Source organism: Mirounga angustirostris, unplaced genomic scaffold (assembly GCF_029215605.1).
Source record: "Mirounga angustirostris isolate CCGP_5_RB_7025 unplaced genomic scaffold, mMirAng1.0.hap1 SCAF_1, whole genome shotgun sequence".
Classification (NCBI taxonomy): Eukaryota; Metazoa; Chordata; class Mammalia; order Carnivora; family Phocidae; genus Mirounga; species Mirounga angustirostris.
The window spans coordinates 1,748,197-1,817,180 of record NW_026991709.1 but is presented as its reverse complement, the minus strand read 5'-3'; the positions used below and the strand labels follow the sequence as shown (position 1 = coordinate 1,817,180).

At 59.0% G+C, this 68,984-nt stretch overlaps 3 protein-coding genes across 4 annotated transcripts in view; all 3 read right to left on the bottom strand.

Annotated features, from left to right (window-relative positions):
* Positions 1 to 160, bottom strand: part of SUMO3 (small ubiquitin like modifier 3) — a 13,596-nt gene extending 13,436 nt beyond the window's left edge. The window contains exon 1 of the mRNA XM_045902360.3: positions 1 to 160. Within this exon, the coding sequence (XP_045758316.1) occupies positions 1 to 21 (21 nt within the window). The 5' untranslated portion in view covers positions 22 to 160.
* Positions 161 to 12,958: 12,798 nt separating this feature from the next.
* Positions 12,959 to 31,536, bottom strand: PTTG1IP (PTTG1 interacting protein). Its single transcript, XM_064578006.1, has 7 exons — positions 31,307 to 31,536; positions 23,760 to 23,812; positions 22,204 to 22,312; positions 20,958 to 21,233; positions 17,837 to 18,011; positions 17,041 to 17,087; positions 12,959 to 14,743 (listed from the first exon to the last, which is right to left on the bottom strand). The coding sequence occupies exons 1-7, from the start codon at positions 31,419 to 31,421 to the stop codon at positions 14,697 to 14,699; spliced, it is 822 nt and encodes a 273-aa protein (XP_064434076.1). The 5' UTR covers positions 31,422 to 31,536; the 3' UTR covers positions 12,959 to 14,696.
* A 7,045-nt stretch (positions 31,537 to 38,581) lies between these two features.
* ITGB2 (integrin subunit beta 2) lies at positions 38,582 to 64,210 on the bottom strand. 2 transcript variants are annotated; one of them, XM_045902351.3, is made up of 16 exons: positions 64,064 to 64,210; positions 56,483 to 56,543; positions 56,035 to 56,123; positions 53,243 to 53,423; positions 52,137 to 52,307; positions 51,347 to 51,588; positions 49,909 to 50,064; positions 48,837 to 48,932; positions 46,813 to 46,902; positions 45,500 to 45,640; positions 43,805 to 43,992; positions 43,453 to 43,697; positions 41,969 to 42,188; positions 41,376 to 41,581; positions 39,214 to 39,380; positions 38,582 to 39,059 (listed from the first exon to the last, which is right to left on the bottom strand). In XM_045902351.3, the coding sequence occupies exons 2-16, from the start codon at positions 56,538 to 56,540 to the stop codon at positions 38,997 to 38,999; spliced, it is 2,313 nt and encodes a 770-aa protein (XP_045758307.1). In that variant the 5' UTR covers positions 56,541 to 56,543; positions 64,064 to 64,210; the 3' UTR covers positions 38,582 to 38,996. The 2 variants fall into 2 exon arrangements, with proteins under 2 accessions (XP_045758307.1, XP_045758309.1); XM_045902353.3 differs by lacking the exon at positions 64,064 to 64,210 and adding an exon at positions 59,983 to 60,076.
* Between the last annotated feature and the right edge of the window lie 4,774 nt (positions 64,211 to 68,984).

The following is a 68,984-nucleotide window of genomic DNA, read 5'->3' as shown; positions in this document are numbered from 1 at the left end:
CTTGGGCTTCTCCTCGGACATGGTTGCGCGCGGCGGCGGGAGGCGGCGGCGGGGAAGCAGGCAGCGCCGGAGCGGGCGAGTCACGCTCTCGGCCCGCCGCTCTCCCGCCGCAACTGCTCGCGGGGCCGCGCTTTGCCCCCCAAATCCCTGCGCGCCGGTTGGCTGCTGTGAGGTCACGTGGCGGGCGCGCGTGCACGAGGCGCGCGCCCTAGGCGGCGGGCGCGCGCTCGACCGGGCCCGACGTTCCTGGTGGTTGGAAATGCGTCACGGGGCGGGCCCGCGACTTGCGGCGGGCCCGACAGCGGGGGCGCTCAGGGCCCCGAGAGGCCCGGAGGTGCGCCCGGGAGGGGCGTGCGCTCAGGGCCTCAAGGGACCCCGGGGGCGCTCAGGACAGCGAAGGGGTGGGGGTGGGGGGAATACAGCTTCAGAGGCACTCGGCACCAAGGGGCCTGGGGGTGCAAGTAGGACCAGGGGCCGCTCAGGGACCCAGAGGCAGACAGGGAAGGGGAAGTGGGGACAGCAGGGGCCATTCAGGACACTGAGGGGCCCAGGGGCACACAGGGAAGAGGGGGTGCTCAGGACATCCAGGGGCCCAGGGGGTCGCTCATAGGTGGGCGTCAGGGACAAGGATGGGCAGGTTATCTTTGGGCCTAAGCAGGGCCTGTCCACCTTCTCACTGCCCTAGTCCATCGACCTGGTCCCTCACCTGCTTCTGCTCAGCCAGCCAAGCCCAGGCACACCCACTCGTCTCTCCGGTGGAGTGCGATTTTCAGAGGAAAAGAAAACCGAAGGCCAGTGTGGTGAACCATCTCTGGCGGTCACAGGGGACCCAGTGAGTGAGTGTTGCCTCAGAAGGCAACCCCACTCCTGGAAAAGGCTCCACTGGCCCTCAGGAGGAGCCTCCTGTCCAGTCAGGAGGAACTGCAGGTGAAGGAAGGTGGTCGAGGCTGCCCCGCCTGTCAGCTCTGTCCGCTAGGGACAGCTCGCACATGTTCATTTAGCATGCCCGCGGGATCTCCAAAGCCTGGGCCCTTCACCAGAGCGCCAGGCGGACAGAGCCCTGTGGAAGGCCTTCTCCGCCTGGCCACTTGTCCCTGGGTGGAGCCAGGCTTCTGTCTCAGCTGCCTCCCCTGCCCCTTTGCCAGTCCCGATCAAGGCCGCCTGAGCCTGATGAGTGGAAGCCAAGCACCTGCCAGGGGGCTGGGGGGATGGGTGCAGGAGGCTGTGTTGTGACTGCCTTCCTGAAGTTTCTGGAACACGCACTACACAACAGAAACTAAGCACCTAGAGAATCTGGGTAACACTATTAATTACATATTAGGTCTCTCAGAGAACGTCATTAAGTTGTAAGAAATCATACAGGGGAGGGTTCTGCTTGGGATGCAGAAAGCTGGAACAAGGGGCTCTTGGGTGGCTCAGTCGGTTAAGCGTCTGCGTTCGGCTCAGATCATGATCCCGGAGTCCCGGGATCGAGTCCCGCATCGGGCTCCCTGCTCGGCAGGGAGTCTGCTTCTCCCTCTGACCCTCCTCCCTCTCATGCTCTCTCTCATTCTCTCTCTCAAATAAATAAAAATCTTTAAAAAAAAGAAAGCTGGAACAATAATTATCCCAAGAAAACAAGAGAAGCTGGGAAAGCTATAAAACCATAGCTTTTCTTAAACCGTCAGAGAGCTGGGATTGCAGCTTTGCCATCCTTAAGTTCCAGCCCCTCTAATCAGTTTGGGAAGATATTTTTCTGGGTCTAGGAATCTGAGCTTGAAGTCTTTGAAGGTGTCCCTTCATTGTCTTCACTCAGAATACATCCTGGGCCTGGCCCTCTGGAGGTCTGTCCTTGGAGAGGAAACGGGGTCCCTGTAAAAGTCCACCCAGATCCAAGGACACGAGGCCTGCCTAGAGGTGGGGCTGGACGAGGGCAACCTGCCCCCCCAACCACACACACACACACACACACACACCACCCCCACCCCACCCACCCCCCATGCCAGGACAGCCAGACCAAGGAATAAGCTGGGTGCTCCGTGCTCCATCTCAGGGAGCCCAAGGTGGGGGTGCACCGGGGAGGCCTGGAGCTGAAGGTGGAGCAGGAACATTGAGAAACTGCTTCCAGCAAACAAGCCTCGACCCTCAGCACAAGGTGATGCCAGAGGGATTTGTGTCAATGGACACAGCGAAGAAACCACAACCACAAAACCCAGACCCAGGCGCCTCCCAGCCTCCAGACAACACAGGCAGCCACACTGGGGAGGAGCGCCGTTTCGAGATAGCAATAACCAGTAACCTCAGTCTCTGCGATCCTATGGACGATCTCTGTCTTTCGGTCAATGATTACAAGACACACACACGAAGGAAGAGACCCACAATCCAGACAGGAAAATCAACAGAACCAGACTCAGAGAGGACTTAGAGGCTAGGATTGTCTGGCAGGATTTGTGTTCAGCTCCGGCGGGAAAGGTCAGCAATGTGAAGGAAAAGGTGGGGTGTCCCATCACAGGGATGGAGACCAGAAATGGAAATGCTAGAAACAAAGAACAGCGCCACGCAGATGAAGAATGCCTTCAACAGGCTCAGGAACACAGTCAACACAGACAGGAAAGAATCCCTGAACTTCTCGATGAGTCCAGAAATCACCCAAACTGAAACAAAGAGGGGAAACGGGGGAAGCAAGAGAACAGGGCAAACAAAAGCCCTGGAATAAATCATTTCAAGCAGTCTGACGTGCATCGCTGGGGTAACAGAAGAGAGAAGGGGCAGAAGAAAGATCTGCAAAACTAACGGCTAAGGGTTTCCTAACAATAAGGATAGCACGGCACAGACCGGAATTCAGGAAACCAGCCGGGATTTATACCTAAACGAGGCACACCTGTCCCAGCCAGCAGACACCAAACACAAAGAAAACATCCCGGAGGCAGGCAGGGACCCACACACAGTGCGCCTGTTGCAGAAACCGTGCCAACCAGAAGACAATCCACCAAAACGTGGGCCACAGCATGAGGAGCAAGCTTCCAGCGCCGGGTTCTCAGCTTCGGCTCTGCGTTAGAGTCATGGGGAGCATTTGGGGGAAAATGCTCATGGACCCATGAAATCTGGAGGTGGGGTCTAGCATTGGTGGGCTTAAAAATTCCTTGGGCCACCATGGAGACTCACCGGTGTGGGTGTGGAGGAAAAGCCCGAGGCTCCCGGAGTCGGGTGCGGAGCACGTCTATCATGGGCAGCCTGCCCCTCAGCCACGGTCAGGACGCTCCAGGCAGCACGTGGCTAAGGAGTCGCAGGCCAGAGCTGTTGCGATGGAACTGGGTCACCTGCTCTCAGTGGGGATGAGGTGGCCCTGGTGTGGTGGGTGCCAAATACCAGAGTAAGTCACCCAGGGGGAGAGGGAATCAGAAGTCTTTGAGCTGTGGCGGTCGTGAAGGCTCCTCAATCGCAGGGACCCTCGGAAGGGAATCAACGCAGAGCTAAGCTATAAGAGGACAATTCCAGGTCTGTTGGGCAAAATCCCAGCTTGAGCCACCATAATGGGGACCCCTGACCTCCTCCCCGTTTCTAGGGCTGGTCAGGATGGACCCTATCATTTAGGCACACATAAAGACCATGAATGGGCTCCTAAGCCTTCCCCAGAGGGACCTGTGGCCATTTTCAAGGGTCACGGTGTCCTGGAGCAAAGGGAGTTCCTTGAACCTCTGGAGTATTCTATCCTGGCTCTGCAGAGACCCCAGTCAGCCACGGAGGTCCACGGGTCAGAGAAGAGGTCTTGCCCGAAATCCAGCTCACAGTGGGCCTAGTGGGAACCAGAGGCCCCAGACAGTCCCCTCACTGGCTGCGGTTGTAGAAAGGGCAGATAGGGGGTGCCTGGGGGGCTCAGTCGGTTAAGCATCCTACTCTTAATTCCGGTTCAGGTCATGATCTCAGGGTCATGGAACTGAGCCTCCCGTCGGGCCCTGCGCTCAGCACAGAGTCTGCTCCTCTCTCTCTCTCTAATATACAAATAAATAAAATCTTAAAAAAAAAAAAAAAAGGATGGATGGGCCCTAACGCAGTGTGACTGGGGTCCTACAAGAAGAGAGGTGGACACAGAGGGGCGGCAGCTGTTTCCTGGCCAAGAGCGGCTCAGGACGAGAGGCCTGCCCACCCCTTCATGGGGGACCGCCAGCCGCGGGCACCACCAGAAGCTAACGTCTGCCGTTTAAATCCCCACCAGGTTGTGGGATTTTGTTGCGGCGGCCAAAGCACACCCATACACCCCACAGGACTGGCTGCCGCGGAAGCCAGGTGGGCTGGGAGAACTGCTGTGGGCTGTCCAGCACTCTCTGGGCGGTGGTGCCCACGGCCCAACCCAGGCCGCACCCGTCTCCCCTACTCCTGCCAGCAAACACACCCCGAAGCCTTTGCCTCACACGGCTGGGAGGCAGAATGCCTCCACTGGAGCTCAGGGTGGGTGGACTTTTCCACGGTTATCAGGCAGAGGGCATGGTGACATCACCCTGAGCTGGGGACAGGAGAAGGCTGGTTGCTTAGTTGGCACCTATGTGGGGGCAGGGGCTGAACCCTTCCCCACTCGGGGCAGCCACACAGGTGCCTTCCTAGGGATCTGGCGGCTGGGACGTGTCGGAATGTGCCTCCAGGTTGGACGGTCACGATGCACTGAGCACCACGAAGGGTGGGCTGCCACACTCAGTGGGTCTCTTGGACTTTGGAGGTCACCTGGTGCACACGTGGGTGTACCGGTCTGGCCCGCATATGGGAACCTCCTTCAGGCTTCCACCCGTGAGAGGGGCCTGGAGCTGCCTGCCCTGGGCCGGTCACCAGCAGACCCTGCCGTATGGGACACCTGTGCGCCTTCAGGCAGGTCCCAGGAGAAGAACCACACAGAGACCATCTCTCGTCCTTGTGAGGAACGCTTTGCCCTCTGGTGACAGCCATTCTCCCCGCTCCTCGCTTGCTAGTGGGCATTGGGGCCCGGGGGGGCGCTCCCTTCCCAGACTGCTCGTCACGAGTACCTGACCCGCCAGTCAGCAAGTGCACGTGTGCTCGGGGTCAGGAGGAACGGGACCCAGCCCCGCGCACTCCCTTAGCCCTTGAGGCTCAAAGGTCCTGTTGGCCCGATGTCCCGCCTCCAGGCCCAGTGGCAGCAGCATCGCCCGCCCCAGGCAGGGGTCATGGTCTTCCAGCTCGGATGTTGGGGCGGTGTGGTCGACGCACTGAATTGGAGCCCTAACCTTGGGGGCTCCCCGAGTCCCTCCGCAGCCCACCCCCGGGAAACATGGTCCGGGGTGGAGTGCGGGACCTCAGAGCCCCGAGAGGAGCCCCCACCACACACATACCGCTCTGAGATTTCATGGGGGAGCCTCTTCCTCTCCCAACCAGCCAGCCTCACCACAGCAGGCTCAGGAACCGCCTATGTGAGGTGATGCTAACACACTGTCATAAAGCCAACTCAACCGTGCGGGGGGCCCGCGGGACCGAAGGCCTGGGCTTCGGGCGTGGCCAGCGCCACCGGCCGGTCTGACCCCTGCAGCTCAGCGTCACGGGGACACCTGCACAGAAGCTGTGCTGGGGACAAAGGACGGGCAGGGGGGCAGACCACAGCTCACGGACCTCCCCGGAGAGACGGGACCAGAGGCCGCAAGCAGGTGACGTGGGTGCGGACGTCCGGTGCATCCAGCCAGTGCTGGTGGCATCCCAGAGATCTGGGACTCGATAGCCCAACGGCCAGGTCACAGGCCCACGGCCCAACGGTTCTCACTGGAGCGGCCAGTCCTCAAACCATCAGCTGGGCCACAGGGTCCCAATGGTCCACCCTCAGGCACTGCCCGCTGTCCCTCCCTGTCCAGTTGGCCGTGACGTGCCAGCGCCGGAAGCACCTCAGGACAGCCCCCCTCCTGGATGCCCAGACCCAGGCCACCTGCTCGTGGCCTCTGACCCAGCCCCGCTCCAGAGCCCCTTTTTTCCGGTGTTTCGTCCTTGAAATGGGCCGCGACAGAGAGCAGCTGCCCACTGGCTCTCCGGGAGACTTCACGTGTGAATCTGGTCATGCCTAGAGGAGACACACGGTGGCCATCCTGACAGCCTCTTCTGATCTGGGAACCAGCCTCGTCCTCTCCCCGCCTCCCACCCCCTCCCAGTACATCCCTGCTTGCCTGGACGCCTGCAGTTGCCCAGCCGGATTCTTTGTCTCTATTCCTGCCCAGGCCTAGAAGGTCCTGGAGACCCTCCACTTGCAGGAAGTGCCCCACATGAGCACCATCCCACTGCACTGGGGACTTGGGACCAGCCCAAGCAGATCCCAGGGGGTGACTTGGAGGTGAGGGTCACAGGCAGAGTCGTTATCTGCCGCTGGGCTCCTGTGGGTAGATGGTGGCAGGCCCCACAATGGAGGGATGCTCATGTCCAGGCCTGTCCCTCACACCAGGCTGCTGTCCACATATCCCTCTCCCCTCTCCTAGGGTTCTTGGGACACATCTGAAGGATGGATGTACATCTCCAGAGGAAGCAAGTCCAAGAGAAGCTTCTTTCCAGACCCTTCACTAAGTCATGCTGGGAGACTGGGGAGCCACCTGGAAAAACATACAATTAGATTCATATTTTACACTGCACCAATGAAAATTCCAGAGAGATGAAAAACTCTGATGTAAAATCAAAATTATAAAAGCACTAGGGGCACCTGGGTGGCTCCATCGGTTAAGCAGCCGACTCTCAGTCTCAGCTCAGGTCTTGATCTCGGAGTTGTGAGTTCAAGCCCCACCCTGGACTCCACACTGGGCAGAGAGCCTACTTAAAAAAAACTTTTTTAAAGGCACTAGAAAAAACATAGACAATGTATGTTCATAATTTTGGAATGAAGAAAGGCCAAATAGAACCACCAAAAAAACCATAAAGGAAGACTGATGTTTGCCTACATAGAAATACAAAATTTCTTCATGATAAAAGCATTTGTGAAATGAATGGATGGATGGGTGCCGGTGGGTCAATGGATGCATGGGTGGGTGAATAAGTAAGTGAGTGGATGGGTGGATGAATAAATGGGTGGGTGGGTGGGTGGGTGGATGAGTGACAGAGGGATGGGTGGATGGATGGGTGGGTGGGTGGATGAGTAGATGAATAAATGGATGGGAGGTAGTGGATAGATGGGTGGGTGGGTGGATGGATGGATGGATGGATGGATGGATGGATGGATGGGCAGATGGATAAGTGGAAGGGTAGGTGGGTGGATCAGTGGGTAGGTGGGTGCATGGATGAATGGGTGCATGGATGGAGGGATGGATGGATGGATGGATGGATGGATGGATGGATGGATGGATGGATAGACTGGATGGGTGGATGGATGATGGATGGATGGTGGGTGGACGGGTAGGTAGATGGATGGGCAGATGGATGAGTGGACGGATGGATGAGTGGATGGATGGATGGATGGATGGGTGCATGGATGGATGGGTGCATGGATGGATGGATGGGTGGGTGGAGGATGATGGATGGATGGATAATGGATGGATAGGTGGGTTGATGGGTGGGTAGGTGGGTGAATGGGTGGGTAGGTGGGTGAATGGATGAATGAGTGCATGGATGAATGGGTGCGTGGATGGAGGGATGGATGGATGGGTGGGTAGACTGGATAGGTGGATGGGTGGATGGATGGATGGATGATGGACAGATGGATGGATGGATGGATGGATGAGTGCTTAGATGGATGGATGGATGGATAGGTGGGTGGATGGGGGGGTAGCTGGGTGAATGGGTGGGTAAGTGGGTGAATGGATGATTGCATGCATGGATGAATGGGAGCATGGATGGAGGGATGGAGGGATGGATGGATGGATGGATGGGTGGGTAGACTGGATGGGTGGGTGGATGGATGGATAGATGGATGGATGATGGATGGATGGATGGATGGGCAGATGGACGAGTGGATAGATGGATAGGTGGATGGATGGATAGGTGGGTGGATGAGTGGGTACGTGGGTGATTGGATGAATGCATGCATGGATGAATGGGTGGATGGATGGATGGATGGATGGATGGACGGATGGGTGGATGGGTGGGAGATGATGGGGGAGAGGATGGGTGGAGGATGAATGGGTGGGCAGATAGGTGGATAGACAGGGAGATACACTAACGGCCCCACTTCTCTAGTCCAACCCTGCTATGTTTGGTCGCCAAAGGAACAGGACAGTAGATCTGAGTCAGAGGACAGACTGTAGCACAGGACGGTTCTTCAGGCAGGTAGCCAGGGAACGTGCACACACCTGAACGGAGGGAGGGAATGGGGGTGAGGGTTGCCAGGATGCCTGAGGATGTGCTTCTGGCGCTCCAGGGAGCAAGCACAGCAGGGCTGAGGCCAAGCAGGGCCTGGTGTGTTCCAGGCACCAAGGGAGCCCATGTGCTGAAGGGGGAGTGGAGAGACGCAGGAGGAGGAGACCATGGGTCTTTCTAGGCCATCCAAGAGCTCAAGCCTTGTCCTCAGTGTGGTGGGAGCTGCGGGAGGTTTGAGTGGTCCCCCCATGAGGTGTGCAGTCTAAAGGTGTCCCTCAGGCCAGGGTGGAGAGAGGCAGCCGTCACCAGGGTGATGGGTGGCGTGGGCCGCGGGACACGGGGTCAGCAGCTGTGCAGCGGAGGAGGAACGCGGAGTCGAGGTCACTGTCCTGAAAGGAGGGTGAGGGCCGCGGCCACGAGCCGCCCCCAGCACAGTGCCTGGCCTGCCCGCTCTACCTTAAGCCCCCCGGCACTGCACCCTTGGAGCCTGGGAGGACCGAGCTCTCCTCGGACCCTCTGCAACAGCTTGTCCTAATTTAGGTGCCTGGACCCCTGGAGGTCAGAGCTGCCCCACCCCAGCCCTGTGGCTGGGCACCCAGGCTTCTTGCGGGCTGGCCCAGGCTCCCCCGGCCAGCGTCTGGGAGGCTGTCACATGGGGTGGGGAGCACCCTGGGAACCTTCTTGGGGAATGGGCCCAGGTCTCCTGAGCAAGTCTGACCTAACCTCACACTCGCACCCTGAAGTTTGGGTTCCTAAGAACCCACGGTCATGGGGTAAGGTGCGGCCCCCGCAGCGGGGGCCCTGCACACCCGCTTCCACCTGTCGGGCACCAAGTCAGCTCTCTGCGGTGAGCGGATTAAATATTCCTTAGGCCTGGTTACCTATTCTTTATACCAGTTAATTATTCTTTAGGCCTAGTTAACTCTTCTTTATGCCTGGTTAACTATTCTTCATGCCTACTTAACAATTCTTCATACTGGCTTAACTACTTTAAAATTTTTTTAAAGATTTTATTTATTTATATGAGAGAGAGAGAGAGACAGAGAGTGCGTGCACGAGCAGGGGGAGGGGGAGGGGGAGGGGGAGGGGGAGGGGCAGAGGGAGCAGCAGACTCCCTGCTGAGCAGGGAGCCCGATACTGGACTCGATCCTGGGACCCCGGGATCATGACCTGAGCCCAGGGCAGATGCTTAACGACTGAGCCACCCAGGCGCCCCAAGGTTTAACTATTCTTTATACCAAGTTAACTGTATCTTATGCCTAGTTAACAATTCTTTATGCCGAGTTACCCCCGTTGCGGGTAGGTTCCCCGGTCCCCGTTGCCGCCCCGGTGGGGCCCCACCCCCTGCCTCTAAACATGAGAGTCGAAGCCCATCTGAGTAGCTAGAGGAGGTCCTCATGACTTTGTCAAAACGCTGAACACGAGAAAACTGGCAATGCTGTTGTTAGGGGTACGAAGTCAGAAATCAGGAGGCCTGCGGAAAATCCCCAAGCTGTGCCCTCAGTCTGAGATACGCCGTGACTTCATTTCGCCAAATGTGGGTCCCTCACAAGTTCGACGAGCAGCAGCTACTTACAGAACACAAGGACGGAAGCTACAGTTGCTGGAGGGGCAGAGACTGGAGACCCCGCAGAGGACTTTGAAACAGGCGGCCAGGCCCCCAGGGCTCACTCCCCAGTCCCCGGCAGGCAAGGCGGCAGGTGAACAATGTCCTCTTGGAAAAATTCAGTAAACGTGATGCCTCCAGCATCTCCAGCGCCCCAACCTCACCCCACGCGATGCAAACCCCAGTGCAACACCCACTCTCCGAGAAAACTCATTTTATTTGGTGGACGCATTGCCGCCGCCCATAAGCTTCAGGAACGAAAATTTGTAAAATTACTTAAGAATGCTACATTGGGGGGCGCCTGGGGGTCTCAGTCGGTGAGGAATCTGCCTTCGGTTCAGATCATGATCCCAGGATCCTGGGATCCAGCCCCGCATCGGGCTCCCTGCTCAGCGGGGAGCTGATTCCCCCTCTCCCACTCCCCCTGCTTGTGCTCGCTCTCTCTCTCTCAAATAAATAAATAAAACCTTAAAAAAAGAGAGAGAGGCAATTTATCTGTAGTGAGGACTTGTTCTTCATATTCAGGGTTAAAACAAGAAGACAACTGCTCCAAGACTGGATTAAACATCATTCTTTAGGTCTGGGGAGCAGAAAACGCACATCAAGTAAGTCAGCTCCGTGGGGTCGGAGTCCACTCTGCAAGGGGTGGGACCCCCGTCAGAGCGCCCCCAGCAGCTTTCTGGAGCTGTTGGGATGGACTCCGCTGCTGGCCCTGGCTGCGCAGAGAGGGCCCCTAGTGAGGGCGGGGGGTGCAGGACTCTGAGAGCCCAGGGACCCATAGCCACAAGACCCTGGGGAGGAAAGCCCTGCCGGCTGAGAAACATCCCCGGGCTTTGAGCCTCCAGACACGCGGCCATCTACCCAAAGCAGGAGCCGGGGCAACAGACGTCCACGCAGCTCAAGCCATGTCTATCCTCGGGCAGATCCCTTGGGCTCACAGGCCACTGGCGGACTGTGCCCCCAGCAGAATGCATGGGACTGGGGATGGGGGGCGGCAGCAACGCTGTGCCCTCACCCCCTCCCAGCATCACACGGGGGGAGTCTGTGCCTCCCGCCCCCCGTCAGGCTTGGCCGGCACCTTTGTACCAGGGTACTGCGCAAAGACGCGGCTGCCGCCAGACCCGCTGGCTCCTCCCCATGGACGTGGGGCCAGAGACAGCTCTCCAGCGGCAGCGATGACCATGAGACGGCGGGTGTCTGCCAAGTACCGGGCCCCTAAGTCTGTAACTCCGGGGCCTCACGGGGCACCTGCCGGTCCTTCTGGCAGAGCCGGCCCCCAGAACTGCCACGGAAGCAGCCAGGGCCTGTGACCCGCCCCACACAGCCCTGCAGACAGCAGCTGGAGCAGCAAGCCTGTCTGGAGGGGGCAGGTGGGTGGGAGGAGGGGGCAGGGAGCCTCAGACCACCTGCAGCAGTGGGACAGGGACTTGGCCCACCTCTGGAATCCCGACGGCCAGCACCTTGCACCCTGGCCTCGCCTGCCTCGCAGCTGCTCTTCCTGCCTCTGCCGCGGCCCCAGGCGGCCTTACCCAGCAGCATGTCTGTGCCCGCCGCACACCAGCCCTGCCAGGCCCTGCCCATCCCCAGACCGCCTTGCGCCAGCACACAGGCCTGCCGCCCCGGCTCAGGGGGCCCAGGAACCATCCACTCAGTTCCCGACTTCCAGATGAGGCCTTGGCGAAACCCCACGGGCCGCTTACCTCCACCCGCTGACAAAGCGTCACAGATCGCTTCGAACAAGGTGTCCTCTGTCTGGAGGGTAATTCGGCATCACGGGCACTTTCATCCGGAATTCTACTTCTGGAAATGGACTCACAGCTCACACGAAGCAGCACGGACAGGCAGGAGTGGAGACAGCCAGCCTCCCAATGGGACGGTGGGATGAGGCACGCCAAGGCCCCCGGGGAGGCGGCGGCCACGTGCTCGGAGCAGACCCGGAGCCGCACGCGGCGCAGACTGGCTCTGGAAGGACACCAAGAAGGAGTTGGTGGCACGCGGCCACTGATTACCCATCTGATCGCGTGCTTCTTACAACCCAACAAGGGGACCTTTCCTCAAGAGCAGACATCCGAACGGAAGGGCTTCATTCACCAACCCCCTCCTTTCAAAGCCCTGGTCTTGCCCTAATCAGACTTGGAACTGTTTCAAAGAATCCGAGGCGAGTGTTTCCCATGGGGCCTGGATGCCCTAAGGATATGCTGGGCACAAGGATACCCCATGACTGCATCTGGACCTGGACGTCCAAAAGGAAGAGCCCACGCTGCCCCGTTCCCGCCCTGGAACCTGGAAGTGCTTGAGTGCGGCTACTGCACGGCCCTGGGTCCTGCTGGGCAGGCTCACACTTCCCAGGGGGACCACAGCACCGACGGGCCGATCGCCTGCCCGACGCGGACTTCGGACTGCAGACAGCACTGCACAGAGGATGTCCCAGAGATCCCACAACGGCAGCGATGATCACGTGGGCTCAGCCGCAGCTCAGAAGAGGTACTGGTGCTCCCCAGCAGTCAGGCACTGCAGACCCCCACCCTGGGGAGGGGGGAGTCTGCCGGCAGTTACAGCCAAGGACACGAGGCTCAAGGCAGAACTGCTTTCTCCCCATTCTCTGTATGACTCCCGCTAAGCAGAAGGAAAGCAGCGCTGGGGGTGTGGGGGTGTGGGGGCAGAAAACCAGCCCGAGTCTCTGGCTGGACAGCAAACAGCTGTTGGGGGGTGGGTAACAGGCAACTTGAGGACGCGGCAGTTGCCCCCTTGGCCATGGTACCGAAGCTGGGATTGCTCACACACCTGGGACGGGTCAAAGGTCTCTATGTGGAAGGGCACCTGGGTGGCACCGTTGGTTCAGCGTCTGACTCTTGGTTTCAGCTCAGGTCATGATCTCAGGGGCATGGGATCGAGCCCCGCGTCGGGCTCCATGACAGGCTCCACATTAGGTGTGGTGTCTGGTTGGAACTCTCTCCCTCTGCGCCCACCCCACCCGCCCGCACTCTCACTCGCTCTCTCTAGAATAAAATCTTTAAAAAAAAAAAAGTCTCTACGTAGAAAGTCTACCCACTGCTCTCCAAGTAATCATGCTAACACCACAGCGAAATGAGACACGAGGACACGAAGTGTATTCAACAAAGTGTGTATTAAACCATTTTTCGGAAACTGGTTAAAATTAAGGCACTCCGAGCTTCCTGGTTTCCTTGAGGTTACAATATATGGCTGCTCTTAGGACTATTTCAGAAAAAAGCGTAGGGACTACGACAGCCCTCCAGACGGCCTGGTGTGGGCTCAGGACCCCGTGATGGGATTACATACACGGTATGGAAGAACGGGGAGCTCAGCAACCCAGAATCAAGACACAGCACGAGCTTACGGACTACTACTGCGTTAATACTAAAGTTGCTGAAGTCTGTTACAAAGTTTCTCTTATGAATAAACAGTAAGACAAACTGTGCAGGCTGCTATAAAATACTTGGGAATGTTTCATAGTACTTTAAATTGCTATCAAATGCCCAAGAAGTCAGAAAGATAGTAACAGAGTTCGTAGAGGTTAGTTTCCCAGCTTGTGGAAATTCCAGGACAGCACAGGCCGACGTGGCGGGCACCTGACTGGACGCCTGAGACAGCGGTCTCTGCAGGGTCACAAGCACGAAAGCCGAATACGTCGTTTCTGTAGGTGCCTGTCGACCCGCTTTCCCGAAGCTAAACGTCTTCCTACTCCGAAGCAGGGTGGCACCTGGGCCTATTTCCAGACTGAAGGCAGGCTGTTCACACAGGTCCCCATCATTGCGGCCCCCGCTCACACGAAGCGCTTGGTCTATTCACTGCCGTCCTAGATCTCGATCTGAAAGGGACGGAACGGCCACAGAAGCCACGGTGGGGTGTGCCTGGAGGCCACGGACAGCCTCCCGAGAAGCTGCCTCTGCAGGATTCTCACCACACGCCCCCAGGAGCACGCTTCCAGGACGGGGCTGGTCTGACAAGCACGCGGAAATCCCTCCCGCCGACCTGGACACCCGCCTCCCCGGTGGGCAGAGAGCCCCGCAGGGGGGCCGTGGTGCTCGGTCCCTCCCTCTTTGGGGACAACCCAGGCCCCTCAGTGACCGCGGTGCAGCCAGCCTGACAGGCACGAGAGGCTCGTGCGCTGCACACATGGCCTGACACCCACTGTCAAGGGGCAGGAAGGTGAGAGCAGGGCGGTGGCGGCCTCCCCGGGCCCCGCGGCTCCACATCAGTGCTGCAGGGCCCCGGAGAGGCGGCTTTCAAGCTTCATTGGTTACTCAAGTCTTCCCTGGGAGAAGACCGTGATGCTCTGGTAGATACAAATGAAAATTTAAAACTGTCCAATAAGTGAAGTTTTTTGGTGAAATGTTTTAGGTGGAGGAAGGAAATCCAAGGATTATTTAAAATGAAATGAAACGCAACACAGACCCAAGGTGAGCAGGACGCCCCTCGGTGCTGTTCCGCGCGGCTGGGGTGAGAGCGCGTCCCGAGTCAGCGCGCCGCGCGGAGACGCCGCTGGGCTCACGGGGCAGCGGCCGGGTGACAGGCGCCCTTCCTGCCCCGCTGGGGGCAGCCCGCCGCCGGCACGGAGGGAGAGGTGGGCGGCTCCGCCTGCAGGTGGCTTACCGACTGAGACAGTGGTGCAATGTTTGTCTTTCCTCCTCAAATTAACAACCAAACCAAAACCAACCCCCACCCCCCGACAAGCTTAGCGTCTCGAGTGACCGAGTAGAGATACAGAGAAGGGGACAGAAGCTCGCAGGTGTGCGGGCGGCCGCGCGCTGTGCTCTCGGCAGGCCCGCCTCGGCGGGGCAGGGGCTCCGCTGACTGGCGCCGCGTCCCGGGGCGGGGTGCGCTCTCAGTTGTTCTCAAACCTGGCATATGGGTTTTCTTCTTTAAACAAACCTGGAACAAAACAGCCCTGGTTATAAATGCACTCACAGGACAGCAAACGAGATGCAAGAGAGCAGGACAACTGAGCTCTACGCGAAGACCCACTGAGGCCTTAAGAGAAACGGTGTCTGCGCAGGGTTGAGCACGACACTTCATCGTTTTGAATGTCAAACCACAGGTGACTCACAAAACCATCCTACTTTACATGTCCTTATAATGTTGGCGGACTTAGAGCGAGGTGACCGGCAATCTCACCGTCGAGCATCCTGACGTAGCTAGTGCGATGTACCTGGTCATAGATCTTCGGTGCTGAATACCCGAAGACGAGGAGCTCTCCTCGCAGAGCAGGCGCCCACACAATCTCTCCCTCTCTTCAGAACCCTGTACCACAAACCAACACCCCCCAAGCCACTGCAACACAGCTACTTGCTGCAGGAGATTTTGGGGGTGCGGGGCTGCTGGTCCGTCTGCGGAGGAGGACGGCGTGCCTCAGGCCTCGGGAGGAAGCCCACGGTGGGTTTGGTAAAGGGCGTTCAGATGCCAAATGACAAATACACCAGTTGCGTTGGGAAAAGACAAAGCAAAACAGCTCCTAGCTCCATGTCTAGTTCAGAGCGGGAGAAAGTGTTTTGTGATTAGGAAATCAAACACCTTCTAAAACCACAAGAAGGGTTTCATCCACACGTGTATTGTGTGTGTTAACTGCAGCGTGTGCCTGTCCCCGGCCCCCTCGGAGCCCCCTGGGGATTCTTCCACCAGCTGAGTCTTTCCAAAGTCCAGTCCACTCTATGGGCTTTGTGTAAACAGGCATGAGTTGGTTTTATCAGTGCAATTAAGGGCCACAGGAACCATCAAAACGGTAGGAAGGAAGTGCCCCAGGGCACTGTTACGGAGACCGCCCCTGGGCCAGGAGCCCAGCCTGAGCCACCGCCAGGCCCCGCACACAACCCCGCACACAACCGGACAAAGGGGAAGCTGAAAGCTACTTGCGCTTGGCAGTAAAGGCACTTGGGTGTGAGTCTGTGTGACACGTCTCTTGCCTCGTATTTATATTGTTAATCAGATGCCAACAAGCTCCTTTCTGCACTTTTCAATGTCGTGGAAAACCAAGGGGCCCCAGCTGAGGGCAGCGGACGCTCAGTGGGCACTGGAGAGAGAGGGCATCGCGCCAAGACTGCTGGATAGGGAATGTCACCCACACGGAGTCTATCACCACCTACGCAGGGAATGAGCACCGGACCCCAGGGCGAGTGCCAAGGGCAGCAAGGGGGACACGCCAGGCTGGCCAGGAGAGGAGTGGCACCAAGGGGAGGCTGAGGGGCGGGAGCCAATCACAGAAGGCTGTCTCAGTGGCCGGACATCTCGCCTTAAACGTAGGAGACCCAGCAGTGGGAGGAGGGGCAGTTGGGGCAGCCCTGTGCCTTGGAATCAACACCTGGAGGCTGGCAGGGTCACCCCCAGCCTAAGGCGACCCAGCACAAGGGCCTGATAGTAGAGGAGGCCGGTGTGGATGGGGGTGGGGGCATGCAGCCAGCGGCCCCCGCCAGAGGGAACTGAGCCTTGGGGACTGACTGTTTGAGTGCTCGGGATCTTAAAATACCAGGAAAACAGTATCCTCTATACAGAGAACTCCTAAATGCATACGTTAGTCGGTAAAGATTTTGGAATTTTCCCGATCAGAGTTCGCCTTCAGCCCAGCTGCCCGGTCCACCTGACTGAGCATGTGATCCTCAGGTCATGAGGTCAAAGGAAGCGCCGTGGCCCAGGGCTGGAGGCCCCGTAGTGGTCACTGGGGAGGCCCCGTGAGTTCATGTCTCCCAATCCCAACAGCCAAGTCAACAGGGGAGCAGATTTAATGCTCTCACACAGTAAAAAATGAGTCACCCCCGCCCCAGTCTCTCCAAACAAAAACCAAAACAAACCAGACAAAATGCCTGGGCAGCATGGAGAGCTGAGCCCACAGAAGTCAGGTGCGAGAGTGACGTGAACACGAGGGTGGCGAGGCGGGGGAGGCCCGTGGTCATCACACACAGCCCACGTCACACAAACAGGGTGACAGGCTAGGAGCCACATGGAGCCCGGCCAAGTTCCACCCCCTCGGGAGCGAGCAGTCCTAGGAAGTCTGGCGAGAGAAAAATATGCCCAGGCTTCATCTTTTCAAGACACTCGTGGGTTAGTTCATTCCAGTCCACACGGAGTCAACCCAGCCGCTCAGCCCGGACAGGCGGACGAGGGCAGCAGTCACATCTCATGGTGTGGCATAACTCCCAACCAAACGGAACGGACACGGACATCGCATCAACGCTTACCGTATTTTTTTCTGATTTCATCATGTCTTGATTTCATCTCTGCTCTCCTAAAAAACAAAGATATCTCATTTAGTAGCAAACTATTACATAGCATTAAAAAATGTACCCTTCACTTCCTTCGGCAGAGAGGCTGGGGACAGGCACAGGTGGCCACCTGGCCGAGCAGGGTGACGACCAGCACTGTCTTCTGAGGACGCTCCAGTGTCCTGTCATGTGAATCTTTGTTTCAATAAAGACAATTCAAATACTACGATTTCTTAAACTATTTTTCATGTAAAGAAAACACACTGAGGAGTGAAAATCGGACACTAGGTCCTGCAGAAGGTTGGGAATGTACACGTGTTAGTTGTTACTTAGGGGCCATGACTCTGCGGGGACAGCGCCCACCCACCAGCAGCTGGCCTGACGTGGCAGCACGTCTCTGAGCCACGATCTCGCTCCCATCAGGCAGGGTCTGGTGACCCGCCGCACCTGCCGCCCTGGCCTGGCCCGAGCTCCCCAAAGTGCTCCGTCAGCAGGGGAGGACAGCGTCTCCGCACACTGGCCGCAGCAGGCCCGCCCCAGGCGCAGGCAGGCAGGTGCCCCCGATGCCCGGCTCGCCCCGGCTGGGCCTCTGTCCTGCCCAGGGCAGCCCGGGAGACAAGGACCCGCGCCGCGCCCACACCCTGTCCCACAAACCCGGCGCGCGACCCACAGTCTGTCCAAAGCTGGAGAGAACTTGGGCCGCAGGAGGAACTTCCCCGTGGCCTGGCAGGACCCCGTGCCCCAGGGACGCCCCAGTGACCCGGGGCCTCACCTCTCCTCCTGCCGGATCCTGCGCTCCTCGCGTTCCCGTGCCGCCTTCTCCTCGCTCTTATCCGGCTTCCGGCTCCTGTTCTTCCGGCAGCAGCAGCAGGTGCAACAGACGGCCACGGCCAGGAGGACGGCCCCCCCCACCACCGACAGCGTGATGATCAGCGCCTCGAAGTTCACTGCAAGGTCCGCCGGGAGTCAGGGAGTCAGGACGGGGCGCGGGGAGCCCAAAGCAGCCCCCCGCAGTCCTAGAGCTGCCTGCCCCGAGGTCTCTGCTCAGTGCGGGTGTGTGACTTGTGAGCGATTTCTCAATCAACTGCCACGGCCCAGGCCACACACGGGGCGGCGTTTCTCCCCACGGCAAGCCTGGGGTCCGTGAACCAAGCAGACACAGGAAGGAGAGTGCCCGCTGGGCGCACACTCTCTCCTGACACACTTTTAGACTCTGTGGAACTCTGGAAATGGAACTGAAGCCTGGGGCAGCTTATCCAATCCCTAAACCCAAGTCCATAGCATGACACCGCAGGCCCTCGAGCACAGTCTGAACCGTCTGGGTCCACGAATCTGTGGGCGTGGGTTCCCCAAATCCAGGACGATATTGTATGTGCACTTTCTCTTCCTGATGACGTTCTCACTAACGTTTCCCTCTCTCTAGCCTACTTCCCTGAGAACACAGCACGTGGTGCACATCACACACACACACACGCACGCGTGCACCTCGACTGCTGTTACCAGCAAGCCTTCAGTCCACGGCAGGCTGGCAGCAGTTCAGTTTCCAGGAAATCAGAAGTTACATGCAGATGTACCCCAATGTTCACAGCAGCAATGTCCACAATAGCCAAACTGTGGAAGGAGCTGAGATGCCCTTCAACAGACGAATGGATAAAGAAGATGTGGTCCATATATACAATGGAATATTACTCAGCCAACAGAAAGGATGAATACCCAACTTTTACATCAACATGGATGGGACTGGGGGAGATTATGCTAAGTGAAATAAGTCAAGCAGAGAAAGTCAATTATCATATGGTTTCACTTATTTGTGGAACATAAGGAATAGCATGGAGGACATTAGGAGAAGGAAGGGAAAAATGAAGGGGGGGAAATCGGAGGGAGAGATGAACCATGAGAGACTATGGACTCTGAGAAACAAACTGAGGGTTCTGGAGGGGAGTGGGGGAGATGGGTTAGCCTGGTGATGGGTATTAAAGAGGGCACGTTCCGCATGGAGCACTGGGTGTTATACGAGAAGAATGAATCATGGATCACCACATCAAAAACCAATGATGTAATGTATGGTGACTAATATAACACAATAAAATAAAATTAAAAAAAAAAAGTCACATGCAGATTTTCAAGTGCCCGGGGCGTCAGCGCGCCTAACCCCTACGCTGTTCAAGGTCACCTGCATTTACTTCCCCAGGACAACTTCTGACCCCAGCAGGCAGAGGAGGGACCATGGAGCCCTGGCACCGCCCACAGGGCCTGAAGACGGCTGCCTCATCAGCTGCCAACGATTTTATGATTCCCTGTCAAGAGCCAACTCCTGAGACAAGTAGTTAAAACAAGCTTCACGATTCTTTCTGACTTCTCTGAAGGATTTATAAAGCCAAACCCGCCAAGAGTTCTCTATTTAATTCGAACCAGAGCCAATCAAAGAGCCCTGAGAGTGCTCTTGCAAATGTGTCCACTCGCCCCGTTCAGACGGCCACCGATCGGGAGCGAGCTCCGCCGGGGGCGGCGGGTGGGGACAGGGAGGCCGCCGCCGAGAGCCGAGCACTCCACACAGGTTGGCCGCGAGCCCCACAGGCTGGCCTCCAGTTTGTGCACCTACGCTGACGATCAGAATCAGGGTCACCTCTGATGAAATGCCTTCTGAGCTACAGTCATGTGGTTTCTCCTCCTGTTCTGGAAGAGCCAGCACACCAAGCAGTCACAACGGCAACATCAGAAAAGACCTTCACAAGCGGATGGCAGTGGGTTTTGACGACAGAACTTGCAAACAATCCACTTTAAAAACCAATCAGATCAGCAAGACACCTGGCTCAGAAATATGTCTGCCCCTCCAAAACAGCTTTTCTGACTAGCAGCTAAAACCAGTTAAAAATACAGAAATCCCATGCGGCACCTGGGTGGCTCAGTTAAGCATCTGCCTTCAGCTCAGGTCATGACCCGGGGGTCCTGGGATCGAGTCCCGCATCGGGCTCCCTGCTCGGCGGGGAGTTTGCTTCTCCCTCTCCCTCTGCCGCTCCCCCTGCTTGTGCTCGCTCTCACCCTCTCTCTGTGTGTGTCTGTGTCAAACAAATAAAATCTTAAAACAAAAAAATACAGAAATCCCGATCACAATGGGGAAAAACACTGCAGGCCCCCATTCCCATGAGCCTTCCACGTAAAAGCTACAGAGCCTGAGGCCATGAGGGTGACCTGAGTGGGGCAGGGACGCCTGCTTCTGCCAATGGGGTAACATCCTAAAGACTTCATGTTTCTCCAATCGAACATGTAATTACAGTTAAAACCCCAAAACGATTTTGCCCAGAGCTGGATAAGATGATTCTAAAGTTGTCAGAACAGAGAGCACCCATGGCGTGAGGTCTGGAATTACAGTTACGTGCTGCCCTGACATCGAGCGGGGGCTGGGGGCCCTCCCGGGCTCCCCAGACGGCACAAGCACAAGCCCCCTGCCCATTCTGTTCCCACAGAGAAGGCCAATACGCCCTCAGCCCAATGCACCTTCCCAACCCTCCCCAGTGCACACGGGGACCCGGAGCATCCCCACCGATCCCTGAGTGGCAGGCTTCAGTTCCATGCAGCCCCGGCATGAACGACACCACGTGCACCTTCTCTTAGGAAGCAGGCCACCTGTCCTGACTGCAGAGCCTGCCTCCCACAGTCCCTGCTTGCTCCCTGCTCCCCGCCCTCCACGCTGTGGCTCTCATCTGTCCCGTGCCAGGCGTTCAGCCAGCCCCACGGCCCCAAAGCAGGAACTTCATTGCACAGAATTATCAAAAGTGACCCCACTTGAAAGGTGCTCAACATCATTAGTCATCAGAGAAATGCAAATTAAAACCACAACGAGATACCCCTTCACACCCACCAGATGGACTAAAATGAAGATGACTGATTACCCCGAGTGTTGGCAGGGACATGGGACAACGGGAACGCCCGCACCACCTGGAGGAGCGTAAACTGGCAATGCCACTCTGGGAAAACGCCTGCAGACCTACTACGCGCGGCGACCCCGTGACGGTGCTCCTCAGTACACGCACAGTGGAAGTGAGTGTGGGCAGCCGGCCCCACGAGCACGTTTACAGCAGCACTGGGACGTCCGCGTGGACGCCTGCAGGGCACTGAGCAGCCGCCGGACAGATGGGCCGGGACACAGAGGAGTCTCAGACACGCGACTGCATGGAAAGTCGGACAAACAGCACGTGATTTCCTTTAGGGGAAGGGCAGCATGGGCAGCACTCACCTGTGCTGATGGAAAGTCGCTCCAGGGGCTGACACGGGGTCCTGACCCGGTCAGGCTGCGAGTGCTGAGCAGAGGTTACCTGTCTACGTGTGTTAAAACCTCACTCCACTCCCTGAACAGCTGTAGGTGTACGCACACGTGTGTGTCTGTTAGACACGAGGGTCTACGAGGACAGGGAAACAGCATGTGCGCTTCATTAGAAGTCATGCCTCGGGGCGCCTGGGTGGCTCAGATGGTTAAGTGTCTGCCTTCGGCTCAGGTCATGATCCCAGGGTTCTGGGATCGAGTCCCGCATCGGGCTCCCTGCTAGGCGGGGAGCCTGCTTCTCCCTCTGCCTCTGCCTCTCTCTCTCTTTCTCTGACTTTCATGAATAAATAAACAAAACATTAAAAAAAAAAAAAAAGTCATGCCTCATCTTAAGAACACCTTAACAGCTCAGGCTCAGAATGCCCTGAGCTCCCTGGTCCAGGACTGGTCTCTCTGGGGTCTCACAAAGGGTTAACAGACCCACAGAGAGAGTGCCTGGAAAACCCACCATCTGCAGACAGAAAGGGACAAGTCAGGAAAGAGGGGCCTGACCATGCTGAGCAGGACTCCCAGCACACAGATGCAGCCGAGACACCGTGTGCCGACACACCCAGAAACAGTCCCCAAACGCACACTCTGCCCTCCGCCATCCCGGGATGCAGAGGGACCCGGTGCAGAGCCGAGGCTGATGGTCCTGCAGCTGGGCCTCCAGACCCCGGGGACTGCCAGCAGCCCTCCCAGGAAGCACACTCTCTCACTGGCTTCCTGACTTCCTGCAGAGAGCACGCGTTCCGGCAGCTTACGTTCACTGAGCACAACCAGACTTTCCAAAACAGCACAGATTTTGCGAGAACCCCATGAAAACGAAGACTTACCCCAGCAAACGCCCCAGCGTGCAGAGCTCAGCTTACAGAGGGAGCTGGGCGGCAGGATCCTGCTCACCGGGTAGTCCAAGCACGCCTTGTTGGTATGGCACCAAAGACACTGAAAGAGACGATGTTCAACAAACGTCAGAAATGCAACATACGCACCCAAAATCGGACTGCCCGGGATTTGAGCCCCACCACACCTCCTGCTCGCCCTCAGGTGACAGACTGGAAGGCCTCAGCCCCCACCGCACCCCATCAGCTCCACCCCAGCTGGACCACGAGGGCTGAGGTTACTCAAAACCCTCTCCCACCAGGCACCCTGCCCAGCCCCTTGGCCTCCGTGCATGTCCTGAAAGCTGCCAGGTGGCTCCCTGCCCAGAGTCTTTGCACAGCCACTTCTTCCGCCCAGAACATTCTTCCCCCAAGCATGTGTGCCCTCCCCTCCCCCACATGGCCTCCCCTGAGCAACCCACTCACCATCGCCCCACCTCCCCATCGCCTTCCCATCAGCAGCACCCAACACACTCAGCTGGGGTGCCTGTCTCAGTTCGTCTGCAGGAGGGCAGGCGGGACCCAGCGGGCCCACAGGAGGAGCTCAGTAAGTCCTTGTCAGTGGACTTAAGTGACCTTGGAAAACACTGTGACCTCTCCAACTGCATGGGGTGCCTGGCCGTCTTAAAGACAGTGCATCTGGGGGCACCTAGGTCTGTGAAGCGTCCGCCTTCAGCTCAGGACATGATCTCAGGGTCCTGGGATCGAGCCCCGTGTCATGCTCCCTGCTCAGTGGGGAGTCTGCTTCTCTCTCTCCCTCTGCCCCTCCCCTGCTCATCCTCTCTCTCTCAAGTGAATAAATTCTTAAAAAAAAAAAAAAAAAAGTGCATTAAGGCTCAAAGGCACCAGCCCAGAACCTCAGGGCTGGAGGGCACCTCACAGACACTCCTGTCTGAGTCCCTAAGAACACCAGGGGCGATGCAGGTGCAGAGATGGCACCAGACCCCCCCCCCCCCCGGCCACTCAAGCACTCCCGGCACCAGGCGCACATGGCGGCCCAGACGTGTGCTCGGGTAGCCGTCATGGGTCCTCAGGTCAGGGCTTCGCACTTGGTACTTTGAATCCTGAAGGTAACCGTCTTACAGAGTCTTCTCTGAGCTCTTCAAAAGGATGGGAAATCAGGTATTTGTGTCCCAGGCCAGGGTGCAAGTCCATTACAAACGTGAGGAAGAAGCCCGGGCTCTCCCAGAGCTACATGGCGCATTCGCCACGCTCAGAGCACGCTCAGCGAACAGCAGTCAACCCTCTTTGCTCTGGCCGTCGGAGAACACCCTCCACGTCAGCGGCCTGGTCCCGGTGAACTTTTGGCAAATCCTCCATTTTCACATAACGTAAGTTTCCCATGTCTAGTTTCCCATGTTTACAACCATGTCATAACCGTGTTACTGAAAGCCACAGGAGCTCGCTAGGAGGATGGTTCTCTTTTGTGGGGAGCAATTCAGGCAGCGGCAATGGGTCACCGTCACGCACACAAGAGCCCCCGGGGCCAAGGAGGTGGCCGTGCTACTTACGGAGACATTTTTCAGGCACTCCTCACAGGTTCTGTTAGTGTTCTGAGAGCAAGCTGTGGGGACGAACACACATCAGAGAGAGTCAGGCAAGGCACACACGCGCTTAGGAAGGCTGCGGGGGAGGGGGACAGGCTCCACTCCCAACCCCAGAGCCACACATCCTCTCCTGGCAGCCCGCCTTCAGGGAGCACCCACTGGGCCCCCGGGAGGACGCAGACACAGCACCAAGGCTCCTATCTGCAAGGGGTCGTGCAGGAAACAGGCCTCGGCACACAAAGGCAGTGCCTCCAGGGAAGAGGAGATGAGCGCCCAGACGCGTCCCACGGGCCCTAGCCAGCCCAGGCCCCCTGGCTCCTCAGCACACACTCTCTTCGGAACCAAAGGCCACAGCAATGCCAGGCCCACAAGACAAAAGCCAGGCCTTGGCCCTGCCAGTCCCCCCCAAGCCCTGCAGGAGAAGCCCGCCGGAATCAGCAGATGCCAATCCTGCAGGGCACTCCGCGGCTCTGGCCACTCCTCACCCACGAAGGGGTTAAACCCCACACAGCTAACAGCTCTGGAGCTCAAGCTAATCAGAAGTAAAGAACTAGGGTATGAATAAAACATGCGCATCCCCTATCAGGCTGCGATTTACCACACCCCATGACTCAAAACATACACACATACTTTGGAAAAGAGCTCTGTGTGCAACCCCATTAGTCACCAGGAATTGCAACTTAAAGTCATAGCCAGATACCACTTTACACCCACCAGAATGACTAACATTAAAAAGACTGGCAACACTAAGTGTTGGCGCAGACAGAGAGCAACTGGGAAGTCTCACACAGTGTGGATGGGAGCGCAAAAGGGTTCCACCTACGTCTCCCCTAGGACTCAGCAACCCCACTCAAGTATTTCACTCAAGAAAATCAGAACATAAGCCCCCAGGAAGACTTGTAGAGAAATGTCCATGGCAACATTTTTTTTTTAAAGATTTATTTGAGAGAGAGAGCTCGAGCGAGCACACATGCGGGGAGCAGAGGGCGAGGGAGAAGCAGGCTCCCTGTGGAGCACGGAGCCCATGGGGGGGTGGGCTCCATCCCAGAACCCTGGGATCAGGACCTGAGCCACAGGCAGATGCTTGACCAATTGACCACCCTAGCACCTTTATAATAACAGCAAAATGCTGCAAACAGCCCAGATGCCCAAGCACAGAAGGATGGGCTAACAGGTGCGGTCATACAACAGAACAGTACCTAACCAGGAGAGGAAGTGCATCATATGCAGAGGACACGGACGAATCTTAGGAACATTATGGGGGCCCATGGAAACCTGACACAAAGACCATCCTGCTGGATTCCCTGGACGCGCAGCCCTGGATCAACTCCTCTATGCTGGGAAAGGGGCAGCGGTGCCCTGAACCTTCGGGAGAGATGGGCACGTTCCAGCAGCTTGACAGGGGCCAGGGTGACACAGGTACCACTCACCCCACGGCACACCTAAGACCCTGCATTTCGTCGGACATAAAATTCATCTCGAAAGAGAAAGGAAGACACATGTTAACCTCTAGTTCGTGACATGCGCAGTGATGGCCTCACGAAGCCTAAGCGGAGGGTACGGGACGCCCCGTGGACAGAGGAGACCCAGCAGAACGTGAGGGGGACATCCCGAGGGGTGGGCATGCCGCGGAGCAGGGCGCGCACAGAGGGGCCTGGCGCCGTGAAGCGGCCGGGGTGCCAGGGGGTCTGACTCTCCTCCATTCCGCCAACCGAGTACAGCCCTGCTCTATTTCCAACACAGCGACAGCCTGGTGGTCACATGTTGCCCCGCAGCAGCCACCGCCGGCCAGCCCCTCCCAGCGCCCCGGCGGTGTGCCGACGCCTCCTGCCAAGCGCTGCTCTCACAACACACCTGACTTAGCTCCGCGACGGGAAGGAGAACGGACAAGCCGTGACGCACCTCGACTTCTGCAAGCACCGCAGGGTCACGGTGGCCGACGACAGCGACCGGGCACTGGCGCCTGGGGCTCCGTCCCACTCTGTCCACCGAGGGGCCCGCAGGACAACACCTGGCCGTACAGGGGCCTTAGTTTCTAGACACCGTTCCCCTACCAAACGGAGCCAGGACTCCTGGGAGAAACAGCGGATCCTGGTACTGGGACAGAGAAAAGACAAGATGGGCCTCGGACAGATTACTGCGTCAGAGTGGCACCAACTTAGGGGTAAATGACAAAAAGACCAGATGCCCACGTGAAGGGGGTGGGGTCCTCCTTGCCAAATGGGGACAATGACAAATCAAAGTGACTGACTGTAATGAACTCTAGCCTCTTGAATGGTCCAGGACTCCACCTGGACATGGAACAAACAGAGGGAAGGTCAAGCAGCCAAGGAGAAGCAATGGGTGAAGACCCACCATTCTGCAATCACCTTGGTAAATCTGGACGCTGAGACCACTGTGCCCGTCTGTGAGGTGACAGGACACTTACGGTCTCAAAGCTCCTCCCCCCCAGTTCAATCACTTATGAAGAAGTAATCAAAGTACCACCATGATAAGGACAGGGCAATGGGACAAAATGCTGGCAGGTGCCCCCAGGGGTGCAGGGGGAAGGACGCAGCCACGTGTGGGTGAATCCTGTTCAAATGCACCAGAATCCAAGTTAGACAACACCAGACGAGACCAACCGAGGGGCCTTCCACAAACTTGTTTTCTGACAGCACAGGGAGGAGGTGTTCCAGATGAATGGAGCTGGACGTTACTGGGACGACTGGTGAAGAGAGCACAGAAACCCTCTGCTACGTCGTGGTGTTCGAGGAGCGCACCAATGCTAACCATCCAGACTTCGCTCGGTACAGCCCCAACTGTGTATAAGAACGCCCTCATCCTCGGGAGGCCCACCCTGAGGAATTTCGGGGCGCAGGGCCACAGACAACCAACTCTCAGACGGTTTGGGTAAAACAGTAACAAGCAGACATGGGGAGGGAGGGGCAAAGCAAACAGGAAGTGCTGGAGAACAGAGAGGCATCTGCAAGTTCACTGTGCTATTTATTCCTTCAACTTTTTGCAGCTCTGACATTTTTCTAAACAAAGAGGTAGGCAGGGAGCCACTGAAAATCTGCAGAGCTGCTGACACACCCTCTCAAGTCCTTCTTGAAAAATTCTGCAAGAAAAGACGTACTTCTCATTGATCTGAACTGAGTGGCCACAGGGAGCAGGGCGGACAGGAACTTTTTCATGGGGATTTTTTTTTCCTTTTTAAAGTCTTTTTGAGAGCTGGACTCGTGTGAACTAAGCTCCACGATACACATCAAGCTCGTCCACCCCAGGGCCTCTGGACTAGAGAGCAAGAGTCCGTGGAGACCAGCCCTCCTCCTGCCCCCTCTGCTGCCAAGCACCAGGCAGCTGTCAACACAGGCGGAAGCCTCGGTTAGGCAGCACTCCTGAAAACGGGGCAGCGCTGGGGAAGGTTGCTCCATTCCCTCCCTCCAGAAACACCTTATCATCTGACCAACATACATTACCCCCTTCCTCCTGCTTCAAAGACCGGGGCACAGAAAACCACACACCGATCGCCAGAGAAAAGTAAAAACTGCCCTCGTAGTTGCCCAGTCTAACACTAAGTGTCCACATCCTGACTCTGGAAGTCCCAGGACTGGAAATCTCTGAGAGTCCATTTGCCAATGATTAGAAAACTTGACGTATCGTTCCCTTTGAAAATTAAATGAAAAGACCAAAAGAAGAAGATCCTTGTGTTCGGATACGCCAGCCCGTGGCCCCTCGTCACATTGTGTCCTCAGGATTCAGGGGAGCCCATTCAGGGACAGAGGACACGCACTAGCGCGTGTAAAGAGATCTGTTTTGTAAAAGTAAAAAAACGAGGAAGCACACACTCACTGTGCATGTGTCACACCTCAGGCCAGAGGGCGGCACCGGCCAGCCGGCCCCTCCGCAAACAGCAAACACCGAGCCCGCCCTGCTCGGTGACAGAGCACCTACTTCACTAGCTTCACACGAGAAACAAGGGTGCAAAGGTCGTCAGACAAAAAGTCCCGCTTATCTTCCTATCTCAGTAGAAACAAAAGAGCGATGAGTGTTGTACAGCCCTTCCTTGATTTAGGATGGGTTACATTCCAAGAAACTCACTGTAAGTGGAAAACAGCCTATCAAAAATCCAGTTAATACACCTGGCCAACCTTAAACGTTCTGAGAACACTTCCGTTGGCCGACACCTGGGCAGAATCAGCTCGCACGCAGCCTGTCTTACGAGAGAGTGTTGAATAGCTCTGTAACTGACCGAATACTGTACCCAAAGTGACTGACAGAACGGCTGTGAGACCGCGGGGCTGCCCAGCCCCAGGACAGGACCGCACATCGCTAGCCTGGGCAAAGACCCACACCCCAAATTCCAAGCACTGGTTCTCCTGAATGCATGTCCCTTTCGCATCACCACGAAGAAGAAAAATCTTACATCAAACCCGTGTAAGTCGGGGACCATCTGTATGCACAGATAACAGGCACCATCTGTATACATGCTGTAACCCCTTACAACAGGAGACGGGCAGGCGAGGAACAGCAAGCCCCCCTCCAAATCCAGTGCCCTTCGTGAGGAGCAGTCAGGGGGGGACCTGCACAGGCCACAACAGAGCTCTTTTGCATCCTTCAGGCAGCTGGTACTCAGGGTCATCCCCCCCCCACCCCCGATGTACAGATGAGACTCTGGGACGGAGTCTTACCCCACACACAGGGCGGGCTCCACGGCCTGTGGAGGCCGCTGTGATTCCTGGAGCCTCCCTTGACAGATCTTCAGTGTGCCCTGGGTCCCCTGTGTCCCCACGCACCCCCACCCCCCCGTGTTCCCAAACACATAGTAAGACATCAGAAACTGCTGGCGTGGGATTGCTGTGACAGTTAACTTACGTGTCAACCTGCCTGGGCTACGGGAGGCACAGGTAGCTGGTAAAACATTCCCGGGTGTTTCAGGGGATCGGCGTTCAAACTGGTAGACCGAATAAAGAATACTGCCCTCACCAATGCAAGGGCATCACCCAATCCATAGAGGCGCCCCAACGAACAAAAAAGGCAGAGGAATAGGGAATTTACTCTTTCTGCTGAAGCTGGGACACCTATTTTCTCCTGCCCTCAGACACTGGGTCCCGGGTGCTTCCAACATGGACTGAATTCCAGCAGCTTTCCTGGGACTCCAACCTGCAAACCACAGGTCATGGGACTTCCCAGCCTCCACAATCACGTGAGCCAATCCTTCATAATACACCTCTTTCTCCACAGCTGTAGATACCCTACGGGTTCTGTTTCTCTGAAGAACCCCAATGCCCTTGCAAGGAAGACCAACATCGTCAACAGTGTAGTCACATTCCTACAGTATGACAAGCAGCAAAAATCCCACACTGAGCACATACTCTGAATGGGGAGCGCTCACTGCTCCCACAGTGCCCCTCTCCGAGGAAAGGCAAACGCAGAGCCCCGGGATACCTGGGGGATAAGCACCCTCACAGCACATCATTCCTCCCCTTTGAACTTGCTGCTGAGGAGAGAGACAGCAGCCCACTACCACCCACCAAGGACCTGGGTTGTATCCACCAGACAGAGGTAATTACTATGAGCCAAAGCAAAGGACAGGCAGCTTCCCACCGAATTACAGTGAGTGGAATGCCGTGCGGCCAAAGAAGCTGCTTTTCAGCTGAAATACTACAGCAACAGCTCTGGTCTAATTCCCTGATGAGGAAACAAGTTAAAGTCACCAAAGGACAGCCCACTCACGCAGGAGGGCCTCCACACACCTCTCCGAACTCCAGGGCACTACGAGTAACAGAGGGGTCAATCAATCAGGGCCACTCCTGACACACCGCTGCATTACGCACACATCCGCTAGCCCCTGAGAGAGACAGAATTTTGGCATCCTGTCCATCTATTATGGTAAAAAGTCCCCACTCCACATCTGTGCTTACAACTCAATCCAGACCCAACCGTTCCCTACACAGTGCAGACAGCTGCCTCGGAAACGTCACACACACACACACTGGAAGTAAATTAGGAGAACAACAGTCATGCGCTGAAATAAACGTTCAGCAGGGTGCTTTGCTGGGCTAACTAACAGAACCCAACAAAGCCTGGGCTAGCAGGAGTGGAGAAAAAGACTGGCCCCGAGGCAATCCGACTGGTAAAGCCCCGGAACGGAGGTCATCAGGCTGCCCGATCTGCGGGAGGCTCGGCTGCTGATCACATGGGTACTCCACACAGGCAGCCAGCACATTTCTCCAACAGGCCCAGCCCTGACACTCCCAGCTTCCCTGATCCTCCCCCAGGCCCAGAGGCTGAGGCTGAGGACTCCCTGCCCCCTCCACTGACCCACAGGAGGCCACTCTCCAGCAATACTGCCTTTCTGGAACCTTCTGACACATCAGCTTGGCCCTAGGTCATACACTTCCTTCTCGAGCCCTGTTCCTCGGTCAGCCCCCCAGAACTGTCTGTTGATCCCCATGGTCCCAGCACCTGGCAGCACAGTGAGTGAGGACGCACGCCCACCCCAGGGCCGCTGAGTGCAGAAACAGAATCGGCTTCCTTCAAAGTCGCACGTCCCATGGCACTGTGCTTTCCTGCCTCCGCTGGGGCACGCGGTGACCGAAGGACTCCTTCCCGAGTGGAGTGGTGCCCCCTGTGCCGCACCAGTGCCCCCCCCATTCTCAAGGGGCCTGGCACCTGGACATCGGCTACCGACCCGCTGTGGGGCTCCAGCAGCCTCGAAGCTCTACTTCCAGGCTCGGAAGCTCCTCCAGAGAGAACCGCGGTGAGGCCGGGCCGAGCACCAAGCCAGGACAATCCTGCAGCCCCCGCCGACCCCGCCGCGAGGCTGAACCAAGACAAAGGGCGGGCCCCTCCACCAGCCCAGAACACCGCGCCCCTTCCACCTAGCCGCCCCGCCCGGGACCCCGCGCCCGCGACAGCTCCCCGCCCGATCCGGGATCCCGCGCCCCCCTCCACCCTCGCCCCGCCGAGGACCCCGCGCCCCCTCTCCCCCCGCCCCGCCGAGGACCCCGCGCCCCCTCCACCTCCTCCCTTCCCGGACCGGGACCCCACGGCCCCCTCCCCGCCCCCGCCCCGCCGAGGACCCCGCGGACCCCTCCACCTCCTCCCTTCCCGGACCGGGACCCCACGGCCCCCTCCCCGCCCCCGCCCCGCCGAGGACCCCGCGGACCCCTCCACCTCCCCGCCCCGCCCGGACCGGGACCCCGCGACCCCTCCACCTAGCCGCCCCGCCCGGTCCCCGCGCCCGCGACAGCTCCCCCCTTCCCGAACCGGGACCCCACGGCCCCCTCCCCCCGCCCCGCCGAGGACCCCGCGGACCCCTCCACCTCCCCGCCCCGCCCGGACCGGGACCCCGCGCCCCCCTCCACCCTCGCCCCGCCCGGGACCCCGCGCCCCCCTCCACCTCCCCCCTTCCCGAACCGGGACCCCACGGCCCCCTCCCCCCGCCCCGCCCGGACCGGGACCCCGCGACCCCTCCCCGCCCCGCCCAGGAGCCCGCGCCCTCTCAACCGCCCCGGGCCCCTCACCCGCTCCGGACGGCTCCTGAGCCGCGGCCGCCGAAAGCAGCAGCAGGAACAGCGCGACGGCGCTGAGGAGCAGCTCCCAGCGCTGCATCAGCCCGCGAGCGCCGCCGGACGCCATGGTGGCCGCGGCCCCTCGGGTCTGTGGGGCGGACGTCAGCCTGACGCTGCCCACCTCCGCTGCTGGGGTAGACAGCCTCCCCCCACCCCCGGAAGAGCCACAGCCGGAAGTGGGTGGGGCGCGCGGCGCGGTCGAGTGCGCAGCCGCGGGCCCCGGCTCGCCCCGCCCCCAGCCGTCCGGCCCTCCTTCCGCGGCCTGTGTTCCCCCGCCTCCCGGTGCGGCGAGGGCGCGGCTCAGTGCGCGTGCGCAGATGGAAGGAGGCGGGCCGCGGGGCGGGGCTCGCTGCGGGGGGCGGGGCTCGCTGCGGCTCGCTGCGGCTCGGTGCGCCTGCGGGGCGGCGAGGAGGCGTTCAGTGGCGGCCGGGGGTCGGTGACCTGGACCCTAAGGCCGTGAGGCGGTCCGGCAAGGTGGCCCCAGGACCTGATGGTGCCGCCGCCGACGCCACGCTGGTTCCCGCGCCCCGGCTGCGCCGGACGGGGCCCGTGCGCACGGAGAAGAGCTCGCAGTGCAGCGGTTCACCTGAGTCAGAGAAGCCGCGGGGCTCCCCCTTTCCTCGCGGAGACGCACCTGGGCCCGCGCCCCCGCCTCTCGCCTCCCCACCGGGCTTGCTGGGAGGCTGCTGGAGAAATGCTGCGCGCTGCCGGCGTCCACGGGCTCTCCAGAATGTTGGCGCGACCGCGGTGGGGTGGGACGTGGCAGTTGTCCGCGGAAGCGGGCCACGCACCCCCCGCTGCCCCAGGTCCGGGGGGGGCCCTCGGGGAGCCGTCGGGGAGCGGGGCGGGCGGCTGGGGCGCGGGGTCTCGGGGGACGGCCCGCCAGCCTGGCGTTCGGGGGACCCCCATGCCATTCGCTGGCGTGTGGCACTGCTGTCCCACACCTGCCTCGGCGGCGAGGGAAGCGGGACTGCGGTGGGCTCTGCGGTCTGACCTGGGGATCTGATCCGCCCCCTTCGACATGCTGGGTTTCAGCGTCTGCCCTGTAGAACTTCCGTGCCCTCCCCTCCCTGGGAGGGCCCCCCAGCCCTTAGAATTTAGCTTGCCCTTAACCCCCAGGGCCAGTGTGCCAGGGCTATTGGTGATTGTGTATTTGTGCCTCCTTGTCTGGGCAGGCACTGAAGGCAGCGTGACCTCATCTGTGCCCCCTCCTTCCGGTGTGGGAAGCCACCCCAGGGATAAATAACCGCCCTAGGTCTCAGCGCCAGAAGAAGGGTGCCTCGGGGCTAGCATGGTGACCCGGCCAGTTCCTGCCTTTGGAAACAATACACACCTGCCTGGGTTTAGAAGTGCGGCCCCAGAAACCAACACGTTTTCACCCTAACAACACAAACCCACAGCAACAACTGAAGGATTGTTGAAGGACATTGGGCATTTGTCAACATTAACCAGGACACAGTGGACGCTGCGACATTTGAAACTGCCCTCAGCAATGGCGTTTCTTTTATTTGTGAGAGAGATCACGCACAAGTGGGCAGAGGGGAAGAGAGACAGCAGACTCCCCGCTGAGCGCCAAACCCCACATGGGGCTCAGTCCCAGGACCCTGAGATCGTGACCTGAGCCGAAGGCAGATGTGTCACCAACTGAGCCAGCCAGGCGTCCCCCAGCAATGGCATTTTAAGACAACTGAGTTTTGCAGCAATTGCACAACACAGAAGTTCTAAAATACTCGGTAACTAGAGTCCGTGTCCTGTTTTAGAAGTGAGGAGGTGGGGGCATCATCCAGTGGTCAAAGAGCTTTACGCTCATAGGAGAGAGACCCCAATAGCACGAGAAGTAGTACAGCTGCAATGGGATGATTCCTCCTGGCAGTCTGCAGCCTAAAGAGCGTGTGGTTTTTCCAAGAAAGATAGCTAAGGAATTAGATGAACACAGTCACAACGGGGTCCACTTGCGGGGAGCAGGGCTGTCCTCAAACACCAGGCTGGTCATCGGGTGGAAGCCAGAGCCCCCTGGTTCTGCAGCTCTGGGGCCCTACCTCGGAGTTGTACGTAGGAGGTACGTATGACACTTGCTGGGCATTTTCACCAGCCTGGTTTTTATTTGTGGTCAGTGTGCCATCAGATTTTGTCATGGAGACTACATTCCTCTTAGTAAGTTAAGGAATTACTTCCAGAAAGGCCATGTGAAAGAGAGCAGAGCTGCTCCCTGGCCAGGTAACACATCATGTCTGTGATTTTTGACGCTGAGAGAGCTCATTTTCAGCTCAGCTGAGGACAGAGGGAGCATTTGAGGGCCTGGGACTTTGGACAGCCTTGGAGGGATCAGGCTGGGATCTGTAGGAGCTCTTAGAGAGGCGGGGGCCTCTGGGGCAGAGGGAGGGGTGGACAGAGGCTGGTGGTCCAGAGCCCATTTAATACGGTTGGATTAAGGGATGCTACAGACCCTGCCCCTGGGCGTGCGGGATGGCTCCAGTGGGAGCTGCAGGGGGCACTTAGCTGCGTGGGCTTGGGAGCTGGTCCTGGTCCCTGCCATGTCGGGCCTCTGAGGCCCAGGGACTTGCCCTGGACAGAGATGCCAGACATGGAATGCTCTGGCCACCCACCCCCTGTGAGCAGTCTCTTGGAGTCCTCTCAGAAACAGGTGGAAGGGGGCTCTAAGGACCGGTAATGTGACAAGACAAAACTTTCTCAAGGTCACGCAGCCAGTGACATGCAGAGCTAGACTTTGAGCTAGTGCTTCACCAGAGTCTCATCCAGCTCCCCTCCATCCCATGGGGACAAGGTGGGAAGGTTTCAAGAGGATTATTTGAAAATTAATGGGACTATGTCACACAAACAGGAAATGGACTGGGAGTAGCTGACGCTGTGGTTCATGCTTCTTTTTTGGTGGGGAGGGGCAGAGGGATCCCGACATGGGGCTCAGTCTCACAACCCTGAGAAATTAAGAGTTTGATGCTTGGGGCACCTGGGTGGCTCAGTCGTTGAGCGTCCGCCTTCGGCTCAGGTCATGATCCCAGGGTCCTGGGATGGAGCCCCACATTGGGCTCCCTGCTCAGCTGGGAGTCTCCTCCCTCTGCCTCTACCTCTACCCACCCCCACCTCTCAAATAAAATCTTAAAAAAAAAAAGAAGTCGGATGCTTAACTGACTGAACTATCAGGCACCCCTTTGGATCCTGTTTCTGGGGACTGCCTCGGGGTATCAGCCCAGGCCCAGCCTCTGCTGGCCCTGCCAGAGAAGGTGCCCAAGCGGAGCAGACCCCTCCCTCCAGGCAGCCTCCTCCCCAGCGGGCATTCCCCCCCTCCCCCCGCACACATGGCATCTGCAGCCCTCACCCGCAGACCACACATTTATGTCCATAATTAGACATCCTCCAGCTTCACCTAGTGGTTCTCAAGGTAGAGCATGCATCAGAATCACCTGCAGGACTTGACAAAACCCAGATCGCCAAGCCCACCACAGAGCCCCTGACTCAGCAGGTCTATGGCCACTGTCGTTTCAAGCTCCCCAGGTGCAGGCTGGGCTGAGACCCCTGAGCAGGAACATGCTACCAGCATGAGCAGTGATGGGCCACTGGCCTGTCTAGCCCCACCACCTGCCCGAGCAAAGAGCCCCAGGCCACATGCAGTATAGAGGCCCTTACAGGGAATTAACGATCCAAGTCAGGAACCCAAAGCCACGTACCCTTCACATGGGCCCAGTTGCAGGTCTGCGGCAGGATGGGGGGCCCTAGGGGGGAGTTGATGTGGGGAACAGAGGCAGAAGGAAATGTAGATAAAATTAAATGTCCTTATAACCTGCAGCCCGTTGACCAGTACTCGAGGCGGGCAGAGTGTAACCTTCCTCCAGGAAACTCCCAGCTGTCTTCTCCTGAGCTAAATCCAAAAGGCCGGGAAGCGCGATTACCACCCTTGCTTGACAATAGCCTGGCCTCCTGTATCCTGAGAGTCTTTAGCATATGAAAGTCCTTTTGGAAACTTCCCTCTGTCTTCCCCCAACTCCCTGGTATATAAATTACTGGTCACAGTCCCACAGAAGCCGCTCTTTCTGTCCATGGGTCCTGTCCTGTGCTATAATAAAACCACCCTTTGCACCAAAGACGTCTCAAGACTTATTTCTTAGCTGTCAGCTCTGGACCCCAACGCTCCGAACCACATTATGGGGCGAGTGGCCCCCCGGACATGGAAGCTCGGCACCCCTACCCCACACATCTCCTCATCTGGCGGTTGATTCAAATCCTTTGTAATAAACCGGTAACCCAGTGAGTAAGCTGCTTTCCTGAGATCTGGGAACCGCTCTAGCAAATTCACTGAACCTGATCTGTAGCTAATTATTGGAAGCACAGATGACAGCCTGGATTTGCGCCTGGCATCTGAAGGGGGAGAAGCAGCTCAACGGCCCTGAGCCCCTAGCCTGTGGGATCTGATGCCACCTCCAGATAGACAGTACCAGAGTTGAGTCGGATTGGTGAGACACGCCCTCAGAGTCCTCAGAGAATTGAGTTAGTTGCTTGATGGTGTGGTAGAAACACGCATGTCAGAGGTGGCCCACCACCCATGTTAGCCCAGGCTGCATCGTCTCCTGGGAGAGAGGACTTTCAGGGTTAAGGCCAGGATGTCTCAGGCAAACCGGGAGCCTTGGTGTTGACGAAAAATGAACAGACCTTTAGAATCTCTGTAAGAAAGAATAGAGTTTCTCTATTTCTTTCTTTTTTTTTTTTCAGTATTTTATTTATTAGAGAGGGAGAAGCACACTCCCCACTGAGCAGGGAGCCCGATGCGGGACTTGATCCCAAGACCCCAGGATCATGCCCTGAGCTGAAGGCAGCCGCTTAACCAACTGAGCCACCCAGGCACCCCAAGTTTCTCTATTTCTAATACAAGTTTTCTTCAAGTGCAGGTCAGGACAGCTGCCCGGGAACCACGCTCTTCACAGGGAAGGAAGTGCTCCAAAGAATGAGTAGTTTTTACAGGATTATGTATTTTTTTTACATCTTGTAAAAGCTCAAACAATTATAGCTCGGGGCGCTTGGGTGGCACAGTCAGTTAAGTGTCTGCCTTTGGCTTAGGTCATGATCCCAGGGTCCTGCTCCCTGCTCAGCGGGGAGCCTGCTTCTCCCTCTGCCACTCCCCCTGCTTGTGCTCTCTTCTGTCAAATAAATTTTAAAAAGTATTTTTTTAAAAAAGGTTATAGCTTAACCTATTGGCAGGAATCACGAGTTTTATCATAAAGGAATGTGGGGAGCAGGGGCATTGGCAGGAATCTCAAGGACAAGATGGTTTTCCTTCAGCTGACTCATTCACAAAGCAGGTGCATGATGCGTGGGTAGCGGGGCCATAAGTCAGGCTTTTGGTTCAAACAAAGTTTATGTACAGTCATGCTGACTTAGACAGAGATCTAAACTGGCTCCCCTTGTCTATCTGGTCTTTAGAGAGGTTTTCTCTCATCACTGGGCACTGGGGCCTGGTTGTAGACTTACACCCATGTTATTCTGACACCCTCCCTCTCTCCTCACCTTTAGAAAGAGCGGAGGCCCCAGCTGGAGGCTTGGTGGGGGGCGGCACAGGGCAGCATGAGAGAATCACAGCCCTGGTGTAGGAAAAGGAAATAAGGTTACCCCGAGCATGTGGAGACGGGCTGTGGTGGGAAGGGACTGGACATGACCAGGCGTCTGCAAGGGTATGGGCTCCAGAGTAGGGACCTCGGGCACGCAGGCCATGTGTGAGATGGGGAGGGTCACAACGGACTGGGCAGGGCCACCACATGCATGGGGCCGGGAGACCACGGGGTGACCTGCAGTCTGACATAGCCTGAAAGCACTTCCATTTCGCTCAGTGGGGTTTTAGCATTTTGGTTAGAGCAAACGAAGCCTGAGTCTAGTGTGGTAAATGGCTGGCCTTTGCTATCCCGTTTCAGACACGCTGTGTATGAATAGGGCCGGTCCCAGAGTGGGACCCGTGATTCTGGTTTCTAGGGTGGCGGGGATGGGGTGGGCTGTTGGGCCTGGCCTGGGGAAGGGAGAAGGGGTGTGGCCCAGGAGGACGACAGTTGCCTTTGGCCAGAGAGGGGGGTGGACACAGGAAGAGTGCCGCCACAGAAGGAACAGCCTGCAGCGAGGATTCTCAGCAGCTGAAGGTTAACGGGTGAGGTCCTCAGTTTTGTCTCCAACCCTTACTCTAGGTTCTGCGTCACATGCTCTTCCTGCCCCGCACACAGCTATAGCTTGATCCTGGCTCTGGGGGCACCTCCGTGTGCCTCCTGACAGCGAGGGATTTGTTCAGCCTTTCTCCACTGCGATGGTGCCCATCGGGGCTTCCTGAATGAGTGGCTTGGGTTTTCGTTTGTTTCAAATGTTTTATTTATTCATTTATTAGAGGGAGAGAGCATGTGCATGCAAGGGGGAGGAGAGTGAGTGGGAAGAATCTCAAGCAGACTCCACGCTGAGCAGGGAGCCCGACGCGGGGCTCCATCCCAGGACCCTGAGATCACCACCTGACCGGAAACCAAGAGTAGGACGCTCAACTGACTGAGCCACCCAGGTGCCCCACTGTGTGGCTGTTTTTAAATCAAGAGTTAGGCTGGGATTTTTTTTTTTTAAGGAAATAATGTAAGGGCAGATATCCTCTGAAACTATGTTTATGTCATGACTACAGATACAAGCAAGCTCCCCGATATCTGTACCGAATCAGCCTCTCGTACCCGCGTACGCTGGAGCTGAGAGCGGGCACGCACCCTCGTGTGGCTGCACAGGCCTGGAACGTGGCCCTTCCCCTGGGGACCACGGGACCTCCCCCCCCAACCCCAACGGGCTCCCCCCAGACCCTGGCCACATGAGCCTGCTGACCTGTGCCGACTGCGGGCACTCCCATGTCCTGGTTGTGGCCAATGGACGCCAACACGTACTGCAAGGCCACAAGACGGGGCTGTGTCCCACAGCTGCGTGGTGCTGGATCAGCGTGACTTCCAGATCACCCGTGACACAGCCCGCGGGAAACAAACTTACTTTAAAACTCGGAGAGATGCCCATTTCCCCGCTCCGCAGACGGCCCCCTTCTGTGAAGCTGCCCTGTGTCTTCTGAAAGCTGCTTCGGATGTGGGGCAGGAGCGGGGGTGGAGAGGGCCACGGACACACGGCCAACAGGTGAGGAAGGAGAGAAGCGCGCGCCACGGCCCACGGTCACACGGACCCTCCGAGGGTGCACAGAGCCCAGCTTCCACACACAGCCTCGACTGAAGTTTTATTTATTTTTTCTATACACACAATTGGGAAACAGTATCATCAATGGGATGTGATTTTTATACCCTGATAAGTTCAAATATAAATAAATTTGTGCCACAATGAGATTGCCACTCTAAGTTTTATAGGAAAACACATCTAACCTCATAAGACCCAAGCAATTCCTTCTTCAAATCTCTACCACAAGGTCAGACACATCAGAGGGGGGAGGCTGTCCCTTCCGACATGTCCATATTGTCACCTGACCATACCTATTATTTCAACAGCAGAAAACAACAGTGGATTTTCGGTTAATGGGTGAAATTGTCAAGGATTGTGAGCCATATCCCTGGAGGAGCCTGGCGGAGATGTGATTTGGGGGTGTTTCCATCTGGTTCAGACAGCGCTGTCTTCACCAAGCGCCCTAACTCTCAGCAAACTTCGGGTTCATGACTGTCGTGGTGGCGCTCTTGAAAAGGGGGTTATCCTGGTGGGAAATGCAATGCAACTCATCAGTGGAGGGAAAGAAAGAGCCAGGAGTGGGGGTGACCTTCCCCTGGGTCCCAGCTCCGAGGACGAACTATGGGGGCGAGTGGACCAGTTGGGGGGGACCATCTCGACCCCCAGGGACAGCCACTCACATTGTTCCACTGGGACTTGAGCTTCTCCTTCTCAAATCGCTTGTACTCCCGGAGATCACTCAGGTGGGTCAGAGCCTTCCAGATGGCCAGCAGAAGGATGCCGATGAGCACAACTCCCGACACAGTGCCCCCCACAATGGGGGCGATTTTGGGGCCCCCCACACACTCTGAGGCAAGGAAGAGGCACACACACATTAGTGTCAGGCCCTGCCTGGCTCACCTGGCCCCCTGTGTGCCCTGCCCCAGGTCATTGCCCAGTGCTTAGGTGGACAGAGCCTTCCGGCCTCTGCGTTCACCATCAAGGCAAGAGATACGCGAGGGAGCCTGCAGCCCCCAGCCACGGAGGAAGGCCAGGCCCCGTGGTTCCAGGGGAAATATAAAGGCCCCTTGTTTACACAGAAAGAAAGTGGACCAAACAGCAGCCTCCTGACTCGGTTACCACCAGCTGGGACAGCCAATGGCCCCATCACCAAACCTTGCTGAGTGAGAGTTAATCTTCAGGCAGGAAATGGTGCCTGAGGCCCCCAACACCTCTTAGCTGAGTTTGGGGATGAGGACTCAGCTGGTGAAAGCCTTCCAGAGGAAACCAGGGCAGGGTCCTAACGCCCCGACCTCCTCCTTCAGGGCTGGGGGACAGGGGACAGAGCCCTTATTTACCTGCTCCTAGACACCCATGTTTCCCTGTGCTCCCTCCATCATCCTGGCCTTTCTAGAGAGCTTGAGCAACTTGGCCACGGCTGCACAAACCCAGACAGGACCCCAAATCTGCCCATCAGAGAAACCCAGCGAAAGCTCTCCATGCTGGCAGGCCGCAATCCACAGCCCCCAGGCACAAGCTGTGAACTCCCTGAACCCCACCTGCCTTCCTGGGGTTCCCACCATGGGGAGGGGAGCTGGGAGCAGAATCAGTCCTGCAAGGGCCCTGGTGGATGGCTTGCCCGCGCCTGCTGCATCCACCTGCAGGGCTGGACCTCCCAGCCCTATGCTCCCCTGCCCTCAGCCTCTCTGAGCAGGAAAAGGGGGGTGGGGGGTGCTGAGCGTCTGTGTGCCCCACACACCCCTGGGCGCCACTTGTCCGGAGCCCTGAAACCCATCCCACCATGCTCCCAAAGTCCCAGCACCCACATGTGTCCGTCACTGTCACCCACCCAGCGTGCCTCCTAAAAACTGGCCTGCCCACACACACCACCTGTTGGGGCCTGTGGATCTCCCTCCCGCTCCTCCCAGTCCCGTTCCCATGTTCCATTCAAGGGCAGGCTCTGTCCACGCCGCCCCCATGCCCCTGCCACCTCCACACGCGTCCCTCTCCACGCCACAGTGCCCACGTCCTGCAGCAGCCCCTCATGGCTCTGCATTCGGCTTTTGAAAATGCAGCTCCGATGTGTCCCTCGCTCTTCCGAAAACTGCTAACAGCTTCTTGGTATGTTTGGGGGGAGACCCAAATGCCTCGCAGGCCTCACAGGGGCCCCCTGAAAACCCAGAGCCAAGGGCCTCTGACCCACGGCCTTCTGTTCCCCCCGTACGGATGTCCCATCCTGTGGTCTTGGCTGCAGCGGTCCTCCTCCGAGAGACCGTCTGACCACTGACCTCAGGGCCACCTCTGACCTCAGGGCCACCCACCCCTGCCGCCATCTTTGTACCTCATGACTCTGGCCACAATCTCACGTTGTCTCGGGTACTGGCCAAGTATGTCCCCACCCCCTTGGAACGCGAGCCCCATGAGGACAGGATTGGTGTCCCCATGTCTTCAACCACTACTGGGCCAGGTATGGCCCTGGAGCGCAGTGCTGGACCAGCAAGCAGCATTCGGGAAAGCGTGCCGCCTGGGCTCCTGGCCCCAGGCCCCCCTCCAGGGCTGAGATCGGAGCCCACGGTGGTCCTCACACAGCTCTCCAAGGACCGGCTCTTGGGACCCATGCCTCCAAGCCCCAGGCAGCTGTCCAGTGGTTGGCACCCAGCCCAGAAACGTGCCCTGGTTCGGAACAGTGCTATCGCGGAGGGAACAAGCCATGAACCGCCTCCCACGGTTCACGATGTGAGCCAGGGAGAGGGGCCAGGGCAGGACCGTGGCTGTGGACACTTGCCTAACCCCCAGGCCATCCTTCCGAGTGAGGAGGGGCACCCTTGCCGGTGGCGGAGACACCCGGTCTCCCGGGCCTCACCTCGGGTGTCGTCCACGTGGATGTCGTAGCTGTCCCTGCCGACCCGCTGCCGCAGGGTGTAGGTGATCCAGCAGCCCTCCAGATCCCGCTCCTTGCACCTGCGGCCCTTTTCCGGGGGTTTGCTCAGCAGGCCCACGTTCCCGCACTCCACGCTGCAGTTCTTCCCCGAGGGGCTCTGGTCAAACTTGAGACACTGGGCGCAGGTGCTGCAGAGAAACATGCGTGGGAGCGCGAGCGTGGGTGTGAGTGTGTGCGCGGGCGTAGGCCTGAGTGCGGGCGTGAGCTTGGGCGTGGGCGCGAGCCTGGGTGTGGGCGCGAGCGTGATCGTGGGTGTGAGTGTGAGCACGGGCGTGAGCGCAGGCGTGAGTGTGAGCGCAAGCGTGTGGGCGTGAGCACGGGCGTGAGCGCACACACATGAGAGCTCGGCCCCAGGTGGTGGGAGAGGTCTGCTGGGGGTGGGCACCGAGCGGGGCTCCCGGGGGCGGGCGGGGGCCTGGCCGGCGGGGCCCGCCGTGACACGGGCGGGTGAGGGCCACGGGGAGGAGGCGTGGGGGGCGAGAGAAGAGCGCGGGGGGGGGCGAGGGGGCACTCACATGTACCGGCCGCAGGGCGACGGGCAGCCCAGGCAGTCCAGGCACAGGGGCGGCTGGTAGCCCGCATCGCACTCGCACACGTTACAGCGACAGCGGCCGCGCCCGTTGCACTCGAAGCCCTCGGCGCTCAGGCAGCCCCGGGTGGACCGCTCGCACTGGCAGGCCGAGCCCTCGAAGCCCTCCTTACAGTAGCACTTGCCGCAGGCACAGCTGCCCCGCTCTGCAGGACGGTGGCCGGGACTCAGCCCCGCCCGGCGGTCCGGCCGTCCCTGCCCCCGCTCGCCCGGGTCCGCCTGTCTTTCCACCCCACTGCCCGGCCCTCTGTCCGCACCTGCCCGCCGGGGTCCGTCTGTCCCTCCGTCCGCACCCCCGCTCGCCCGGGTCCACCTGTCCGTCCACCCCACCCCCCCGTCCCTCCGTCCGCACCCCCGCTCGCCCTGGTCCGCCTGTCCGTCCACCCCACTGCCCGGCCCTCTGTCCGCACCTGCCCGCCGAGGTCCGTCTGTCCCTCCGTCCGCACCCCCGCTCGCCCCGGGCCGCCTGTCCATCCACCCCACCCCCCATCCCCCCGTCCACACCCCCGCTTGCCCCGGTCCGCCTGTCCGTCCACCCCACCCCACCCCGTCCCTCTGTCTGCACCTGCCCGCCAGGGTCCGTCTGTCCCTCCGTCCGCACCCCCGCTCGCCCCGGGCCGCCTGTCCATCCACCCCACCCCCCATCCCGCCGTCCGCACCCCCGCTTGCCCCGGTCCGCCTGTCCGTCCACCCCACCCCCCCGTCCCTCCGTCCGCACCCCCGCTCGCCCGGGTCTGCCTGTCCATCCACCCCACTGCCCGGCCCTCTGTCCGCACCTGCCTGCCCGGGTCCGCCTGTCCGTCCACCCCACCCCCCCGTCCCTCCGTCCGCACCCCCGCTCGCCCGGGTCTGCCTGTCCGTCCACCCCACTGCCCGGCCCTCTGTCCGCACCTGCCTGCCCGGGTCCACCTGTCCGTCCACCCCACCCCCCCGTCCCTCCTTCCGCACCCCCGCTCGCCCGGGTCCGCCTGTCCGTCCACCCCACTGCCCGGCCCTCTGTCCGCACCTGCCCGCCGGGGTCCATCTGTCCCTCCGTCCGCACCCCCACTCGCCCGGGTCCGCCTGTCCGTCCACCCCACTGCCCGGCCCTCTGTCCGCACCTGCCCGCCGGGGTCCATCTGTCCCTCCGTCCGCACCCCCACTCGCCCGGGTCCGCCTGTCCATCCACCCCACCCCCCCGTCCCTCCGTCCGCACCCCCGCTCACCCGGGTCCGCCTGTCCGTCCACCCCACCCCCCGTCCCCCCGTCCACACCCCCGCTCGCCCGGGTCCGCCTATCCGTCCACCCCACTGCCCGGCCCTCTGTCCGCACCTGCCCGCCAGGGTCCATCTGTCCCTCCGTCTGCATCCCGCTCGCCCCGGGCCGCCTGTCCGTCCACACCGCCCGTCCCCCCGTCCGCTCCGTGCTCACCCTCGCCCCCGCAGACCCGCCCGTCGTAGCGCTCGCAGTTGACGTTGTCACACTCGCAGTAGCGCCCGAAGATCTTCTTGTTGGGCACGTCACTCGTGTGGCACACACACTGTCCGCAGAGGCAGTCCCCCAGCCCCGAGCAGAGGATGGAGCTGTTGTCGCGCCGGCAGCTGCCCTCCAGCTCCTGGCTGCTCCGGCCGTGCGTCTGGCACTCACAGCTCTTCCCGATGTAGCCGGCCTCACACCTGCAGCGGGAGCGGCGGGGCTCAGGGCCCGAGGGGCACGCGGGAGGCCGGCCCTCTCTCGGAGGCCGCTGGCCCTTGGCTGAAACCCCTGCTGGCGCCCCGCTCACCTGCAGATGCCGCACTCCAGGAAGCCCTTGCCGCCGCAGAGGCCGCGGGCCTGGCTCTCGGCCCGGCAGTGGCACTCACACTGAGGGAGGACTCGCACCGTCACCGTGTCCGTGAAGCCCAGTGCCCGGATGACGAAGGACTGCTCCTGGATGCACTCCGTGGCCGTGACCTTCACCTGGAAGGTAATCTGTCGCGGACAACAGCAGGGCTCAGGCGAGGCGGCGGTGGCGGGGCCACACTCTGTCCCATCTGCTCGCCTGATGGGACACAGGTTTGTCCAGGAGCCCGGCTGGGGCGGGGGGGGGTGGGCAGCCTTTCTCAAGGGTCCCAGGAGGGAGTGCAGGGAAGCGTGGGGAGGGGACGGCTGGAAGAACACAGAACACTCCGCATTAATCCAGGACTTGGGACTGGACATGAAAAAGAGAGAAGGCCGTCTGGAGCCCCAGAGTCAGAGGTGCAGGAACGTTGGGGCATTAGGCCCACCGGGGCCTTCCCAGCCATGCTGCTCCCCACACCCATCACCTCCTGGCTTGGCCTTAGACTGGGGGGTGCTTCTAGAATATTTTTAACATCCGTGCATTAGAAAGGAGACGTGGTGACTTGGGAAAGGACATGGATTTTCTCCTTATGTCTGGAATGCTGAGATGCCAGAATCCCGCAGGAAGCCCTAGATTCTGGATATGGAGTGTGCTCTGACCCTGAATAAAGGGTAGAAGATCACGCCCCAGGGGAACCAGGTGGGAGAGAGCAGAGTTCCTGCCGCCCACCTGCACCCCTGAAGTCAGCAGCTCAGAGCTTCGGGGAGCACTGACTTGTCAAAAGCAAGCCACACCCTAGGAACATTTAAATGAATTGCTACAGGGGACATTTAGGTAGAGCAGAAATACTAGGAAAAATGTGTAAGAAGCAATCAACTCATCAGAAGATTGAATAAATTCCCATGTGGGTCACTCAGGAAACATGTATATGCAACATTTAGCAAGTGACATAGTTGAGGATTGAATTCCAATGTCCTATCTAAAACCTCAATAAGAGCAAGTATTTTTGCTGAATATTAGTTCACAGCCGGAAAGAGGAAAAATTTAATTTTTACGGTCATAAGAAAATCAAAATATTATGGAAATAACTCAGCGCCTATTTCTAATCATCCCTGTGGCCCATGCTTTAATATCTTTGTCAAAAATCAAAATAGGAGCGCCAGGCTGGTTCAGTCAGGAGAGCGTCTGAGTCTTGATCTCAGGGTCATGAGTTCAAGCCCCACATTGGGTGTGGACCCACTTAAAAATAAATAAATAAAATTAAACACTCAAAGAAAAACCCCCAAAAGCCCAAAACACAAAACTCAGGAAACCAGACCAAAGCAAACCAGATGTGCGGACGGTGGAAAGTACTCCCTTCTTCGCTGGGACGCGCTGCGCAGCACCTGCCCCCAGGGGGCGCTGCCATTCCGCTCCGCCCTCCGTCTACACTGGCGGAGCCCGGGGCGGAGCAGTGTGCTCAGCCTGACCGCCGATCCTCTCCTTACCGCGCGAGACGGCCTTACACAAGCAGCGTCTGGCGCCTTGGAAAGGAGCTGGATCGGCAGCAGACGCTGGCCCCTGTCCCTCGCTTGTCCCTGTGCTAGCGGTGGGCCTGGGTGCACCCCCAGCTGTCCCTGGGAGAGAACCTTCCGGAAGGTTGGGACGGGGTCTCACCGGGTCGTTGATCTGGACGCCGTCGCAGTCCCCTCTGGGCTGGTCCACCTGCGATACCCCATTACTGCAGAAGGAGCTGTAGGTGACTTTCAGGGTGCTGGGGACCATGTTGTGGTCCAGAAAGACCCTGGAGGAGAGTTTCTGGGGGGGAAAGAGCGGCCGTGGTTTAGGGGTTCCTCCCACTGTCCTCGGGCCCTTCCTGGCCGATGGCGCCGATGCCTTTTCATTGCTCATCCCTCCCTCCACCCACGGAGAGCTGGGGCGGCAGCATGCCCCGTACCCCTGCAGGCAGTGGCGGGGCTACCAATGCCACGGCCCCCCAGGACAGGCCAGTGAGGGGCCAACGGGGACAGGCCACAGCCATGGGGAGGGGGCCTGCCGGTCCCACCCACCACCACGTGCCCAGCACCAGGCACGGGCTAGGAGCTGGGGGAACTGGGTAAATGAATGAGAGACAGACGGAGATGGAGACAGAGACGGAGAGAGACAGGGAGAGAGAGACAGAGGGTGAGGGAGAGACAGAGACAGAAAGACAGACACAGAGAGGGAGACAGAGAGAGACAACAACAGAGACAGAGAGGGAGACAGAGACAGACAAAAACAGAGACAGGGAGACAGAGAGAGACAGGGGGACAAAGAGACGGAGGGAGACAGAGACAGAGAGGGAGAGACAGAGGGACAAAGAGACAGAGGGAGAGACAGAGACAAAGAGGGAGAGACAGACACAGAGAGACAGAGGGACAAAGAGAGGGAGACAGAGAGAGAGGGAGGAACAGAGACAGACAGAGAGGGAGAGACAGAGACAGAAAGAGAGAGACAGAGACAGAGACACAGAGAGAAAGAGAGACAGACAGAGACAGAGAGACAGAGTCAGAGGCGAGTGAGCAGTGACAGTCGTGGGTGTGAAGACACAGGAGGGCCCGCCTTGGGGGTTTCGGGCTCCACAAGGGCACAAGGAGCAAACAACCCCTCACCAGAGCTCTAGCTCCATTCGAGGGCCCGGCACTTCCCGGGTGCTCTCAGCCTGCAGCATGTGGGGAGGCCACCAGAACTGCGGCCTAAGAGGAGGCTGGGTGCCCGTGTTTCAGGGAGGGCAGAGGTGAGGGTCAGGCAGGGCACAAACCACGCCATCCCCGGGGAAGGACCCGGCTGCCCCGTGGGAAGAGCCAGCATCCGCTAATCCAGAAGGCCTGATGGTGGCCCTGTGAGGCAGGGCTCCTCTCCGCAGACCCCCCTTCGGCTGGCCTGCGGCAGGGAGGGCAGGGGTCTGCCCCCAGCCCCGGGGACCCCTGTGGAGCGCCAGGGGCACTCACGTTGTAGGCGTTCTTGATGAGCTGCACCACATTGCTGGAGTCCTCTGACAGCTCCCCAACCGCTGACTTGGGGATGACCTCAGTGAGTTTCTGTTGGGCAAGGAGACCAGACCCGTCTCAGCTGGAGCCCTGGGGCCACGGAAGCCACAGCATCCCTGGGGTTTGTAACACCCCAGAGGGTTCCTTCTTGCTCGTAAAATGGCCCAGACTGCCCCTCCCCGCCCCCCCAGATAACTTATGGCTCTCAGTTAAGACCAGGTCAGTGGCTCAGGAACAGTCCATTTCCTTGCTGGGAGCACTCCTCCGTGGCCGACCTCCAGCTCGTGACCTGCTGGGAGAGCTGTCCCTCGCCACCATGACGGAGCGACCCGGCCGTGTGGATACGTCAGCTACGGCCAAGGGCAAAGAATCTCAAAATGTGCCAACACCGGCAGGAAGGGGTGAGGGGTGAGCATTTCAGTGTGTTGATGTAATTTAATTTTAGTGACGACTGTGGTAAGCAGGAATGGGGCCCTGGGCTCCAGCGGGCCGGGGGTCCGGTGGCGCCTGCGCATGGGCAGGCTGGAGCGCCCGTAACGCAGACAGGCCTGGGGCCAGCCTCCAGGACACCTCTGCGCCCCCTCCTCCCCTCACACTGTCTTTCACGGAAGACTGAGTCCTCGCTGTGTCTTACAGAACTGATGCTTGTGCCACTTCTCTGCCCCAAAGCTCCCCCCCGTGACTCCCCAGATAGAGTCCAGGTACGTCCACGGAGCCCACAAGGCCTGGCACAGCCCGGCCCCCAACCCCTGGTGGCCTCCACTGCCCTCTCCCCTCCACCCCTTGCGCAGGACCCCCCTGTGGCTCTGGGAAGCTGGGCTCTCCCCTGTCCTGTCCCTCCAACCTGCTCTCCCCTCAGTGTGGGGCACCTAGGACAGTCCAGCAAATGCTCTCCTTACAGGCTCTGGGTCGCCTTGATGCCCCTCACGCAGGAGCCCCATGAATGAGGGTCGGGAAACAGGCTCAGAAAGGCCCGGACACACTAGGGCATCGTCCATCCTGGGGGTTTGCAGTTCGAACCTCCTGCTTCTACTCCATCACAGCACCGTGCTGCCCCGACAGCAAAATCCCGGGACCAGCTGGGCCCCCTAGTACTGCCTGCCGGGTCCTGATGGTGCACCCGGCCATCAGCCCGGCGCGGAGCCCCGGTCCCTGTGGTTTGGCAAGCTTCCAGTGCCCACCCCAGGGGTTCTCCTGGACCCCTGCCCCTCCCCCTCCGCTGCATCTCCTGCAGGGTCCTGTCCCCTTTCGGAGTCTGGAAAACTGACAGTCGGAGCCGCGGGTCTCCGTCTTGGCGCCGGCCCCCCGCCAGCATCCCCCGCCCCAGAAGCGGCAGCAGGCGCCCCCACGGCGGAAGGCAGGGCTCGGGGAGGGTGGGGGGCCAGCAGGTGCTCTCACAGCGCACCAGAGCCGAGAGGAGGCCGCCCTGCTCATCCACAGACTGCGCGGGCACGGAAGGCAGAAACGCAAACGCGTGCCGGACAGAGGGCACCAGGGACAGAAAGTTCCCCGTGCCCTGGAAGAACCGAACAGGAACAGGCATTCCGTGAAGTCAGGAGGTCAGGACGGAGCAGGGCTCCCGGAGCAGAGGAGAAGAGTGGTCAGCGTGCGGGAGCTGGTTCCCTGGGCGGGGAGACAGCCCCGGCGGGGCGTTCCGGGGGCGCGTCCCTCTGGAACGCGCCCGGCCCACCCTGCGCACCCGACGGGGGAGGGACGCGCTGATGTCGCGATGCGCATGCGTACAAACCGAGGGCGGGGCCCGCAGCAGGAGTCGCTGTGTCGCAGCAGATACGGGAACACGGCGGCTGCGTCACAATGCGCCCACAGAGACCGTCCTCCTCGCCCGCGCGTCCGCGCCGCGCCCCGGGCCTCACCGGCTGCAGCGCCCCTCCGCCGCCCCCTGCCCGCCGCCACGCTGTACGGGAGCCTGCGCCAGCCGCCACGGCCCCGCCCCCCCCGCCCCCCAGGACCCCGGCTGCACCGACCTCGTAGGTTTTCACCATTCTCTTGGTCACCGCAAAGATGGGCTGGATGTTGTTTTCAGCCAGTTTGTGTGCCAGCTGGCCCACCGACGGGTAGTCCTGGAGGGGACGTCTGGTCAGGCGGCGCGGAGGTCAGGCACAGAGCCCCAGGCCCTCCGTCTGCGCCACCCAGGGCCCAGAGGCCCAGCCCCCCCACCCGAGCAGTTCAGGGTGCGGTGTCAGCTCGCAGCAGGCGAAGGCAAGCTCCTGCGACGGGACCAGACCAGAGGACGCTGACCTCCCCCCAGCCCCCTGGACTCCCTGTGCCGCCTGCTCCCTGCTCCTCTGGGGCAGAGCCCCTGACGCCGCAGCCCGGCCCCTGCGTTCCCTCCTGGGCCCCCTGTGCTGTCGGTCCCTCCGAGGACACGGGGACACGGGAGGGCCCCCTGGGCTGTCGGGCCCTCCGAGGACACGGGGACACGGGAGGGCCCCCTGGGCTGTCGGGCCCTACGGGGACACGGGAGGGCCCCCTGGGCTGTCGGTCCCTCCAAGGACACGACACAGGAGGGCCCCCTGTGCTGCCCGCTCCCTCCGAGGACACAGGGACACATGGACACGGGAGGGCCCACTGTGCTGTCGGTCCCTCCGAGGACACGGGGACACGGGAGGGCCCACTGTGCTGTCAGTCCCTCCGAGGACACGGGGACACGGGAGGGCCCCCTGGGCTGTCGGTCCCTCCGAGGACACGGGGACACGGGAGGGCCCCCTGGGCTGTCCGGCCCTCCGAGGACACGGGGACACGGGAGGGCCCCCTGGGCTGTCGGTCCCTCCGAGGACACGGGGACACGGGAGGGCCCCCTGGGCTGTCGGTCCCTCCGAGGACACGACACAGGAGGGCCCCCTGTGCTGCCCGCTCCCTCCGAGGACACGGGGACACATGGACACGGGAGGGCCCCCTGGGCTGTTGGGCCCTCCGAGGACATGGGGACACGGGAGGGCCCACTGTGCTGTCGGGCCCTCCGAGGACACGGGGACACAGGAGGGCCCTGGGCTGTCGGACCCTCCGAGGACATGGGGACACGGGAGGGCCACGCACGAATTCATTGCTGCGCTTGTATAGGTTGCCCTCCAGGTGGCAGCGGCCGTCATTGGGGGTCAGGATGGCACCCAGCTTCCCGTCACCCGCGAAGTGGAAGCCGTCGTCTGTGGCAAACACCAGCAGCCGAGTGACGTTGCGCCAGCCGATTTCCTCCTGGGAAGATGGCAGGGTGACGGGCCTCAGTTTCCCCAGTGGGCAGAGGGTGGTGGGGTAGCCTGGAGGCCGGTGCCGGGCTTGTGCCCCACTCCTGGCTCTCCCGGGGAGCAGGAGGACGCCGAGGCCGGACCCCAGCCGAGACCAGCCGCGGGACTCGGGGTCCCCCGTCCGGCCCGGATTCTAGCACCGTGGTCTGCTTGAGAAATGCCCACGCACACGGCCAGGTGGCTGGGGGGCTGTACGAACACCCTCTGGGGCCAATCAGACCAGGGACTAATCCTAAGGAGGTAGCCCCCCAAACAGAAAGAAATACAGAAATGTGTGTCACAACATGAAAACATGGTAGACACGAAAGATGAGAGAAACTGAAGGACTCACAAAGGGACACGGGTGGCCGGGGAGGCTCGCGACATGCGTGTCATAAAGCACAGCATCACACAAAAATAGAAAGGCGGTCGGTCCACGGGCCTGGGGGCCCACAGAGATGCTGGCAGATTGGAATCTGGTTTGTGAAGGTTTAAAACGGTGTCATAAAAAATAATAAAAATAAAAATAAATAATATTAAAAACAAAAAAAGGGGCTCCTGGGTGGCTCGGTCACTTGAGCATCTGACTCCGTTTCGGCTCAGGTCATGGTCTCAGGGTCGTGAGATCGAGCCCCACGTCAGGCTCTGCGCTCAGGGGGAGTCTGCTTGGGATTCTCCCCCTCTGCTGCTCCCCCTGCTTGTGCTCTCTCTCTCTCTCTCTCAAATAAATAAAATCTTAGAAAAAAAAAAAAAAGCCACGGTGTGGTCGGTACCATAACAGCATAGATACTGCAGGTGGGACGGAACCGGGCAGGACCACCAGGGTGGGCGGGGAGGCAGGGGGAGGGCAGGGCCACCAGGGTGGGCGGGGAGGCAGGGGGAGGGCTGCTGGGGCGAGGGCCGGCACAGACAGACATGGGGACGCCTGGTGGGGATGCCTCCTTCCGGGGGGGGGGGGGGGGGGGGGGAGGGGCGAGCCAGCGGCAGATGGTGACACTGGTCAGGAGTGGCCAGCATCACACTGCTCCGCGGCCTAGCCTTACAAGATCTTTATTAGATTGAGGCCTCAACAGAGTTGCCCAGGGTCACAGGCCCCTGGCGAAGTGTGTGGGTGCTTGGCAGGCCCCCCGGCTGTCCGGAAACCCGGGCCCATGGGGCCCTCTGCGGGCGGGGCCGGCCAGTGAGGGTGGCTCTGCGGCTGCAGGAGGGAGGTTTGGGGAAGGCTGGGGGCCGGGGCTGGGGCAGGACCTCACCAGGCACGCGGCGACCTGCATCATGGCGTCCAGCCCGCCCTCGGGGGCGTCCAGGTTTCCGGAAATCAGCTGCTTCCCGACCTCTGTCTGGAACTGGTTGGAGTTGTTGGTGAGCTTCAGCACGTGTCTGAAGGCGAACGGGGGCTGGCACTCCTTCTCCTTGTTGGGGCACGGGTTCTTCAGCTTCTCGGGGTGCGTGTTGACGAAGGGGAGCACCGTCTTGTCCACGAACGACCCGAAGCCTGAGGGGCAGGCAGGATGAGTGGGCGAGGGGGAGGCCGAGGCGGCGTGAGGCTGTGGGCCCACCCGCGAGCCTCAGTTTCCCTGCTGCGAACCAGGGCAGGCGAGAAAACACGACGGCGCGTGGGGGGGTCTGCGCGCGCCCACGTGCGTGAGTGTGATGGCGCACATGTGTGCGAGCACGAGCGTGTGCACGTCGGGCGTGCGGCCTGCGCGCAGAGACAATGGCTGGGGGGGCAGAGATGAAAGGCGGGTGTCCCCTTTGCCCCAGACTTGCACGGGAACACGGGCGGGTGCGTGTCAGGCGCCCAGGCCCCGCCGGCACTCGGTGTGCCTCGCGTGTGTCATACTATGGTGGTCTTTAACTTTGCATAAACAGAGGAAGTGGAGGGCTGCACGGCGTGACAGTGTCCGGGGAGCCAGCCCCCAGGAGTGGCCCAAGGGGGGCCGGGGGGGCCCTGGCAGAGCCCCCCAGTGCCCTGCGCTGCGTGGCTGTGGGGAGGCGTGTGAGCAGCGGGGCTGGCTGGGACGGGGCGGGGGGGCGCCTCACCGATGCGGCCGGACTCAGTGATTTCGTTGAGGGCCCGGAGCAGGTCACCGCCCAGCTTCTTGACGTTGATGAGGTCGTCCAGCATGGAGTAGGAGAGGTCCATCAGGTAGTACAGGTCGATGGGGTAACCCTTGGCCCGCCGGAAGGTCACGTTGAAGGCAGCCGCCTGACCTGCCGGCAGAGACGGGGGAGAGTCAGGGCGTCTAGGGGGCACCTGCGTGTCCTCCACAGGTCCCGAAACGCTCACAACGGCCCCTTCCCCCCGAGGCCTGTGGACGAGTCCCAGGGCACCCAGCTAGACTGGAGTTGCAGTAGGGAACACACATTCCCAGAAAGAACGTTCGGACACACTTCTGCTGCCGAGCACTGCTGAGAGGGAGGTGCACCTGGCAGCCAGGGCAAGCCTGCTCCGTCCCCGCACCAGCCCCTCCCCCCCATCCTGGTGCGGCCTGGGTCCCAGCCCCAGGGCGCTGCCTGGCCCACAGCAGCTGCTCAGCAAACGTGTGACGGGAGCGTGAATGACCGGGGGAGGGGCTGACTGGACTGTCTGTCTGTCTGTGCCTCCCACTCCCTGCTGGGCTGCCTGCCATCTTGGGGGTGGTGTTACAGGGCAGGCAGCTCCCCAGCCCTGCCCTGGCCTGTCCACAAGGTCCTGTTCCTTCACCATGTCCGCCTTCCCGAAGGCCACTTGTTGGAGCACTGGCAGGGTTCTGTGGTCAAATCAGTTTGAGCAACACTGATTTAAACAGTCGCTCAGGTTCCTTGGCTGCAGGACTTATCAGAGCCTTTACTCTGCCAAGAGCACCTGGCATTCTGACAGTGGGATAGAACAGTGTTTTCCAGATGGTTCCCTCTCCCATTTGGAAAGGACACAGAGCAGAAGCACGTAGCCGCAGATACCGGGTATGGGGGCATCCTCCTGCAGGCAGAGGGGAGAGGCCCACAGGGGAGCTCAGACGCTGCTCTTGAGGTTTCTAACAGTCCTTGGGGCTCGCCTACCTGCCGTCTGATCTGGTCACGTGGACATTTGTGCCACCAGTTGGCCCTGGCACCCAGAGTGACCGACACACACATGCTGGCTCACCCCCAGCTGAGGCCGAGCCTACCTGGTCTCAGGTAGAGCGTCACTTTCTGTGGGGACAGCTGCTGCTGGCCGTCCTTCTTGTCCTCCTGGGTCTCAGCCAGGCTCCTGGGGTCCATGATGTCGTCAGCCGCACATCCCTTCAACAATAGCTGCTTCCGGGTGTCACAGCGAACCGAGTCCGGCTCCCCTAGCCCAGTGAAGTTCTGAGGGGGGAGGGGTCAGGGGTCAGGAGGAGGGCAGAGAAAATGTGGGGGCCACACTGTGGGTGCTGCACAAGAGTGACCCTCAGGGTCATTTAAGGAGGCTGCCCCTCCTCATTTGCACCTGGGATTCAAAACAGATGTCCTCGCGGGGGTGGGGGTGGGGGTGGGTGGGAGGCTGGGCAGCTAGGAAGACACCTGCCTTCTGACGGCCTCTCCAGGAGGCTCCTAGATCACGCCAGTCTGGGAACAAGGGGCTTGCCCCCCATGGCCTCTGGCAGCAGAGATGACTGAAGGACCCATGTCTCTAGCCTCAGGCTGGCCCCTGGGGTCGCTCAGCAGCCCCAGGGCCAGGAGCAGCCTGCTGGGGCACCTGGCCGGGGGTGGCCATGCAGAAGCTTCGGTGGGGGCGCCCTCCCGAGAGAAAGCACGTGGGACCCCTGGAGCCCTGGCACACAGGCTGGGACTCTGGGCCAAGCCCCTCGCTGTTCGGAGAGGAGCGTGGGGGTCCTGGGTTCAGGGTAGTGTCCTCATGCCCACTTTGCCCCCATAAACGGGGCAGGAGCAGGGCCCCCATTCCATGGGTCCTCGCGCTAGGCCAAGGAAGGGCGCGCTACAGAACACGATACCTCTCTCTGCTTCCTTTCAGGGAAGGGGACTCGGGAAGGGTAAGGCAGCGGTGTGGGGCTGGCTGCCTGCGGCAGGGCCTGTGACCACAGGGCGGCCATAGCGGGGCGGGGAGGGCTGGCACTTCCCCTTGGAGCTCTGTCAATGCTTAAGAACTTGAGAAATCAAGTGAACTCCCCAGGAACTGAGAAAAGCTTCCCATGTAATCCGCGTGGAAGCTACCAGCCTCACTGCATGTCCAACAAATCGAATAAGCTCACTGAGGGGCTGAGGAGCTCCAACCCGCTGGGGGACATTTCAGCCCCCGGGCTGTGGCCACATCGCATCCAAGGGGAGAGACCACACCCCACACCCCACTTCTCCGTAGGCTGCTTGTGGGCTGGCCTCAGAAGCTCCTGTCAGAGCATCGAGGGAACGAGAAAATGAGGAAATGTGTTGCGGATGTCAGGAGCCCGGCTTCTCCTGAAAGGGAACCAGGAACTTCCAGAGAAACATTCCACGCTTGGGGCCAGGACGTAGGTCTGGGCCTGGGGCATCTTATTCTAGAGGAAGAAAGCGCTCAAAAATAAAAAGCAAAAACAAAAAAATGATGAGGGGCGTGCCAGTGGGACACAGAGCCTGGGGAGGGGGCTCCCAGCGGCCCAATCTGGAACTATTTGAGCCTCAAAATGACAGGGATAGGGGCGCCTGGGTGGCTCAGTCGGTTAAGCGACTGCCTTCGGCTCAGGTCATGATCCTGGAGTCCCTGGATCGAGTCCCGCATCGGGCTCCCTGCTCCGCGGGGAGCCTGCTTCTCCCTCTGCCTCTGTCTCTCTCTCTCTCTGTCTCTCATGAATAAATAAATAAAATCTTTAAAAAAAAAAAATGACAGGGATACATTATAAGCTACTGAATAAAATAAAACTCTAAAACTCTATGGGTCCACGTGGATGAGAGAGAGACAGGAGGAGAAGGACAAACTCCTCCTTACATTAGAAGCCCTTACAGGAGTTTATGACCTGGACGCCACCCCTCTGCAGCCCTCGCGGTACTGAGCGACTCAGGCACGAAGCACCCGGGGTGCTCCCGTGAGGGGTGTGGGCCTGACGGGAAGGGAAGGTCTCCTGGCCCCGGCGCATCTCCCCACAAGTTACTGATTCACCGCAGAGTAAATACTGGTATCCTGGTGGGGAAGCCTCCTGATGCCACCTCAGCTGAGTGGTCCAAGCTAGCCGGGGACCCGTGCTGGGACGTGGTGACGGCGTGAGCCCGGTGCAGGGCTCCTGCTCAAACTCAGGCCCTGGACCGGAGCAGAGGGAGCGCCGGGCCTTCGACATGGTTGCTGCTCTGCACTCATCAATGTCAAGGATGTGCAAGACGGAGCAGAGGGGGTTCTCTGTCACGGCTCCGGGAGACTAAAGGGACAGGACCGCCGTGGGCAGAACGGATCCTGGGTCATCCACAGCCCGAGGCAAACGCTGCCAAAGGCATCCCTGGGACCGCTGGAAATATTTGCGTAGGGCGTGCAGATGTGATCCCGCGCCCTGGCAGCTGTCCTGTCTTGGAAGAGCGCACTGTGGGTCTCTGGGGGGATGCCTTGCGCTTGAGAAGGAGGTGGGACGTATTAAGGATGAAGGGGCTTCAGGTCTGCAGTCTACTCTCAAATGCTTGAGAAAAAATAATAATGCGTGTGCATGCATGCAACGTCAAAACCTAAGGGACCCCCAGGGCAGGAGGGCGTGGTCAGGATCTGGGGCGGGGGGTCCTGAGGGGAGGAGGCCATGGTCGGGGTCTGGGGGCGTCCCGGGGGGAGGAGGGCATGGTCGGGGTCTGGGGGGTCCCGGGGGAGGAGGGTGTGGTCAGGGTCTGGGGAAACAGAGTGGTGGCGCCCCTGGGTGCCAGCAGTTCCAGAAGCAGAGCGAGGATGCCCAACCCGGGGGTCGGGCACGGGGACGGCAGCCCAGGCGCGAGGCCCCTTGGTGGCCACGCGGGGCATGGTGGCTCTTACCAGCTTCTGGCACCAGGCGCAGCCAGGGCCCGACTCCACACAGTCCCGGCAGGTGCTGACTTTGTACTTGGTGCACTCCTGGCAGAAGGCTGGGGGCAAGAGGACGCGGCCTGTGAGCGGTGCCTGCCCGCGGGTCCACCGACAGAGCCCACGGAGCCGCAGGTGCTCAGGCTGCCGCAATGGGGCGGGGGCAGGAGAGCCCAAAACGGGTGGGGTGTGGGGGAGAAGGAGGGTCGGCAGGAGGGCCAGGAAGGGAGGGCGGAAGGCAGGCTTCATGGGCCATGCCTCCAGGAGTGTGGGGACACTGCAGAGTGTGGGGACACTGAGGCCGCAGGCTGGGACTTGCTCCCAGTGGCACAGTCCTTCTGAAGCGGCCCCTGGAGCTCAGCCCGGGAGGGAGCCTGGGGGCGGGCCCCTTTCTTTCCGACCCAGGATGCAGAGAACTCACCTGACCAGAGGCAGAGCAGACCCCCCAGCGAGAGCAGCAGGGCGCGCTGGCGCAGCATGTCCTGCAGAGGGAAGGGGTCAGGGACAGGGCCTTGACCCCAGACACCGGGGCTGGCTGGCCTACAGGCGCAGAGCTGGGAGGGCCCCGTCCCCGCCGCCCCGGCTGGGGAGCACTGGGCCGAGCCCAGCCGGGGCCTTCCCCGCGACAGCTTGGGTGGTGTGGCGTGGGCCCAGGGGCCTCCAAGGACGGGCGGGAGGCACACGTGCAGATGCCCACCACGTGCACATCACACACATCACATGTGGTGCTGCACGCTCCGGGTCACGCCTGAGTCCCACGGGAACTGATAGCTGAGCTCCGAGCGGAGCCTCGCTCGGCCCAGGCCTCCTGGTGGCTGCAGAACCAGGACCAGGCTGCGAAGTAGCCGGAGCGCCTCCCGGGCACCAGGCCCGAGCCAGCCACCTGCTCAGACGCCCCTGCAGGAGGGCGAGCGAGTGTACAGAGTCCGCGTCTGCCTTGCCCGAGGCCACAGCTCTAGGTGACCGTGATTCTGTTTGTCCTTAAAAACTCAGCACCTGAGGTAAGGCGTGGACGGGGCCTGTCGCCCCCCAGAGGCAAGGTCGTTGGGGGAGGCCTGGCATTCAAGGTCTTGTTCTGGGTCCTCAGGGCAGACGGGGCGCCTTCTGACCCGTGGCCTGCTGGGCAGTGGTCAGCATGGACAACATCGCCCACCCCTGAGAGTGCCCGAGTCGGGGGCTGCCAGACCCGGGCTGGGCCCAAAGCAGGAACGCCCCTCCGGGTGGCCCCCCCGCCCCCCCCGCCCCCCTTCCCCCCATCTCACAACTCTGCAGCCGGCTGTGGTCTTTCTACTTGGCCAAGAGAGCAGACAAGGGGCAGAGAAGCCAGAATCGGGTGACAGGGAGGAAGGGGCCTGTTCGATCAGAAACAGAGATCGATAGGGCCCACCCAGAACGTGACGGGAATGCCAGCTCCTCTCCCCGCGGCAGGCCTCTGGGGCTCCTGGGGCTCGCCACCCAGCACGCGGCCTAGTGGTGGGGGGCTGGGAGGGTATCCCTGTGTGGTCCCCGCCTCGGCCCGTGGGGCTCCCGGTGTGGCCTCTAAGTGGGCCCCCCCTTGCTCTCCTGTAACACCTGCCTCTGCACCAGGGGGGGGCTCTGGGTGAGGGAGAGCCGGCCAGGGGCTCGAGGGGGGTCCTGTGTTTCAAAGGCCTGCCCAGCCTCAAGCTCCCTGACCCTCCTGCTCCCTGGTCCCCACCAAGATTATAATCAGGACCCAGAAATGTCACAACGGAACAGTCCGTCCTTCCCTTTCAGGGTCAAAAGCAGAAGCCATGTAGCACAGTGGCTTCCTGGGTCAGAGCAGCGGGCGGATGGGCCTGGGAGGCAGCTTGGGTTTCACGCCAGGCCCAGTCTGTGTCTCCCAGCCAGAGGCGTGGGGCTCAGGCCAAGGCCGGCCGTGGCCAGCCCCTGCTTCGATCTGGGTCCCTGCAAAGTTCCACAGCTGGCCGTGCTGCCTCGAGGGTCCCCACCAACCCCGGGCCCACCCGGCCACTGCCATGGGCACATTCGGCCTCTGGGGACCCCCACCCCACCCCAAGGCTGCTCAAGTAGAGGGTGGGAGCGCCCTCCCCAAGCACCCCAGTCATGCGCGAGCTCCGGCAGGGTGAGCTGGTACCACGGCCCCAGGGCAGGGGCAGCCCCACTCACTCTCCTGTGGCCACGGACCGGGCCCCCAAACATTCCCAACAGCCAGCATGTAAGCTCCATGGGTGTGGGAAAACTGAGGTCCCGAGCAGCAGCAGGATGTGGCCTGGGTGCCAATTTGGCTGGCATACCCCTCCCACAGAGAGGGAGAGAGCCTCACTGATGGCAAGACAACCCACAGGCTGCGAGGTCCTGACCCTGACCTTAGGAAGCTGGGCGGGGTGGGGAGCTGCCCTCTCCTCAAGTGCTCCTTGCCCACTGGAGCACCGGGCCGCCACGGGGACGGCTGCCACAGGGACAGCTGCACCCCAGCCCGCGGGTCCCTCAGCCTCTGGGGGCAGGATGCCTGGACACGTGCAGCTCTGGGAGCTCAGAGGGAGGATGGAGCTCGGTGAGGAGGAGAAGGAGGAGGGGGAGGAGGAGGAGGAGGAAGAAGAGGAGGAGGAAGGGGGAGGAGGAGGAGGAAGGGGAGGAGGAGGAGAGGGAGGAGGGGGAGGAGGAGGAAGGGGAGGAGGAGGAGGAAGGGGAGGAGGAGGAGGAAGGGGAGGGGGAAGGGGAGGAGGAGGAGGAAGGGGGGAGGAGGAGGAAGGGGAGGAGGAGGAGGAAGGGGGGAGGAGGAGGAAGGGGAGGAGGAGGAGGAAGGGGGAGGAGGAGGAAGGGGGAGGAGGAGGAAGGGGAGGAGGAGGAGGAAGGGGAGGAGGAGGAGAGGGAGGAGGGGGAGGAGGAGGAAGGGGAGGAGGAGGAGGAAGGGGAGGAGGAGGAGGAAGGGGAGGGGGAAGGGGAGGAGGAGGAGGAAGGGGGGAGGAGGGGGAAGGGGAGGAGGAGGAGGAAGGGGGGAGGAGGAGGAAGGGGAGGAGGAGGAGGAAGGGGGGAGGAGGAGGAAGGGGAGGAGGAGGAGGAAGGGGGGAGGAGGAGGAAGGGGGGAGGAGGAGGAAGGGGAGGAGGAGGAAGGGGAGGAGGAGGAGGAAGGGGAGGAGGAGGAGAGGGAGGAGGGGGAGGAGGAGGAAGGGGAGGAGGAGGAGGAAGGGGAGGAGGAGGAGGAAGGGGAGGGGGAAGGGGAGGAGGAGGAGGAAGGGGGGGGAGGAGGAGGAAGGGGAGGAGGAGGAGGAAGGGGGGAGGAGGAGGAAGGGGAGGAGGAGGAGGAAGGGGGGAGGAGGAGGAAGGGGAGGAGGAGGAAGGGGGGAGGAGGAGGAAGGGGAGGAGGAGGAAGGGGAGGGGGAGGAGGAAGGGGAGGAGGAGGAAGGGGGAGGGGGAGGAGGAGGAAGAGGAGGAGGAGGAGGAGGAAGGCGAGGGGGAAGGGGAGGAGGAGGAAAGGGAGGAGGAGGAAGGGGAGGAGGAGGAAAGGGAGGAGGAGGAAGGGGAGGAGGAGGAGGAGGAAAGGGAGGAAGGGAAGGAGCGCAAGCTCCAGGGTTCGGCTGGTCCCTGGCCCAGCCTGTGGGGCTCGGGCACTCCCCGCCGCCCTGCCACCTGAGGGATGGTACCCCGCTCCACCACGGGCCCTTCGGCCTCACTTCCCCCGAGAGAAGGGCGGGCCCCTCACAGGCCAAGGTGCTTGAGAAACCCAAGGCCATCGGCTATGAGGACTTTGCGACAGTCACCCTCGCACACCCCTGCCCGCCAAGGGGATGCTAGTGCAACCTGAGGGCAACTGCGGGAAGTCGTGGGTCTGGGAGTCCCCCACAGGGTGGCTTCCTGGAGACCCCCGCAACCCGGGCCTGGCGCTCTCCCCGCCCCAGCCCCAAGCGCCCCCAAATGAATGCAGTGAACCAGGGTCACCTGCAGAAGGAGAAAGCTCTGAGCAGCCAGGTTCTCTGAGCGGAGGGAGTCTTAGAAGAACAATGTAACACATTCCTTCCAAATCTCACACACACACACCCCATATTTGGTAAAAGACAAGAAAAAGCGGAAACATTAGAAAACACATGGGGCAGTAGGCAGAGGGAGGGCACAGCATCTGAGTCAGGACAGCAAGCTGATGTCAGATCAGGCTTCCTGTCAAAGACGAGGAAGGGAACAAAGACAAAAGAAATGCAGATAAAATGAAATCTTACTACCTGGCAGGCAGCCGGGGGACAAACAGGGACAAACAGCTGAGACAGGAACTCACAACTACATGGATGCTCATGCTTTGCTGGAGACAAGAAGCAGCCCCAGCTTCCAATAGCCTGACCTCCAGGATCCTCTAAGTCTTTTATGAAAATCCCTTTAGAAACTTCCTTTATCTCTACGCCCCCACTGTAAAAGTTTATAACCAACAGCTCCTCACAATCCCAGTGCGGCTCTTCTGCCTACGGTCCCATCCCCGTGCTTTCATAAACACACCTTTTTGCATGGAAAACGTCTCAAGAATTCTTTCTTGGCCATCAGCTCACATCACATCAAAAGAAGAAGGTTTTGCAAAAGTGCAAACCCTCAGACCAGGCCACTCTCGATCCCAAGGGCTCATTGCACCTGCAGGCTGGTGGGGTCAAAGAACCAATCCACCCACCGAGGCTTACAAGAGGCACGCCCCAAATCGGGTGACAGGGGTGGGGTGGGGGAGGCGCAGGTGGCAAAGTTCAAAGATTGGGGGCAGAGCAGGGAGGCAGGTGGGGGGTTGGGGTAAGTGGGTGATGGGCACGAAGGAGGGCATGTGATGTGATGAGCACTGGGTGTTGTATGCAAGTGGTTAATCACTGAATTTCAGAACCTCTGAAATTGAAAAAGAAAGGAAAAAGATGGGAGGCAGGGGACCCCTTCTGTACTCACTCCAGTAGCTGCAGGACTCAAAGCATTTTCATGGAAAAAAAAAAAAAGCCAATGTCTACAATGGATCTGAACTAGGCATCAGCCTTTTTAAACCAGAAGACAAAATGTGGAGCTTCTGGTTCCTACAAAAACACCCAGAATTGGACAGAAGCTGCATGCCGCAGGGAGGCTGGAACCAGCGTGCTCAGAGCTCGGAGGCTCTGGACAGACCCAGGGGACAGAAGGGGCAGAGGCCGGAGGAGGCGAGACCTGCGTGTCCTCTGAACCCAGCCCCACAAGTGTTTGAGGGACCTGTCCACGGTGTGGAGTCTGAGAGCAGACCACAGTTTGTGACCGCAGGGAACACAATGAGATTCTCCCACGTATTCATTAGAAAAGGAATATCTCGTGAGCCAAAGAGGAGTCCACATTGTATTTGCAGGGAAAAGCATGTGTCTGCGATGGGGACGTGAAGCCGATGCCCTGTGGGCCCTGGCCGTGGACAAGGACAGAGGGGACCGGACGGCACACAGATTCAGAAGTGGCGGAAAGAGCAGGAAAGCTTTGGTGAGGGAGGCAGGAAACACGCAGAGAAGGGTGCCCATCGTGAGTTGGAAAACAAACAAAAAAGCTAAAATCGACAAACACATCAGAACCTGTTCCCTTGAAAAAGGCAACAGAGTTGGTCTGAGGATGGTCAAGCAGCTTTGGGAAAAGCCGCCTAGAGGGCGGCTGTGCGATCGTGGGGGGCCGGGCAGCGTGGCCGTGGCTGAGTCAGAGACTGTGAGTGGGCTGCGCCCCAGCCTTCAAAGGGGACGAGCAGAAGTGGGGGTTCCCCAGGAAGGGGCCCCTTCACACCGGAGACCCACGTAGACTCCGTGTGGGGAAACAGGATGATGAAAGAGCCGGAAGAATGTGTATCTCCAAATCGGGAAAACTGAAGCGTAAAAACTAAGGAAGAAAATGTCAAGACAGATGGACTCTAAAAGAACGAATCTGCATAAAACAGAGGACATGTAGTAACTGTAATGCAAAAGGGCAGGGGTCATTGCGTGGCAGGGAGGTGTTAGAAGTCTGGAACAGAGGCAGATGCCCCGGCGGGGGGCGGGACGGGAGGGTCGTCACAGCGGCTGGTGCGGCGTCTCTGGCTGGCTGCCCGCTCCGTCTACGCAGCCGATGCGGCCGCCTGCCCAGCTGTCCGGCTGGAAAATATTTCTCCCACTTGGGAGGCCCTCCCAGGGGGCCCCCCAGCAGAGAAAGTGTGGGAGCGCCTGTTAGGGCAACTCAGGTTTCCTGGAAAAAAGTAAAAGCGAATGTCCCCCAGGGGCCTACGTTTCTGCCTGGGCGGTGGCCCGGGGATGTCTGTGCTGAGCGGGGGACCCGCGCCAGGGGCTCCCGTGGAAGCCAGGGTCTGCTGGCTGCCCGACCCCCCAGGGAAGGGGGCAATCACGTATTTGATTACAGAGTCAGGGGGAGTTTGAGCTATGGGTCGCCCCCTGTTGTAGGGGGAGCTTCCTCCCGGCTGCAGACAGGTCCCTCCCATCCCCAGAGAGCAGGCAGCGCCCTCCGCAGGACAGTCTGCAAGGTCCTTGCTGGTCTCAGCGCTCCGTCCCTCACGAAATCTCTAGGCAATGCCCGTATTTGCCCTGGGCCTGCGCCCCTGTGTTGCACCCAGATTTCGTGAGGGCCCAAGGCCGAGCCTTCGGGAGATGGCCTCACAGACTCCCTTCCCAGGGCGAAGCCCAGCGGCCATCCTGAGCCCCCTCCCCATGCTTGCACACAGGCGCCTCTGCTCCTCGCTCAGGGATCCACCTACCGGCTCTGCGGAGAAGCAGGCGTGAGCCCCATTGCAGCGACACCGGGCAGAACTGGTCCCCCACCCTCACAGGAGCCCTGCCTGGGCCACTCGCAGCCAGCCCAGCCCGCGGTTACCTGGATGGCAGGCGTCCACAGAGGGAAGCCCTGTGCCTGCACAGGATGCGGAACTGAGCGAGGGCTCGGCCACTGACACCAGAACCTTCCGCGAGGACCACGGGGCGAGCTCCACCCTCACCCCTGGCTGCCCCTCCTCCTCGTCCACTCGGGGTCCCAGGTGCCCTCCACCTCCAGCAGGTGTGGAGAGCCCAGCTGGGGACAGCAGGGCAGGATCCCAGCCCTGGGTCGGGGGAAGAGGACAGGGCGCCAGGAGGACGTGAGACCAGGGGACGGGGCGGGGTGTGCAGTGTTGGCTGGAATCCAGGGGGACCCCGGGGTCCTGACCCCCCACTCCCAGGAGACTGGCTGTGGGACGTTTAGTCACGTACCTAACATCTGTCCCCTAAAACCCAGCTGTCACGTGACACCTTCACAGCATTAGGCCTGCCGACCCTCTGAGAGTCTGGGAGGTGGACCCAGCAGCAGCAGAATGCACGCGCACACACACCTGCACACCTACACAAAGCTCACACAGAACGCTCAGCTGCGCACCTCACCTACTCAGATACTTCAGTGAACATGCTTACAGCTCCGTGCACACATGCTCACACACAGTCTCACATCACACGCTTACACACAGTACGTGTATCCTCTCACACCTGCACACACACTCACACACACACACTCTGTGGGAGGACAGACCACCACAGCCAACCTTGGAGAGCATGGAGAGGACGGGGTCTCAAACAGGAAGAGGAAGGCGGGCTGGGGCCCCCAGACTCCCCGTACGGCCCTGGCTCCACGCACTCTGGCCCCTCCGGGAGGGTCTTGCCTGCCCCCCGGCCTCCTGCGGGCTCTGCAGGGCCTCACGGCCCCCACGTCGGGGGCTCAGTAAGTGTCTGGGGCTTGTCCAGAGACCCTAGACCCCGTGGCCAAGGCCTGAGCCCATGCCCCGTCCTCCTGCCACGCTGGGTCCTGCCCCCCGTTGCAGACGCTCACACTGCTCTGCGTGGCCCTGCCCGCGGTGGGCACAGCACTCCCCCTTGCTGGATCTTGGTCAAAGGGGGCCTGGAGCGGACAAGCCCAGGGCGGGTAACGGGGACCAGGGCTGCCGGGCCCTCTCCAGGGCTGGGCCACTCCCGGGTGAAGAGCCGCAGGGCCCACCTGTTCCCGCTAGAAAACAAGCCTGGACACAGAGGAGCCCCTGTCCACTCACCCCGCTGATGCCCTGGCGACCTCGGTGGGTGTCCTGGCCGGGCAGGGAGGGGGCGGCAGCTCCGTTGGTATCCGGTGGAGCTGCTGCCCAGGCGAGCCGATGGGCCAGTGAGCCCCGATGCTGAGGGCACGGCGCTTCCTGTTCCAAGCTGCTTTGGAGGAAGTACTTACATGTGGCTGATTGCACCACGGGTGGCCCGTCAGACGCCAGCCCTGCGCGCTGCCCGGGCTCCCCGCCCGGGGGTACCCGAGGGAGACCCCACAAGCACACGAGGGACTTGCCTTTCCTTACACACCTCCCGGTGAGGAGCAGAGCAGCACGAAAGGAGGGATGAGTATGGCGGACCAGGTACGCTGGTGGCAACAAGGACTCACCCCTGTGTGAGGAGGTGGCCGTGCCCTGCAGGGACGGAGGACCACGGACTTGCACCCTGGGACAGGCGCCCAGCCTGCAGACTGCACCCAGTGAAGATTTTGGTCATGGAAATAAAAAGCAGAATGACACCGTGAGCTGGTGAGCAGGCAGGATCGGCCCCAGCACAGAGGCAGGAAGACGCAAGATGGATGCAGATGCACGATGCCCACACCCATCTGGCCAGCAGAGCCTGGGAGCAGAGACCCGTGGACAGAGAGGAGCAGACACCCAGTGACGGGAGAGGCTCCAGATCCCGAAGAGGGGACAGAACAGGCCGATGCATGCCCTCGGGAGGCTTCCGATGCTCTGGCAGGACAGAACAGATAGCAAGAAAATACCACGAGGTGGGGGGGATTCGGGTGGGGGATGAAGACGGAGGAGAGGAGACATGGATTGATTAGGTCCACAAAGAAACAAAACCAGACATCTCCAGATGAACCAGGACGCAGACACCTAGCTCCCTACACTCTGTGTGAAAGATGCTCTCCAGAAATAGGCAGACAGACAGAAAAATAGATCCAACAGGGACACGAGGGTGGGTGACACAAAGGTGAGCAAGGGAATAAGCAGAAGTGAGGAAGCCTAAGTAACTACAGGTTTTAAAAACAGAGATAAAAATACTAAGAATCTGAAACAAAAATCCCTGGAACAGGAGATCAGGGGAGCATGTTGTTGTTTCTGATACTCATCAGTGGACATTTTGATAGGAAGTATTTAATATTATATGTAAGAACAATCAAAAAGCCTTCTTAAGGATACAAATAGGATGTATACATCTAAAAAAAATATGACAATTCTTGTTTTAAAAAAGGCAAGAGAAATGGAACAAATAAGAAAGGATTACAAGTTAAAAACATACAATATCAGGAATGATTTTTTTTTTTATCTAAAGCTTTTATTTATTTATGAGAGAGGGAGAGACAGACAGAGCATGAATGGGGGAGGGGCAGAGGGAGAGGGAGAGAGAGAATCCCAAGCAGACTCCCACTGAGCACAGAGCCTGACTTGGGGCTTGATCCCACGACCCTGAGATCATGACCTGAGCTGAAACCAAGAGCCTGATGCTTAACTGACTGAGCCACCCAGGCGACCCAGGAATGATTTCAAATGTTCTAGAATATTCCAGAATTTCAGGAATCACAGCACCTAGGAGTGAGTTACAGTCTCCCTCTTTGAATAAACAAATTATTGCATTGGGTTTTAAAAATAAAGAGACAGGTAAGTTCCAATTAAATGTTCTCTATCAAGGGAATCTGCTCTTTATAGAATGATTCCAGGGAATAACAAAGAAGGGTAGACTGAGAATGTCCCCATATCACACCAACTGCTGGCTCACTAGATAAAGCAATGGCTATCACCAGCCACCACACCACGGAGACAGATACCCCATACTGGGCACATGCCTTTTATGGAGCAGTCTGGGTGAAAGAGCAGTACAAATTTAGATACTATTAAAATAAACATAACAATTGTTGCTACTGAACCCAATTCGACCAAGACTTTAGATCTAACTACCAGGTTATAGGAAGAACAGAGGATAGAGGGATGTGTTAAATGACACCACAGGGATGCAACCAACAAAACCCCAAAAGAGTAACAACAATCAGCAAGGGACAGAGGGAGAGGAAGAAGACATGTCCCAGGAACCCATAGATTAGAGATCTAGGAGAAAATCAAACAATCACAACACATGGACTGGGTGATATTAAGAAACTACCATTGGGGCACCTGACGGGCTCAGTTGGTTAAGCCTCCAACTCTTGGTCTCAGCTCAGGTCGTGATCTCAGAGTCCTGGGGTCGAGCCCCCCGTTGGGCTCTGCGCTCAGCACAGAGTCTGCTTGAGATTCTCTCTCCCTCTGTCCCACCACCCCCTGTGCTCACTCTCTCTCTCTCAAATAAATAAATAAATCTTAAAAAAAAAAAAAAAAAAAGAGGGGCGCCTGGGTGGCTCAGTTGGTTAAGCGACTGCCTTCAGCTCAGGTCATGATCCTGGAGTCCCGGGATCGAGTCCCGCATCGGGCTCCCTGCTCGGCAGGGAGTCTGCTTCTCCCTCTGACCCTCCTCCCTCTCATGCTCTCTGTCTCTCATTCTCTCTGTCTCAAATAAATAAATAAAAAATAAAAATAAAAATAAAAAAATAAAAATAAAAAAAAAAAGAAATTACTGTTAATTTTTTTAGGTGTGATAAAGATTTTGTGATTATATTAAAGAGTTGTCAGCTTTAAGAGTTATACATTGAAATATCTACAGATGACATGATATGATGCTCTGGATTTGCTGCCAAATAATAAGGGGTGGGGAGGGATGATGGAGGAAGGGTGGGAAAATTAAGGAGATGTTCACCTTTTCATGCATGTGGGCCCTGCTTCTGGGCTCCCAGGGAAGCTGTACCTTAACATTTACCCAAGGTCAAAATGACTCAGCAAAATCTCAAAGCATGGGCTCTATTTCTGCCCTGAGCACATATGGTACATCTGCTTTGTTAAAAAATAATAATAATAATAACCAGGGGCGCCTGGGTGGCTCAGTCGGTTGGGCGCCTGCCTTCGGCTCAGGTCATGATCTCAGGGTCCTGGGATCGAGCCCTGCATTGAGCTCCCTGCTCGACGGGAACCCTGCTTCTCCCTCTTCTTCTGCCACTCCCCCTGCCTGTGCACGCGCTCTCTGTCAAATAAATAAATAAAATCTAAAAAAAAAAAAAACAAACACAACCAAAAAGGAGCATTCTAAGCATAAAGAGAAGAAAAACAAAAAAAACCTCCTTGGCTCCCATAAGATTAAACTTATATAGCCTCGCACATACTAAGAACATAAGATGAAGTCTGTAGTTTTCTGGAATGCACTTTGTCATGGTGATTGGTAACTCTCTGTAAAAACATACACAACTCTGCACCAAACGCTCCTTCCCTGAGCACAGTCTTCCTTGTGAGCACTGTGGAGCCTGGGCAGCTGTCCTCACTTGGGCCCCAGTAAAACTCTTTTCTTTTCCCTTTAAAATTTTTTAAAAGTTTTGTTCATTTTGCATCAGCAGTGGGTAAGGGTACAAATAAAACAAGATTGGCCAGGAGTTGAAGATTGTTGAAGCAGATGTTGAGGACATATGGATTCATGAAACTATTCTGTCTACTTTTGTAACTGTGTAAAATTTTCTGTAGTAAAAAAATTTTTTAACTTTAAAAAGAAGTGTAAATTTGCTTAAGGAGGGTACTTTCAGTTTTGCAAGATGAGAAAGTTCTGGAGATTGTACACAGTGTGGACATAACATCTGAACTGCACACTTAAAAATAGGAAAGATGGTTGGTTATATGGTTAAATTTATGTGCTTTTTAAAAGATATTTAAAATATTTATTTATTTGAGAGAGAGAGCGAGCATGAGCAAGGAGCAGAGGGAGAGGGAGAAGCAGACTCCTCACTAAACAGGGAGCCCAACTCAGGGCTCAATCCCAGGACCCTGGGATCATGACCTGAGCCAAAAGCAGAAGCTTAACCAACTAAGTCACCCAGGTGCCCTTTGTTATGTGTTGTTGTTGTTGTTTTTATCCACAGTTAAAAAGGAAAGTGCAAAAAAATGCTGTCTATCAGATAAACTGTTAAAACAGACACTGAAGGTCAAAAATAAAGGACTGGAAGACAGATGTATTATGTGCTGGGAAATACTAACAATTATGCAGAAATGATGTTGAAAGGTATACCTCAAGGGGCGCCTGGGGGGCTCTGTTGGTGAAGCCTCCGACTCTTGATTTCAGCTCAGGTCATGATCTCAGGGTCCTGGGGTGGAGCTCTGCACTGGGCATGGAACCTGCTTAAGATTCTCTCTCTCCCTCTGCCCCTCCCCTCTCCTCTCCCTCTCTTAAAAAAAAAAAAAAAAGAAAGGTATAACTCAAGGCAAAAAGCATTAAATGCTTAAGGAACGATAGAGGTAATGGAATTTATAATCCACAAAGAAAGCTGAGCCTGTCACGGGTATTTCTGTGCTGAACAAAATAGCTACAAAATACATAGAACAAAAACTGACAAATACGTAAGCCAACGGACACAGCCACAAATGCGGTGAACATCTTTAATGTACTTCTCTCAGAAATGAACACATCAAACAGAAATGCAGATGAGGCCCATGGAGAATTTGAGGAATATGACCTCTTCTCTCTAACTGAGAAACAGATCATGTATTAAGCCACAAAGGAAATCTCAAATGTTCTAAAGCACAAAAGTCACAAGGAGGCCAAATTCACGGACACAGTATAAGAAAATTAGATGTTAACCAAAGGGTGACGTTAAAGAAAAAAACCAGCATCCTGAGACACTGGCAGCAAAGCAAATGTAGAATTGGTGGACACACCAAAGAACGTTAATACAGTGGGATAATACACAGCAACTTAAGTATTTATCTGGGGTTGGATGTATCCGCAGGACACATCTCAAAACCTTGACACTGAGGTTCTCTAATGCACAAGTCGCAGAAGGATGTATGGTGTGACACCACACAGCCTGCTTGATGCAGGCGA

Excerpts from the sequence above, each read along its gene's own strand:
- PTTG1IP (XM_064578006.1), bottom strand. The coding sequence starts at position 31,421 with ATGGCGTCCGGCGGCGCTCGCGGGCTGATGCAGCGCTGGGAGCTGCTC. Across the intron at positions 23,813-31,306 it reads TCAGGAGCCGTCCGGAGCGG|CTTGCTCTCAGAACACTAAC; the intron begins GTGAGGGGCCCG and ends TCGTCCCCACAG. Across the intron at positions 17,088-17,836 it reads AGGATCCGGCAGGAGGAGAG|GAGAGCAGAGATGAAATCAA; the intron begins GTGAGGCCCCGG and ends TTTGTTTTTTAG.
- ITGB2 (XM_045902351.3), bottom strand. The coding sequence starts at position 56,540 with ATGCTGCGCCAGCGCGCCCTGCTGCTCTCGCTGGGGGGTCTGCTCTGC. Across the intron at positions 46,903-48,836 it reads GAATGGTGAAAACCTACGAG|AAACTCACTGAGGTCATCCC; the intron begins GTCGGTGCAGCC and ends CTTGCCCAACAG. Across the intron at positions 39,060-39,213 it reads TCAAGTCCCAGTGGAACAAT|GATAACCCCCTTTTCAAGAG; the intron begins GTGAGTGGCTGT and ends ATTTCCCACCAG.